This window comes from Hyaena hyaena, unplaced genomic scaffold (assembly GCF_003009895.1).
Source record: "Hyaena hyaena isolate Hyena2069 unplaced genomic scaffold, ASM300989v1 scaffold_7, whole genome shotgun sequence".
Lineage (NCBI taxonomy): Eukaryota > Metazoa > Chordata > Mammalia > Carnivora > Hyaenidae > Hyaena > Hyaena hyaena.
Genome location: NW_024080639.1, coordinates 49,165 through 110,112, shown reverse-complemented (window position 1 = coordinate 110,112; position 60,948 = coordinate 49,165). Strand labels below are relative to the sequence as shown.

General features: G+C 45.2%; 1 protein-coding gene across 2 annotated transcripts; it reads right to left on the bottom strand.

Moving 5' to 3' along the window:
• Window positions 1-1,182: 1,182 nt before the first annotated feature.
• On the bottom strand, window positions 1,183-31,670 carry CES5A (carboxylesterase 5A). Of its 2 annotated transcripts, XM_039242046.1 has the most exons (13): window positions 31,598-31,670; window positions 30,399-30,603; window positions 28,259-28,397; window positions 26,484-26,617; window positions 22,998-23,151; window positions 21,407-21,511; window positions 19,511-19,615; window positions 18,024-18,164; window positions 15,004-15,072; window positions 12,283-12,430; window positions 4,075-4,224; window positions 1,711-1,783; window positions 1,183-1,621 (listed from the first exon to the last, which is right to left on the bottom strand). In XM_039242046.1, the coding sequence occupies exons 1-13, from the start codon at window positions 31,668-31,670 to the stop codon at window positions 1,375-1,377; spliced, it is 1,743 nt and encodes a 580-aa protein (XP_039097977.1). In that variant the 3' UTR covers window positions 1,183-1,374. The 2 variants fall into 2 exon arrangements, with proteins under 2 accessions (XP_039097977.1, XP_039097986.1); XM_039242055.1 differs by lacking the exon at window positions 4,075-4,224.
• Between the last annotated feature and the right edge of the window lie 29,278 nt (window positions 31,671-60,948).

Sequence of the window (60,948 nt, the reverse complement as noted above, 5' to 3'; positions counted from 1 at the left end):
AAATCTGTCAGGGCGCTTTGAAGAAAGAATACCTTCTAGTTTGCTCAAAGGTGACGTATGGGCTGTCAGGAGCCCTGGGTACCACATGGGAATGCAGCTCCAAAGTTGCCAGATTTCTTCTTCCTCCTCTGGAAACTAATTCCAAAGCATTTTTGACAGTTGTGGACTAAACAAAACATTTCTTGGGGCCAAATTCAGGCTGGGAGTTGATCTCCGACCCCGAGGAACTCTACATTACTGACATTTCAGAAACCCTCCTATTCTATACATATATGTGATCTTGAGGCAATCACAAAGAAAAACTAACTACCCGGTAAATTACATGAATAGAATAAGGATCGTGAATAAGGATCGTGTGGTTTTAAGAGGCATTATATGGATAGTAAAAGTAAATGTGCATCCTTTGAATGATGGTATGTACAACATTCCCCCTACCTATCGTCTGGTTAACTTTAATTCATCCTTTCTTAATATAAATGTTATTTCTTCAGAGAGAACCTCCTGACACTTCCATCTAAATTAGGTCCCTCCGTTGTACTTTCATAAAACACCTTACTCTCCCTAAGTGAACTTATCACATTTCTATCATCAGATATTCACCTGTGTGAATGTTTGCTCACCACTGGTGGAGAGTATGACCTGTTCCCACCGTAGCCCCTGTGGGGATAATGTCTGGCACATAGCACATAGCAGGCACCCAGTACAGGTTTACTGAAGGGTGGATTAGTCTCAGCCCCAGCAGGCAAACATCTTTTCTCATAAATGTCTCCCTGACCTGACCTTGCTGCTTGGCATCTGGCTTCTGGGCCCCTGACCTGGAAGGATGTCTGGTTTCCATTGCTGAGAAGGAAGCTCTGTGGCCTCTCCCCACCCCCACCCCCCTGCCCTTCCTTCACATATCTCCTGAGCTGGAGGAAAGACCCAATTCAGGCCATCAATGTCCAGGACATCCATGCTAGGCTTGTGGCTGAAACTCGACTGGATGAGAGTTGGGCACTAACATTTCAGGTAACACACACAGACGCCTTCTCTCATAGGAAGTCCACTTCATCTTGAATGCTGTGGGTTGGGGGAGTGTTCTGAGCACAAAATTTAAATTCTGTTCCCTGTGCATATTTTACATTCTGATTTTGTTTTATCTGAGTAACAAGATTATTATGATGCGAAGTAATAGGCCAGCCATCCTGCGGATTTATTCAAGGAATCTGGTAGCCTTCCAAAGCTAGTAGCATTGTTTGATGTTGAAAAGAACTCCCCTAAGGATCATCCTCAAGTCCCAAAAATATCACTGAAAGCAGCCGATTCCACAAAGTAGCTGAACACAGAAATGGAGCTAATGATCGCGGGGGAAGTTGCGGAAGAAGGAAAACCAAATCACACAGAGAGAACTTCCCATGGAGCAGAAGAGAAGCCAGGCAGGAGCAGAGAAAGGGACAGTAAGGACGGAGGAGGACTGGGGAGGGCTGTGGAGGCGGACATCAACAGGGGGAGGATGTCGGTCCAAAACTCCACCTCCTGCTCCTTCAGTTTCTGTCCCACGCTCACGTTCAAGTCCAGCTTCAGGTACTGCTCGCTTTGGTTGTAGGCCGGCCACAGAGGCATGCCTTCTCCATTAGGGTCCCTGGAAGTGAGGGCAGAAGACGGGGGTGATTTTTCTACTCCCGAACACTCAGCCATGGAGAAAGCCAGCGCTGAGGGGTGCTCACTTACCCGGTCCGAGCAAAGTTGGCCCAGTATCTCATCATCTTCCTGCTCAGCAATTTCTCCTCTTTGGTGGCTCCTTCTGAAGGAGATGATCAGAGAATCCGGCTCTCACACAGATTCGCCAGAAGCCCAAGGTGCCTCGGGTCTGCCAAATCACCTTCACACCTCCCTTCCCATTGAGATCCTCTTACTGCCCCCCCGCTCAATCATCGTGTTCATTTTGTATCTGCACAAACTGAGGCCCAGAGCAGCCAGGGCTCGCCCAAGGAATCCTGGCTTCCAAATGCAGGAGGTGATCACATAGCTTCCCTGTTTAACCAATGCTCTTCCAGCCATTCCCATGAGGCTGCAAGTTTCCTGGGGTCAGAGACCACCTCTCTCTCTTTCTACCACTCCCCGCTCAAACAATTAATTAGTTATTGCATTTCTCTATTTGAGAAAGTAATACTTGCTCAAAGGACAAATCCACAATGCAGGAAGGGTATCTGACGAAACTAAGTTTCCCTCTCGTCTTTTCCCTCCAGATACCCAGTTAGTTACCAGCCTCAGAGGTAACCAGAGCTACCAGCTTCCTGATTGTCAGGCTGGACATGTGCAAGGCTTTTGGCGGACACCTGTTTACACACATGGTATAATATGAACATATATTCTGCGTCCTTCTCTTTTTACTAAAACTGTATCCAGGAGGTAGTTCCACACTGTTGCTTATAAGCCTTCCATTTATTGCTATTTATTGCTCTATAAATGTATAATACATAAATATGTATATATTCAATTATATATGAATATATAATCCACGCATCCAATATTCTCTTGGTGGATCTTTGCATCATTTCCAATCTTTTGCTGGTAGAAGCAATGCTTTGATGTGTGCCTAAGTCTTTGCCGGTGTAAAACTGCACAAAAAAATTCTTTGCTAGGGTAAAGACTATCTGCATTTAAAATTTTCCATTAATATATGCAGTTCTATCTCCCCACACCTGCTCAAATATATTATGTAAAATGTATTGCTCTTCCCAACCTTGATAGTTGAGAAAAGGATTTCTCAGTCAAGGTTAGCATTCAGTCCTCTTGTTACGGGTGAGGTCGAGTGGATTTTCATGCTTAAAAGTCACATGTGTTTCTTTTTCCATAAACTGTCAATTTATATACTGCCCAATTTTTTACTGGGTTGTGCTTTTCCCATTGGTTTTACAACCTCTTTATATATATTATATACCATAGATATTTATAGATATATATACCATATATCTTTATCTCTCTCTATTTTTAAGTAGGCTTCATGCCCAGAGTGGAACCCAATGAGAGGGCTGAACTCACGACCCTGAGATCAAGACCTGAGCTGTGATCAAGAGTCAGATGGCTAACCAACTGAGCCACCCAGGCACCCCAAGAGCTCTTTAGGTATTAAGGAGGTTAGCCTTTGATACACATGTGGTTCATTATTTTCCTTTTGGAGATTCCTGTGCCCATCACATAGTATGAGCTCAGTGATGGCTGTTGAGTAATAGTAACAAGGACATTTATTAAGCACTCACTGTATGCATTATGAGAACTGTTTCATTAAATCCTTAAGACAACCTAGGAGGAAGCTGTGTTATTACCTGTATTATAAGGATGGGAATGAATATATCACATAATTAATAAACCTCAGAGCACATACTCCGGCGAAGGCTCTGTCCTCATCGTCAAGAAGCCAGCGTGAACTGGTTAAGAGCCTGTACTGTGAAATTTCTTAAACAAAATACTTTAGTGATATCTATTTTGGGTAGTTTCTATAATTGTTTCTATTGATAACCTCATATGACTGGCTTCTTATTTTAGGCACTGAACAGGTCATAAACTCAGGAACGGATGAGCTAACCTTGCTAGCAATAGTTTGCAAGCATCTACATTAGATCACCTGGGTCTGACTACTTTGGGCTGGAATTATGAAAAACATGTTTGTTTCCTTTTAAGGCCCTGGATGGTGGCCCCATCAACGGTTCTGGAAAGGGCAAGGAGGATGGTCAGAGAAAAGGAAGAAAGTGGCTCTAATTAAAAAAAAAAAAAATTAGATGGCATGAGTGCCCCCAAGTGCCCACCCCTTTAGGGTTTAGTATGAAGAGAAACACTTATCAAGCAAATGCTGGCAACTCCTTTTCATCTTGGTTTTTAAAGACGAGCGGGGGGGGGGGGGGCATTTTGCAGGGAATGGCTGTGTCTGTAAACCACTGATTAAATCCTAACTCACCAGTCCACTGGACTCTTCCATAATATTGGGCGGGTGAGGGGCTTCGTGCTAACAGCGGTGGGGTCATGCCTTCTCCCCAGCACATCCCAAGCTCCAGTCCCTGCAAGAGCCGAAGCCCCCGAAAGCCTGTTTCTTACCGAACATGACAATGTCGCCTTTCAGGAAGGCACCTCCAAAGACGAAGCGGATTTCATCAGTGTGATCAGCTTTCACGAAAGCCGGCCTTGTGTCCTTTAAGCACTGGGGCGGGTGTTGAAAGTCATAGAAGTAGACAGGTGCGCCAGCATCTGGGGAGGCAGGAAGGGGCCTGAGGCTGGTGCGCATGCGCAGTGGAGCCGGGGCCATCCCGCAGCCCTATCCTGCTGGTCTTGGCCCGACAAACCCATGGGTGGGACGGCTCAGAGAAGACCAGTGACTTGAACCACGCTAACTTCCCTCTTCTTTGCTGGAGGCCAGCACTTCCTTCCACAGCAGCCCCTACGCCCTTGCTAGCAAGAGCTCACCACCCCTCAGGCAGTCTGAGAGGGCAATAGTTTTCGACTTCTCTAAAAGGCTTTCTTACTGAGCCAGGACCTACCTCCCTGTGACTTCTCGTGACTGACTCTGGTTCAACTGTCTGGAGGTAAAGCGAACAAAGTGATTCCTTGCTTTCAACATTCTTTCATCTCTCTTCAGCTGAAGGGCTTTGTTTTGTAATTCCCCCCTTATTTCCCTGCATCATCAAATTTTCTCTACTGGCTCACTGCCATCACAGAGTACTTACAGATTCTCCCATTATCATGCGTACACATATGTGCAACACACACCCCAGCATACACATGTGCACACACACATGCACGGACACACACAGGCACACATACACATGCACACACACAGGCACACACAAACACACGTACTCTTGGTCTCAGCTTCCCCTCTGGTTACTGGCTTATCTCTCTAAATTCCTTGCAGCAAGTCCTGACATTACTCATCATCTCTGCTTCCTCTCTCCTTCTCTCTATTAATTGAAGTATCATTTATGGGCAATAAAAAAAAACGCAGATTTTAATGATACGGGTTGATGAGTATTTACAAATGCACTGACATTCTTGTAGTCACCATGCCAAGGTACACAGAACATTTCTATTAACCAGGAAAATTCCCTTGTGTGTCTTTATAGTCACTCTACCAAAGGGTAATCAGTGTTTTTAGTCCTGTCACCACAGATTAATTTTGCTTGTCCTTGACCTCTCTGAAAATGGAATAACACAATATATATACTTTCCTGTGTCTGGCTTCTTTTCCTCAGTGTAATGTTTTTGAGATTCATGCATGTTATTGCATGCATCAGTGGTTGATTCTTTTTTTTTTTTTTTAATCACCAAGTAGTATGCTACTGGATGGACATACCACAATTTATTTATCCACTCATCTGATGATAGACTTTTAGGTTCTTTCCAGTTTGGTGGTATTATGATTAAAGCTGCTAGGGATATCCATATACAAGGCTTTTGTAAGGACATATGTTTTCACTTTTCTTCAGTGAATATCTAAGAATAGCATGGTTGAGTAACAGGGTAGGTGTACATTAAACTGTGTAAGAAACTGACAGCTTTCCAGAATGGTTATATCATTTTATATTCCTTCCAGAAGTACATGATACTTCTGAATATTCCATATCCTTGGCAGTACTTCTGGGTATGGTTTGTGTGTTTTTTTAAGTTTGTAAAATTTTAAGAGGGAGAGAGAGAGCATGGGAGGGGCAGAGAGAGAGAGGAAGAGAGAGAATCCCAAGCAGAGGCCACACTGTCAGTGTGAGCCCAATGCAGGGCTCAAGCTCACGAACCATGAGATCATGACCTGAGTCAAAACCAAGAGTCGAGACTAAACCTACTGGGACATCCAGGCGCCTCTGTGTTTTTAATATTAGCCATTCTAGTAGGTGTAAATGTTTTCCTCATTTGAAGTTTATTTTGCATTTCCCTGATGACTAATAACATTGAGTACCTTTTCATCTGCCAAAACGCTTTCATATATCTTGTTTTGTGGAGTATCCCTTCAAGCCTTTTATCCATTTGTAATTGGACTGTTTGCCTCTCCATTATTGAATTGTAAGAGCTCTCATATCCTGGATATGAATTTTTGTCAGATAATTATGTTGTGAATATTTTGTTCCAGTCTGTGTCTTCCCTCTTCATTTTTGTAACAGCACTAGGTTTTTTTTTTAATGTAAAATACATATAATGTGAAATTCACCACTGTAACCATTTCAAAGTGTGTAAATCAGTGGCTTTCACTATGTTCAGAATGTGCAACCTTCACCAATATCTAGGTCCAGAACATTTTCAGCACCCCAGACAGAAGCCCCAGACCCCTTACGCAGTCGCTCTCCATTTGCTCTTCCCTCCTGTCCTTCAGAAACCGCTTTCTGTCTCTGTGGACTTGCCTATTCGGACATTTCATATAAATGGAATCACAGAGGCAGCCTTTTGTGTCTGGCTTCTTTCACTTAGCACGTTTTTGTGGTTCAACAATGTTGTAGCATGCACCAGCATTTCATTTCTCACTATGGCCAAATAATAATCCATTGTAGGTAGACACCACATTTTGTTTATCCTCTCATCCAGCCGATGGACCTTTGGCTTTGTTACCACTTTTTGGTCTCTCTAAATAAGGCTGCTATGAACATTCATGTCAGATTATTGTTTTCTATTGTCTTGGGTATATCCCTAGAGTGGAATTGCTGAGTTATATGGCAATTTTATGTTTAAGTTTTTGAGGAACAGCCAAACCATCTTCCACATTGCATATGCCATTTACCATTCCTACCAGCTGTATATGAGAGTGCTAGTCTCTCCACATTCTCAATAACATTGTTATTTCCTGGTTTCCATTTATTTATTTGCTCTTTTATTACAGCCACTCTAGTGGCTATGAAGTGGTATGGCACTGTGACTTGATTTGATTTGCCTTCCTTCATGGCTAATAATGTTGATCACCCTTTGGTGTGCTTATTATTAGTCATTTGCATATCTATTTTAGAGAGATGTCCATTCAATTCTTTGCCCACTTCTGAATTTTGTTGAGTTGAAGAGTCCTTCATATATTCCAAATAATAGACCCTTATCATATACAGTAAAACCTTGGTTTGCGAGCATAATTCATTCTGGAACATGCTTATAATCTATAATGTAGGTCCTCTTTGGCATCTTTTTGCAAAACAGCCTCATCTCATCACAGTTAAAAACTTACTCCAGCAGGTAACATTTGGAAACCATGAGCTTCTTGAACTTGGTAGTGAACATGTCAGCTGCTTTAGCATCTGAACTGAAAGCCTCTCCATGCCTCACAACACTATGGATGCCACTTCTCCTCTTAAAGTTATCAAACCATCCACTCCTTGCCTTGAAGCTTTCCTCATTTTCTGTTGACGTACCTGGCAGTTTACTTACGAGGTCAGTGTACAAGGCCTTTGCCTTCTCGTAGATAAAGTTCTTGGTCACAGTATCACCTGCTAGTTGCTTCTCATTTATCCAATCCAGAAGCAACTCTTCTACCTCTTCCAGAACATGTGGTCATTGCTTTAATATTATCCTGACTCCTTTTGCTGCATCTAGCCCCCTATTTCTTCTTTCTGCTTTAATACTGTGCAAATGCTCAATGTAGACTTCCGATAAAATCTTGCAATTTCAGCCACTCACATACCTCGTTCTCATCTCTCAATGATTTACTTCTTAACTTCCACTGTAATCATCTCCTTCTTCTTACCACCTTTCCTTTCAATGCTTTTCTGCATGGGGACCACTGTGTATGCTCACATAGATGTTAACTATGTGCAGGATTAATAAACTCTTGTCATCTACTGTGTTTAATGTAACTGGCAAAAAGACAGCAGAGGAAAGTGTGTACATCTCAGGCAACCTGACTTAGAATGAAGCAAAGCATTCCTAAGCTTATTCTTGTATGGAAAAGCAAAGAACTGTCCATAGGTGTTTTGAAGTGACAAAAAATATACTAGTGCCAGTTGTGGGCACCTTCCAATGTTTTGAAAAATCACTGATTTCTGCCAAACACTGTAGCCTGAGACTGAGCATCTGAGCATGGGAGATGATCACCCACAATCCTGCAATAAGAGTGAGTGAGAAGAATCAATGGCTCAGTTGTGATCATGTGATGCTTGGCGTCATGTACTACTTGTATTGCAAGACATTGTTCATTTATCAAGTTAAATTTTATTAGAAATGTTTGCTTGTCTTGCGGAACACTTGCAGAACAAATTACTCTCAATCCACAGGTTTACTGTATATGATTTGCAAATATTTTCTCCCATTCTGTGGATTGCCTTTTCACCTTCTTTACATTATCCTTTGATGCACAATAATTTTTAATTTTGAGGAAGTCCAGTTTATCTACTTTTTTTCATTATGCTTTTGGTGTTATATCCAAGAATCCATTGTTACTTCCAACCTATTTGTATCATTAGTTCTAAAGTGAGTCTCTTGTAGACAGCATACAGTTGGACTATATTTTTATAATCCATTCATTCTGCAATCTCTGCCTTTTGAGAGAATCCATTTATATTTAGTGTAATTACTGAATCCTAGGAAGGATTTATTTCTGCCATTTTACTATTTGTTTCCCAATATGTCCTATATATTTTTATTCTTCAAGTCTTCTATTACTGCCTTCTTTTGTGTTAGATAAGATTTTCTAGTGTTCCAGTTTGATTCCCCTCTTGTTTCTTTTACTATACATATTTGTAGTTATTTTCTAAGTGGTTACCCTGGGGATTACAATTAACATCCTAATTTATAATAATGTATTTCAAATTAATACCAACTTTGTCTCAATAGGATACAAAAACTTTTCCTCTTTATAGCTCTGTGCCTTCATGTTGTTGTCACAAGTTGAATCTTGATGCACTGTATGTCAAAACGTAGGTTTATAATAATTGTTCTTAACACTTGTCTTTTAAATCATATAGGAAGAAAAGAGATGTTAGAGAACCAAAAATAAATTAGTAATGACTTCTATAAGTAAACATAAGTAATATGAGTACCTTTAGTGGTGTTCTTTTTTCTTCTTGTGGGTTTGAGATACTGTCTAGTGTCCTTTAGCTTCAGCCTTAGGGACTCCCTTTATCACTTCTTATTAGGCAGGTTTACTAATGACAAACTCTCTCAGGTTTTGTTTATCTGGAAATGTCTTGATTACTCCTTCATTTTTGAAGATAGTTTTGACAGATACGGAAATCTTGGTTGGCAGGCGCTTTTCTTATTTTTCAGCACTTTGAATAAGCCATTCTGGCCTTTGTGGTTTCTATTGAAAAATCCGCTGTTAATCTTATCGAAACTACTTTGTACCTGATCAGTCTATTCTCTCTTACCTCTTTCAGGAATTTCTGTTTTTGGTTTTCAAGTGATTGTAATGTGTCTCTATGTATATCTGAGTTTCCTCCTACTTGGGAGTCACCGAAATTCATGTACATGAATATTTACATCTTTCATCAAATTTGAGACATTTTGATAATTACTTTTTTAATATTATTATCTCTTTTCTCTCTCCTCTCCTTCTGGAAGTCCTGTCATGCATATGTTGGGATGTTTGATGGTTTCCCACAGGCCTCTTGAACTCTGTTCGTTTTTCTTCATTCCTTTTTCTTTCTGATGCTCACATTGGGTAATCTCTATGGTTTTATGTCCAAGTTCTCTATTTATTTCTTCTCTGTGCTCAAATCTGCCATGGAGTCCCTCTAGTGAATTTTCCATCTCAGTTGTTGTATTTTTCAATGCCAGAATGTCTATTTGGTCCTTTTATAACTTTATAAATTTTCTTTATTGTTTCTCTATGTGGTGAAAAATCATTCCTATGGTTTCCTTTAATTTTTTATATGTGGTTTTCTTTAGCTATTTGAGCATATTTAATAGTTGGTTTAAAGTCATTAGTAAATCTAATGTCTGGAGTTCTTCAGGGACAGTTTCTATTAATTATTTTCCTGTCTATGGGCCATACTTTCCCATTACTTTGCATGCCTTGTAATGTTTTGTTGACAACTGGTGATTTTGAGTATTATAATGTGGCAACTCTGAACATCAGATTCTTCCTCCTTTCCATGGTTTGTTGTTGCTGCTTGTTGTGGTTATGGTCATCTGTTGGTTTAGAAATGTTTCTGTACTACTTTTGACTATTCTTGTTCATGTGTGGCCACCAAAGTCTTTCTCCTTTTATCTTAGTGGTCAACTAATAATTTTATGGGTCAGCTGAGGTTTTCATAAATGCCTAGAACAAACAAACAGAATCTCCCAGTCTTTGAAGATGGGCAGTGTATGTGTGTTGGAGCACCCTTCAACACTCAGCCAGACAGTGTATAACTCTTACTTACTTTCCACTTATCTTTGAGCAGAGCCTGCAGGTCAGACAGATATAATAGCCTAGGGCCATCTCAGGCCTTTTCTGAGCATGCTCCCCACTCTGATTATGCACAAGGCCTTCTAAATTCCCAGGTATATGGGGAGCTTTTCAAGCTTTTCTTTCCAGAGCATCTCATTGTGCACCTTTTCCTCCCAAGTATTGTCTATTGTTTATTCCAACTGTTATCCCTTGCCCCTAGTGGTAGCAGCCAATGCACTTACCCTTAGATGTTCATGAAAAATGCCCTCCAGGTAGGTGTCTAATCCCTGAGAGAGCTCTATGTTAGGTGAAATGAAAGCAAGCCCTTTTAGCTTAGTTGTTTAGGGAGCTGCCAGATAGGTCAAAGCAAACATCTACAGTTCTTTGAGAATAAGGTCTCTTTTTCTCCCTCCAGCACTAGGAGCCTATACTATAAACGTGGGCTGCTGTCCTTAAGGCCCTTGCCTAGCTGGTGGCAGGAAACGGTGCAGAGTAAGTTAAAATGCCACAAACACTCTCACCGACACTTCAGGGTCTACATCTTGATTAAATGTTCCTTTGCTTGCTATAAACCCTTGATTTATTTCCAGAGTTCTGATAAAAATTGCTTCTGACAGTACTTGCAAGTTTCTTCACTGCTTTTGAGGTGGGACAGATTTCGGAGTTTCCTCCTCCACCATTTTTGCTAACATTGTTAATAGTGGTTTTTTGATGAGAAAAAAAATTTATTTGTTACATTTGGGTCTACAACTCATCTCACATTGATTTTTGTGTATAGTGTGAGTTAGAGGGGTCAGGCTCACTTTTTCTACATACATATCCAGTTATTCCAGCTCTGTTTTTTGAACAGAATTTCCTTTCTCCATTGAATTATTCAGCACCTCTGTCAAAAACTGGTTAACTGTCTATTTCTGGACTCCCCACTCTGTTCTATTTGTCTATTCTTCAGCCAACACCAGACTTTCTTAATTGCTGTATTCAAAAATAACACTTGAAATCAGATAACTTTGGTATTCTTGTTCAAGATTGTTCTGGCTATCCTTAACTCTCCATGTAAATTTTTAAAATCAATTCATTCATTTCTCCAAACCCACTGGTGAAAATTTGAGATTGAGATTGTATTCTTTGGAGATCAGCTTGCTCATTTTCTCTTGAATCTGTTTGAATCAGGCTTTTACCCCCATCATCTTATCACAATAGTTCTTGTCAAGGTCACCAGTGACCTCTGTGTTTCCAAATTCATGAGTCTGTTCCTGGTCCTCAGTCTCTTTCACCTTTGCAGACCTTCTGATACAGAATCCCACAGGGTCCTGCAGCTGCTATCCCTGCCCTGTTTTATTTTACTTAAATTACCATCTAACACATATATATTCTATCTTTACTTGTTTGTTAGTCTCCCCACCTAGGATGTCAGTTTCATGGTGTCTTTGTTTTTTGCACTGATGAAACTTTAGGGACCACAGTACTGTCAGGAACATAGTAGGCTCTTGATAAAAAAAAAAAAAAAAAGTGTGGAAATAGAAGGAAAGGGGAATGGAAGAGAAAGAGAAAGAGAGAGAGAAGGAATAAGGGCGGGGGAGGGGAAGGAGGGAAACAAGGTTTGTGCCTCCACCAGTAATACTCTCTGATTACTCCACCACTCCATATGGCTAAAATGTTTGGGAAGACACTTTCAGAGAAAGGAATCTGGGAAACAAGATTATGGGGAGGTGGGAATTTTCTGCATGGTCCTGAAGAAAGAGAAGAAACAGAAACTACAAGAACTGATCACTGCCCCTGAACTCTGAAAGTCAGGGCAATTGCACAGGTCAGCATGCAGGGGTATATCCCAGACATCCTTGGGAACTCCCTCCCACCGAGGGAACAGAAGGGTGGAGCAGGGCCAGCCATCAGGCAGCAAGAATTCCTGCAGCCACTGGCCTTGCTGGGCTGTGACCCTGCTGCAGCCGGACAGCGGGTACTGCTCAGAGACTCACCTCTATGATATCGAGCTGTGACCACCCCAGGGACCACAAAGAGCACATCTCCAAGCAAGTCCAGAAAACTATCTCGTATTTCAATCGGGGAATGCTTGTTGTAGAAGTATTGATCAGCCGCAAGGTACAAATACTGGGTGGGGATGTGCTGTAAAAAATCATGGCCACAGGAGAGCCAGTCAGCCACAACCAACATGTTAAGCACTTGCCTGGGCAAGCATGATTCTGAGGTCTTTACATGCATCGTCTCATTTAATCCACACAGTGACCCCCTGATGGAAATATCAAAATTAGCCCCATTTCACAGATGAGGGCACTGAGGCTTAGAGGTTAAGAGGTTGTCCAAACTGGTACAACCATGATTCTTTCACAAACTTACTTGCAGCCAAATTTCATGCTCCTAATCTCAGTGCACTTGCCTCTGTGAGATGTTCCAGAAACAGCCATCCCTGGACAGAACTGGCTACGTGGTTTGCAGGGCAACCTTGTTCAAAAATGATACCAATTTCAAGATGGTGAAACATGGCGTTCAACCAAGTATAGAACTCTTCTGAGTGTAGACCTTTGTGCCTACACAGGTCCCACACCCAGGAGGCCTGCTTCTGGTAGTAGCACTGCCTCCAGTCCTTTGCTGATTTGAGCTAGTTGGTCTCTTGGAGTTCCCTCATCTATTAAAAAATAGGTTGTGTGGAGCATTACATGAGATACGAAGAAAGAAACATGCTGTCTGGCACAGAGCCCGTCTTCTGTTCTATTGGTTTCCCTCAAGATCTATTGCCAAATCCCTTATCAGAGCATTCCATGCCTTCTTGGCTCAACACTGGGCTGCCTCCCTATCTTCAACCCCTCAGCTTGCCCCCAGCACAGATGCCAGAGGATGCAAAGTAAACTTCATGAAGATTCAGGTGATGTTCTTGGGGATCTGTGGAATGTGGGGACAAGTTATGGCACCTCAGCCACTGCCCCCAGCCCCCAACAGGAAAACAGGCACGGTCCTGCAGACACTTCTCTGGAATTTGGAGGCAGTATACAGCACACCAGGCAGCACTGCTCACACTCGTTCACCAGGTCCTCTGAAGGCTGCGTGCTTTTAATCAAGCCCAGAGCAAGTCCAGGCTCTTGTTGCAGGTGCCTCTGACTTGGACCGTATAACCAGCAGACCCCGAGGAGCTTGAGGTTTCCAAGGTAGGTACAGCTGCTCTGTGGACCGTCTGGTGAGCCCCAGTCAGATATTCGCAGTGCAGACCCCTTGGATTCTAGAGCAAGGCTATGCCTTCTGCACCAGAGAACAACTTAATCATTTGAAAAGTACTTGCTCTGCCACCTAGGAGGGACTGTGAGCCCTTCCAGGCCTCCTGCACCCCCCACCCCCAAGGCCGACTTCCCACTCCTGGAACCTGGCTCAAGATACCTACTTTTGAAATGCCCTCTGATCAAATGTTCCCCTTTCCTAAACCAGATCAATGACCTCCTCCTCCATGAGGCCATCTCCAATTCAGCCTGCGAGGTCTCACTCTCTGACTTACATATTTTAAATATCTCTCAAACCTTAATCCCAGTTTGCATCACTAGATAACCAAGATCCCATCAAACATTCCCTCTGAGCCTTGGGGCCAGAGGGATCCCCTGCCTCCAGTCTATGGCCAGAGGGCTCTTTCCAAAATGGAAGTCCAATCACACCACTCTTCCTCTGTTCCCAGCCCCTGGGCTGAACTGCACACTCCTTTCAGAGCATGTAACAGCTGCAAGCACCCTCCTCTACTGCAGCCTGCCCTGCAGCTGACCTCACCACACTCCTCTAACCTTGGGTCCTCAAGCTTCTCTGGCCCCTCTTCCTCTACCAGCCAGACAAACCCAACTCATTCTTCAAGACTCTTCTCCATGAGGGAGCCACCAGCTTCCTCTGTGGACACCACAGGGCCTCGAACATTCCTCTGCTCTGGTTTGTAGACACTGCTGAAGTGCCTCCTCATTCCATCACCTCCCACCCCCACCCCCCCGCAAGTCTCCAGGTTCTGCAAGCATAAAGTGAGTGCTGGCTTATCACCGTACCTCAGTGCCTACGGAAGCCTGGGCTCTCAACAAGCATCCAGTCAGTGAATAAGGGCATGAAAGGAACCTGGTACAGAGTTCACACTGGATAAATGTTTACGGCAAAAGGAGGGAAGAAGAGAAAGGAATCCCCTCCTACATCTAGCATCTGGCTTAAGACCTGATACTGATGTATCTGTGCAGGGAGTAAATGGAAAAATGGTTGAGTCATGGCCCTTGGCCTCGCTAGAACCTAAAACAGTGCCTGGCTGGCATGTAGTGAATACGGGTCCTTAGTTCCGGGTATGTTTCAGAATTCAGAACTTTGCTGACTGTGGATAAATAATTCAGTACAGAGGCTGCATATTATGTCACATGCTCTGGGGGCGGTCCCCACATTACTTATGTCATCAGAGAAGCACATGAATGAATGCAGAGGATGCGAACAATAAAGCCCAACGGCCATGAATTAGCTAGGGAAGGTTCGGCTGCCCTGCAGGCTGTTTTTCAGGGCTCCTTGGATTTTGAGATTGTGAATATAAGGGACTGGGGTACTCTATTTGGCAAAGATTCACTGAATGAGTGAATGAGGAATGACTGTAGCCCCAGCCCCTACTGCTGAGTGTGACCCAAGGAGGTTTGTTAAATAGGTGAATCTCTGAAGAGTCACAGTTGCCTCAGCTCACTTACCAGGACCTTGTGTATCGAGCTCAGGGCCAGAGACCTGTTGAGGCCCCCAAAGATCTCAGGAAACTCGTTCTGTGGAGATAAGCAGGGCGTTCTCTGTGAGCACCTTAGGTCACCAGAAGAGAAAGTGGTCTCTCTGAGGGCTGAGGTGCCTGCCTTTTAGAGGGGAGGCTGGGAAGAGCAGGACCCGGTTCAGCCCCCAAGGGCGATATGCAGGAGTGGCCTTAGTGGGTTGGAGCAATGAAGTCTCTTCTCACATTTGCTAAAAGGCAGCCATTCCCTGCCATACCTGTGGTCTTGTGGGGCCCAAGTGGCTGCCCTGTGGAAAGACCATGTGATGAGCTGAAATGTGTCCCCCCGACCCCATTCCCATGTTGAAGACCTAACCCCCAGAACCTCAGAATGTGATGAAGTAGAGACCAGGTTTTTCAAAAAGTGATAAAATGAAAGGGAAGATAGTAGTTGGGCCCTAATGCAACCTGACTGGTGTCCTTACAGGAAGAAGAAATTCTGACACACAGATACCAGGGGTGTGTGTACACAGGGCAAAGACCATGTGGGGGACACAGGGAGAAGACGGCCTCATGCAAGCCAAGGAGGGAGGCCCCAGAAGAAATTGAACCTGCTGACACCTTGATCTTGGACTTCCAGCCCCTGGAACTGTGAGAAAATAAGTTTCTGTTGTTTAAGCCACCTGGTCTGTGGTATTTTGCTATGGCGGCCCTGGCAAACTAATACGGGCTACAGCTTGGCTTTGATACCACATTCAAAGAGAGGCCAGAAAAATCTCAAAGTAGTGATTTCCTGTCTTCTTTCTAGAGACCTTTACAATCAGGGCCTCTGAGAAGCCAGCAGTTTGCAGACAGCCAGTGAGGAGGCAAGACTGGTGGTTAAGAATATAGGCTCTGCCTGGGTGCCCCGGTGGCTCCGTTGGTTAGGTGTCCAACTCTTGATTTTGGCTCAGGTCATGATGTCACAGTTTGTGAGATCAAGCCCCACATCAGGCTCTTTGCTAACTAATAGTGCTGGGTCTGCATGGGATTCTCTCTCTGCCCCTCCCCTGGTTGTGTGTGCGTGCACTCTCTCAAAATAAATGAATATTTTTAAAAAAAAGAACAGAGGCTATGCTCGGTACATAGTAAGAGCTATGAGTAATTACTTGCTAAATGATCCGTCCCTGGCCAGTATTATAGCTTAAAAACATGAGAGGGTAGAAATACTCTTCACTTTTCAAATGAATTTCCCTTTGACATTTTCTGCTGAAATTCTTGAGATAATAAATCACTAGAGTAAATATTTAAACATCTCTGTCTCCTGGAATCAGAGGGAAGCTCCAGAGTCATTCAATTTATCCACAAGTATATTTCAACCACTAAGAACCTCTCTATATGTTCAGCAGCTAAGACTTGATTTTGCAGGATTTCCTAGGATCTCCAGTGGCCAACAGTGGATGTCATTGCAAGGTCACTTGAAATACCCGCGCTGATGCAGACTCTTGAGCTATGCAGACCCGGGCACCAATTCCCATTCTGCCACTTGAATAACTCCAATATCTAACATTTACTGATGTGTACTTGTGAAGCAGGGAGTAAGATCAGCCCTATATCACAGATTAAGGAACGGAGGTTCAGAGAGGTTGGGCAGTTCCCTTGAGGTCACACAGTGGGTTAACAGAGAAACCAACATTTAATGGCAGAGCCTAAATGCATGAAGAAATTATACACCACTGTCTCCTCCCCCAGCTGGGAGCCTTGGGAAAGGAATTTTAGCCTTTCTGAGGCTAAGTTTCTTTAACTGAAAAACCAGGAATAACAATGCCCATTTGCAAGTTGTCACACAGATGGTGTGCACTTGGCATATGGAAGCCCTCGGGATGGTTGCAGTGGTTCTGGTGCTGGTGGCCGTCATCAGTAGCACCTGCCTTCTTTCTAGCAGACCTGGCAGCATCAAAAGGCCTTACTGAAGCCACAGTCCGTGACTCAGACGCCTCATTTACAACACGAGGAGAAAGATCCTCCCTCCTACCTACCCCAAAACATTGCTCTGTAAGTCACGTTCACAATGGTAGAGCATGCCTTTAATAGCCCAATGGACTCAGGGCTCTGGTTCTCAACAGCCGCCAACTAGCCTTGAACCTTGGCAAGCCTCTGTATTTGATAACCACATTTCCCTCAGCTTAAGAGGAGGAGGCTGGTCTCCATGATTGAGCTGTGATGATGTCATGGATTTGAGCATTCCTCCCCTTCTGAGGACAGACGAAAAGTTTATTTCAAATTGAGACGGTCTTCTTAAATGGCAGGGTCTGGAAATCATGGCTCCTTCTCAGCACCCAGCCTGAGCACAAATAATCCCTCCTCAGAGAAGCCTTTCCTGACCACTGTTTCTCCTCCATGAAGACCTTTTCTCACCAGTTTCTGTCCTTCCTGGCACTTACCACTTTCTGAACCCATCTTTTCAACCTCGCGTTTCATCTGACCCTCCCCTGTAGGACATGAGCTTGCAGAAAGCTGGAAGCGTGTGACTAGTTTGCTGTTGAGAGCTTGCTCTTTACCAGTGTTTAGAGCGTCAAGTAATTGTTCCCTTCATACTTGTTGAATGAATAAAACAGTTCAATGACTTTGCAACTTGTACAAGCCCAGAGAGCATTCTTGGAAGTCAAAATGCTGTAACAGGACACGAAAATTGTAAAGGCCTGAAAATTTTCCAAACCAGCATGAAATTCATCTTGGAAGCAGGAACTGTGGTCATTGTAATGTTTTGAATAAAGCTCAAATGGATCCATCCTCTCTTACTTTTTTCATAGAGTTGTGTCTTTCTCCATGAACCTTATATGAGGGGCGGGGCAGATGCTACTACGGCTGCCTTTGGTCCTCAGCTACTACCCTCCTTCAGAGAGAGGAAGGGGCATCACCGTGTCCCTGGCTGCTGGGCTCCTGCACAACACTCGGTTTCACTGATGACAGAGCTCAGCACAGCTGCCTCACCGCTGAGCAAGCGACAGGAAGGACAGCTGGGATCCTTACCCTGGGCAGCAGGAAGCCACACTCGTGGTTATTGACTCCGATGATAGAAGGAATTGAATGAAATGTTTTTTGAATCAATAGGTCTAGAGGCTCATCAGGAAAGAAAACACCATCAACCACTCGAGTGAAAGAGTTGGTTTTCTGAAATAAGGAAAAAGAAAAATCAGCATCTGTTTCTGTTCACGAAATCCGCTGTCCCCAAGCCCCTAGCTAAGGAGGGTCAACCCACCGTGCAGTGGTCAAACTGCATCAAGAAAGGAAAAAGCCACCTTTGGTCCATCCTATAGTATTGGTTTTGCCCAGCCAGCCCTGCGCTTTCTTAGGCAAAGGGGCTCAAATTCTTTGTGCCTTACTTTCCTCACCTGCTAAATGAGGACAGTAAATAGTATTTACTAAGAAAGACAGTATCCTAGAACTGTGATTTTCAAAGTATGGGTCCTTGACCAGCTGCATCAGCACATCACCTGGGAACCTGTTAGGAAAAATTCTCAGGCCCCAGTCCAGGCCTACTGAATATGAAACTCTGGGGGGTGCAACCAAGCCAGCTTGTTTTGATAAGCCCTCCAGGTGATTCTGATGCATCCTCAAGTTTGAGAACCACTGGCCAAATGCAATAGGCAGAGTGGTGAGCAGGGGACGGGGGAATGGCCGAAGCAGAGGGGATTAGTATGAGCATCTTCCTGAGATGTTCGCCTCAGCACTGTGCCCTTGATCTGGCTGAGTATTTTTCTTGGCTCTCAGGAAGAAACCCCTGATTCTATCCATGGCTTTTTTGGGTCTCTGTTTGGGAGTGAGGATGGCAGGGAGGACTCAGAAGACCTTTTGCACTCCATCGGGCCAAGGACTTGTTATCTAGCTCCCAGACTTTAGCACAACTCACATCAGACCCTTCATCCATGCCAACGAAGTGTTTAACACAGGTTGGAATCTGACAGATAATGATCTCGCTCTTCCAAGGACCATCGGAAGCTCTCAAGATTGGAAGGGACACAAAAAGCTCATTCAGTCCAGTGACTGAAATTTGTCAGTGGTCATCTAGACTTTGCTTGCATACCTACAGAGGTGGTGTCTCACTACCATCTAAAGGAGCCGGCCCGCTTTCAGAGTTTTTCAAAATTTCCTGGTTATACCAGGCCAAAATGGCTTCCTAACAGAACTTCCACTCTTGACACTGACTTTAGCTTCTGGCAGCATGTGGAACAGGGGGAGTCCCTCTTCCCAGTGACTTAAAGACAACCTTTGCGTTTTCCTGAACCTTCTCCCAGCTAAGCAGCACCCCTCGCCTGTCAAGTTCCTTAAATGACCTATCATGGTTCTACTACTACAGCCACTACTATAAATAGTATACAAAAATAGTATAGCCACTAGTATAAATCCCAACCTCCATCTTTCCAAGTCCCACATCAAAGTGAGTAAGAGAGTGGTGGGATTTGTCTGCTATCCATTTCAAGCACAACCCTGCCCCAAGCCCTCCTGCCCCCCTTCACCTTGTTGATGTCCAATAACTCCTTGGAGGGTGTTGCCCTCAGGCACCGCAGCAGAGCAGCAGAGTCAGACGCCTCGCAACCACAGATGTGCGCAAGCACCTGCAGCTGTTGCCAGAGAAGGACCAGGTCAGAGCGCGGCACTGAAAGTTGCCAAGAAAATGAAAACTGAAGAGTCCTTGATCCTTCATATATGAAGCCTGCTGCCCCTCGCCAGCCCCTGAGGACAGGCTGGCACTGTGCCTCCTTATTCTCTCGCCTGACCCTCCTTGTCATCTTTAGCGACTGCTGGAGTGGGGGGGGAGGTGGTTGGGGAGGTGGTATGTCGGCCAGAGTCAGGATTCCTGGTCACAGAGAGACCGGTCCTATGGCATTGGCCCCGCTGGCAGTAGGTCCCACTGAGCCCAGAAGCCCAACTCCGGGATGCTGAGTGGAGCCAGGAGCCCCAAGTGTGAGGAGCAGCTTTGCAAGCATGACTTAACTGTCAGTTGAGGCATGACTTTGGATCAGTGTCAGCTTGTCAGCTCTGTTAAGCCTCACCCCCACCACAGACTAGAATACTCTGAACAGCTTTTTTCTGTCTCACATCAATTCCACTTCTCCCCACCTCCTCCGGATGTCCTTTCAGACCACTGCAATCCCCAGGAACCCCTTCCTCCTCTGATTTCCTGTTGCCTCAAGGATGCCCACCTTCTCTACCTAGCCTTTTCGTAAACCTGCCTTGCCCAGTCATTGAGCTTTCCACGGGAGCTTATCCCTTGAAAGTAGTGGCCCCTAAGTGTCTGGGAGTCATGAACTCTCTGAGAATCCAATGAAAGCTACAAACCCTCTCCCTGGAAAAACGCACAAACATTTAGAATCTGCATACAGCCTACAATTGTAGGAGCTCAAGGATCACCTCCCAACTACCCACGGACTCCAGGTTAAAAACTCTTGTCATGAAATGACTATGGTCTTCTGAGGTCAGTGTAGCCCTTCCCATTCATAAACTCATAGGTTCTAACATAGAGCTGGAAGGACAATGGACACTCAACATTATGTGTGCCAGATGAACAAACATATGCACAAACTGAAAGTCGATATATCGTGTGCCCCAAATCAGTACTCCCTGTATCTTGAGAGTATTTTTACAATATTATAAATCCATGTCTCTGCTCTTGGTGAACACTGTTATTTGCTATCAGGTGTGTAAGCAAATGCACCACTAAAATGCATAGTCCCCAGGAGGTGGCTCCACAGCCCCGTGCTTAATATTCATCGACTGAATCAGCTCATTTGTTAACTCATTCATTCAGCCAACATCAATAGTCACCTAATATGCACTAGGCGTTATGCTGGGACACGGAAGATACAGAGACCTTGGTCTCCAAGACCTCACTGTCTGGTAGGGCACTAAACAAGTTGACAGATGACAAAAGTCTGGGGTATATGCCTCACCACCCCCTCACAATCTCATGCCAGGTAACAAGAATCAGTCACAGTGTTATTTCCCACTGAATTGGAAACAGCCTCAGAATCTTTCTCAACATAGTACTCTAGGTAGAGTGGAGTAGGTAGAGGAGATGAGCTGTATATAACACAGGGGACTGAGTTATATATCCCAAGCGAAGATAATGGATAAGATGTGAGAACAATCACATATGCACTGATGTACGCGCGCGCGTGCGCACACACACACACACACACACACACACACACACAGAGTCATGCACACTGACTGTATTTCACTGGGAACCTATTTCCTGTCGAACCAGGCCTCCTATGGAGCAATAAGGCTCACCTTGGCCAGCATCAGATTCTTTGGCTGTAGTCAGTAGGTCAGCCAAGCACAGGGTCTATCAACACCTGACCATATTCTCCCCTGACCAGGTAGAGGAGAGGTGTTAGTGATATACCTACATCCTTATCCCTCTTATCATTAGAGAATCTCTTGAGAGGGATGATGGCCACCCCACTCTCCATGATGGCTTTGTGGAATAAGCCATTGGTCCTGGGGGACAGGATCTGGAGAGAGAACACAGGAGACCAGGAAAAGTTATCAGGGGACCCCCCCATCCAGCACACGCACCAGCCACTTTTCCTTCGAGAAACCTCCTTAAAAGCTCTATGCTTACAAAAAAAGCCCTGACTTGGGGGACTCAAGGACTAGCCATGGAGGTGTGGACAAGTTATTTAACCTGAGTCCCCAGGCTCTTCAGGGACCTTGAGGTCAAACACCCCGGTGTGTGATTGCTAGCTAGCTCCTTCGCTTCCTAGCTGGGGGAATCTCGGGCAAATTGTTTCATATTTCTGAGCATCAATTTGCTTCTTGTAAAACTGGAAGGAAAAATGGATCACCTATCAAAGAACTGTTGCGTAGAGTGGAAGTAACAAATATAGAAGGCTTTGCCCAGTGCCCGGTCAAATAGCATGTACCCACACAACGGGGGTTGTCATCACATATGTAAAGTTGGGTTATTAGAATTCACCTTACTGAATTATTTTGAAGATACAAAAATATCTTGTATACTGTCAAGTGCTATACAGCAGAAGCTCTCTTGGCGCATTTGTAGGTAACTGACTTCTGATTAACGTGTTAACAGAGGCCCTGGAGGTGCCAGCCCCTCAGAGCCAGTGGGCTGTTTCCTAGCACCACTACAGGCTTCTATTCCCACCAGTTTCTGAACAAGAGGGAGGTGTGTTGTCTTCCCAACTGGTCTGGTCAGTTACACTTGCTACTGCAATTACATAATCAATGAAACATCACGGGAACCAGTGAAATATGCGTGTAAAAAAGAAAACAAAACTGTTTGCGGAAAGAAACCTGTGATAAAGGCAAGCAGCTGAAAAATATTGTCAGCAAATTAGGTGTGAACAAGGTAAGAGAAAAATATGGTGGGGGTAGGTGGGAGGGGAGCAGAAAATTCCATAAATGCACCTCATTCACAGACTACAAAGCACGCATCTTTTAAAGTCCATGCTCACTGTAAAGAAGCTGCAACGGTAATTAGAGCACCATGAATCTGATGGGTGGTCTAAGCCAGAGAGCCACGCTGGACCCCTGGCCAGAGGCCCAACCTTGAAAAGATACCACACCATATACCAAACTGTAGGTTGGGAAAGGTACATGTTCCATTTGAAGTTAAAATACAATGTTATATGCACTCCCCCTCCCCCTTTTTAAAAAGTTTTAGGTGAACTTTTCTATTAAACAAGTAATTACCAGTCCTGGTAAATAGACACCAGAGCTTTGACCCTATAAATATAAGGGATTTTTCTTCAAACTGTGACTCAGGATGTGATCTTAGGCAATTCATTAAACCTCTTCTGGATGACAGCTCTTGTGCACGAAATGACAGAGAGCCCCTTACTCTCTGTGAGGCTTGATGGAGACAATGTGTATAAAAGTGTTTGTTTGACATGAAAGCACCAGTCAGCCATACGTGATTCACGGTCCTCGTTTTTGTAACCTCTCCCACCAACGTTTGTTCAAATCCCAAAGAGAACTCACAAGACTGGAGACGCTTATGGCTCCTGCGGACTCTCCGAAGATGGTCACGGACTGTGGGTCCCCACCAAAGAACTTGATGTTCTCCTGGACCCAGGTTAGGGCGGCTATCTGGTCCATGAAGGCCCAGTTCCCGTGGGCGTGCTCATCCCCTGTGCTGGGGAAAGAAGTAGGGTGAGAATACTCAGTGGATGTCAACCTGCTTCTTGCTGCTCAAGGAGTTCGAGGTGGAGGCTGTGGGTGGGTGGCCACTCCTGCTGGTGGTCAAGAGCTGAGGGTCGGAGGCTCAGGACCATGAAGCAAGCTTGGCTCTTATCCTCTGCTAAAATTTGAGGTGTGTGTGTGTGTGTGTGTGTGTGTGTGTGTGTGTGTGGTTTTGTTTTTGTTTTGTTTTACAATTTTATGAAAGCTACGCACTTCAGAAAAATGCACAATTTTATAAGTGCAATTTGAGGGTATTCATAGGCTTCCCTGAATCTGTGGATTCCAGAAAAGTTCTGTTCCTGAGAGTTAGTCTGCACCAGAAAGCAAGACCTCCCTGGACACAGAGCTTCTGGGGAATGACTACATGGCTAATAATGGTAATGACAGGGCAGTGGCAGTGAGCTGCTGTAAGACTGATGCTCCTACGACCTTCCCAACCTGTGAGGCAGGTGGTGCTGGCTTTTCTCCTTTACCCCCTTGAGTCTTCTCTCCACCCTTCTCTGTCCTCTCCCCAAAGGCTGAGCTGTATGAAGTGCATCATCCAGGCGCCCCGCTGTGTGTGCTCAGTGGGAGGCACTGGCCGAGGCATTGAGGGTGGGATAGTGAGACACTGGGAAGTTTATTCCACCACCCCATGCGCCCTCTCTGCTGGGAAGTGCCTTGGGCAGTGGCTGTGTCTCCTCTCCATGAAATCTAGGATCATGCCCTAAGGGTACTGCCAGATACGTGGAAAGTATTCCTGCCAGACAGGAAATCAACACACAGAGGGGACAGATCTCTCGCCTAAGCGATGGAAAGCTGCAGGTTTGGAATTCCAACCCAACCAATCTGGTCCCAGAGCCCACACTCCTAACTATGCCTGCATGACGCTACCCCTGCAGAATTTCACCTTTCTCAGGGAGGGCAGACAATTAATGGGGAAACAAGGGGAGATACCACAGAACCAGAGAAATAAATATCCATGTGAGTATGGGGTATGTGCCATGTGAGTAGCCCTGGGATCATATTCTACTCCCCTCCATTCTCCAGGCCCTTCACTGCCCCTTCTGCTAGTTCCCTGTGCCTGTCCATGACCCCTGGGCTGGCTCCTTCTCTGCCTTCTCTCTCCCACCACCCCCACATCTGGTCAGGAGCCAAGACCTGCCAATTTGATCTCCATCCCATTGTAGCTTTTATATCAGTTCCCATCCCTCCATTTCTATTTATCCAGATTCATAATCCGATCACTTATGATCTGGGTGACCTCGGACAAGTCACTTAACCTGCTTCGCATCAGGGGTTACTAGGTGGTTCAGTCAGTTAAGCGTCCAAGTCTTGATTTTAGCTCAGGTCATGATCTCACGGTTTGTAAGTTCGAGCCCTGCCTGGGGCTCTGCACTGACACGCACAGCCTGCTTGAGATTCTCTTTCTCTTTCTCTCTCTGCCCCTCATCCACTCACTCTCTCTCTCTCAAAAACAAATAAATAAGCATTAAAAAATCCTTCTTCCCATCAACGTTCTCATGTGTAAAACAGGGCTAATGGTGGGGCGCCTGGGTGGCTCTGTCGGTTAAGTGTCTGACTTCGGCTCAGGTCATGATCTCACGGTTCGTGGATTTGAGCCCCACGTCTGGCTCTGTGCTGACAGCCAGCTCAGAGCCTGGAGCCTGCTTCGGATTCTGTATCTCCCCCTCTCTCTGACCCTCCCCTGCTCACGCTTCTCTCTCTCTCTCTCTCAAATAAATAAAACATTTAAAAAAATTAAAAACAAAAAAACAGGGCTAATGGTGGTGCCTGCTTCGCATGTGGTTGTGACGACCGGCGGCCTAGGTACACAACAGGCACTGTGTACATGCTGGTGATCCCTCTAGTTGTTCAACTGCCAGCCTACTGTATCCTTGTGGCCTGCATCAAGGCTGTGCAGGAGCCTCCCGACCAGACTCCCCATCTGCAGCCTGGGCACCCCCAGCCCAGCCTCCACCTGCTCTGGAGTGACCTTCCTGAAATACCGCGCTGAGAGGTACGCCCTTAGGTCCATCAGCCTCTATGCATGGCCTGGCATTCAAGGCCTTTCCAGTTCAAGCCAGTCCCTCCCTTTCCACAGCCATCTCCTCCCATCTCCTCATCTGCCTGCCTACTAGAACCCAGAGTTTAGAAACCATTTTCAGAAACCTTTCTGCCAGAGGCACCTTCTGCAGAACCCCAACGTACAGTGCAGCTAAAAGTGGAATTGCTCTGGTCCCTCTCAGGCCTCCTTGTCTCCACTGCGGCCCCAGAGCCCCAGCCCAGGGCCTCAGGCCCAAAGCACAGCTCGCAAATATTGCTCCAGGTCCAGGTGCTGCTACCTTTCCTTCCAACCTCCCCAGCTTCTGCTCAGGCAGCCCCTTTGCCAAGTACGCTTGTCCCTGACCCCTCCTCTCAAAGCCAACCTTGTCGTGGAGGCGCCGCCTCTCTTGATTCCTTGCAGCCCCATCGCCTGGCGCTGCCTGGCACCCTCAGACCATTAATCACATCCTGCCCGGTAGCATGGATAGCTGCGTGCCTGTGTTACCTCCCCCAGGACCCCGAGAGCCTCCCCAAGGGTAGGATCGTGCCGGACTCCCTGCTGCCTTCCCCAAAGGACTTGCCGGTGGCCTCTCACCACTCCTCTTGGCTCACACTGTCCCCTGGCCAGGGCTTAGGTTCTGCTATGTTCTAAATAGGATAACAGAGGTTCTTGGGCTCTGCTCTGTGAGCTCTGGGAAGTTGCTTCACCTCTCTGTACCTCCAGTTTTCAACGGCAGGATGGGAATCAGAACAGTCTGTTTCTTGTAGGATTTCTCTGGGGGAGAGTTGAAAATATCAAGCAAGCTCACGGCACCATGCCTGGCTCGTGGTGAAGGCCTGGGCACGCTGGACGTTACTGCAGACAGGCAGGCCAACACAATGGAGTGACTACCCTCGGGGGGAGGGGGGGTTGCATCTGAGGAGCCTTGACATGGAGCTCTGTGACTGCTCACCCACCCTGCTTCCTCAGCTTCCAGGGCACACCTTGGGGCTACACTGACCACGTGGAAAGATGCCTGTCAGTCAGGATCACTCAACTGGACTTTACTTGACTGAGAAAGAGATTTTTATTGTTTGAAGCCACCAAGACTTGGGAATTTATCTGTTATACCTGCAAAGATTACCTAACTAATTTGGGCCACAGCTATTCAATGTCAGCGAAGTCTCATTCTTCCTTATGCAGCTGGGCACTGAATCCTCTATGGCTGCCATACAGCTGTGGCTTGGGGACTGGGGTGTCAATCTCTCAGGGACACTTACTTGAAAAAATCAAATATTCCTAGCCGGTACTGGGTAGTCACAATCAGCACATCCTCGTAGGCAGCCAGGGCGGACCCATCGAAGAGGGAGGCTGAGCCAGTCTCGAAGGCGCCCCCGGGCAGCCACACCATCACCTACGGAAGGGAGAGGAATTCTCCAGTTGGCCTGCTAGGCATTCACACCCCCTCCCCATACATTTAGGACCTTCCTTCTTTAGGGAAATATAACCATCTCACTTTCCTTTCAAATAGCAGCAGAGATTTTGTCTTTTGAAGAAGGCCAAGGGGAAAGCAAGTAGGCCTGGGTGTGATTCCCAGCTCTGCAACTAAAAAGCTGTGTGACGTTGGGCAGATGACTTAACCTCTCTGAGGCTCATTTTTCTCATCTGTAACATGTGAAGAATGAAAGTGTCTCATTTATGGGTTATCGTGAGATTTCAACAAGATTCTGCATTTAAGTTCTTAGAACAAAAGTGCTCAGAAAGTATTAACCAAATATCATTGAACTTGTGACCCACAGGAAGACAGAAATCACTGTAAGACGTGCAGGAGAGCAAAATCCACTTAAATGGTTTTAACTGAACTCTTTCCACTACTATAGAGAGAAGAGAAGCCAGGAGAGAAAAAAAGGGAAGAGAAGTGTGAAAACTTTACTATATTAATTAGAAAAATTGGGACTGGGCAACATAAAACATTCACATTGTACTATCGTGATTCATATACTTACTAATAAATCTTTTCAATTCTCTTTTTTAAGGCCATATTAGGGACTACAAGTCTTGGGCCAGGAAAAGAAAATAAGGCCACCGAGGGAAGAGGAGAGCCAGACAAAGCACTGACTTTGACACTGGACCTTCCAGTCACTGTGTGTACAAGTCATTTATGCTGGCCTTCTGCCTCATCTTCTAAATCTGTACTATGGGTTCAGTAATCCTTACCCACAATTACTGTGGGAGTTAAATGAGATAATGTACCGTGCCTGGCACACATAGTCAGTGCTCAATATGCATTGATATGCATATCAGTTGCTATGATCTGATAGAGCAAGTCTCTCATTGCAGTGGCATGGGAGGGAGATGATGGCTTTCCCACTCCCTTCTACAGAGGTATTTTACACTCTTAAATGAAATATTTAGTATTATTACCTGTCTTCGTTGCAAACAGAAAAATTGGAGGGTGTAATTACCCTCTTTAAAGAAGGCTTTCCCAAACAAACAGAGTCCTTGTAAGCAGTGTCTTTCTAAACCTTTACAGACCATTAAATACTCAACAGAGGGGAAAAACAAAACAAAATAAAAATCAAAGGCCAAGTCATTGCCAAGAAAGAAGCAATCAGAAAGGATGATAGAGGGGATCTGTCATTAAACAGCTTTTTAAGAAAATTATTGGGGCACCTGGATGGCTTAGTCGGTTGAGCATCTGACTTCGGCTCAGGTCACGATCTCATGGTTCATGGATTCAAGCCCCACGTGGGGCTCTGTGCTGACAGCCAGCTCAGAGCCTGGAGCCTGCTTCAGATTCTGTGTCTCCCTCTCTCTCTGACCCTTCCCTGCTCACACTGTCTCTCTCTCTCTCTCTCTCTCTCTCAGAAATAAATAAAAACATTAAAAAAAATAAAAAAGAAAAAAAGAAAATCATTGATGTGTCAAGTGATTACATTTCCCTTTTACCCAACAGGGGGTGGGCTGGATCCAAGACACCCAGCCACTCTGCCTGGGTCCCTGGCCAAGAACCTGCTGTCTGGACCCCGACCCCCCACCTGGCAGGCAGTCTTACAGGGAGCTTGGAGCCATTGTCTGCATGGGCTGGTGCATAGATGTTAAGGTACAGGCAGTCTTCGGACACTTCCAATTTGGGGTAATGCACCTTGAGAATGCGTTGATAGGAAACCAGCCACTCCAAGTTCTGGACGCATCTTGGAGAAAAAAAGTAAAAACCCCCAGTCACTGTCAGCATACTTGCCTGGGAGGGGCCAGGTCCTGTGACGGCAGGGAGGCCTGGCGTCCTGTGTCTGAGCAGAAGAGGCATATGGGGGCTATCGGCACAAAGTCTCATCATCTCCCTGACCCCCGCCAATGTGGCACAAATAAAGAAAAAAAAACCCTGTAATTCTTTTTGATCTGGTTTTTGGGTAGGAAAGCACGCTGTACAGAATAACTGTACCATTAACCTCCGGCACCTACTTATGCCTACACCTACTACCTTAATCCAGACACACACACACAGATTCAAGATGGCTCAACAATTCTCCAAACTAGAGGACAAGACACTGGGGTGCATTATCAAGGGTTTAGCTCTAGCAGATCCCTTTTCTGCACCCAAGGAACTAAAGGACATCTCTAGACTTTTCTACCAAGAACCAATGGAGGTAGATGTCCAAGGAGATTCCTGGGTCCGAACCTTTGCTCAAGCTGGTCCCTGTGCCCAGACTGTTCTCTCCTCATATTTGTTTGCTCATGTTCTTCCCTTTCTATCAATTTAATGCAAGTGCCACCTCCTCCAAGAAGCCTTCTGTGATTTCTCCAGTTAGACCACAACTCTTCTTTAGAAACACCTATACATGTTATGTTCTTTCCTAGAAGTTCTCCTGGGCATGTACATGGGTGTTACCATCTTCTGCAACTCAAACATGAGCAGCTTAAAGCCTAGGACTCTGTTTTAGTCACCTCAGTACTTTATAGCCCCTGGTACTGAGCCTGCTTGCTATGCAGTAAGATTGAGGGAGTCTATATATGTGATTTCTACTGTACTCAGAGCTCCATTAATGTTAATTGGTTTTTTAAAAATAAAATAGTGTACAGATTGGGTGATGGGAAATCACCACTGCAAATTTACCCCCAGGCAAGTGCTTATGCCTTTTTGCCCTTTTGTATGTTTATCAGAAATAGAGGCCTCACTGCTTTCAATACAGGCACCTCTGACCTCCCCCCAAGGCGAGGCTAGGTTGTTCCTTCTCAGCACCCTTCTGTGATCCCCTAAGGTTGCCCTTATCACTCCATATTTTAATTATGGTTATTATTTCCACCCCTACCATCCCCACCAGCCCACAGGTTCCTTCAGAGCAGCTGTAACCAACCCACTGTGGCGTCCCCCAGAGCCTAAGAGAGAGGAAGTTACTGAGCTGGCTTTTAATGGATATGAGTTGAACGAATAACTGAATGAATGAACAGATGAGTATCAGCTTAGTGTCCTCAGTCCCTGGGCCACGTGGGGTTTTCTTTGTGGCGTAGGGCACTTCCTGGCACCAGGGTACTCCTGCCTGGGACCCCAAGGCCAGGAACCAGTGTGGCCCAAACTGAGGACGTCATAAAACCTGAGTGTCAGAAGATTCTCGGGGGGTTTCAAGCCTCCCCTCTCAAGCTATGCTCAAGTCCTCCTCAGGATTCACCCACCTCAGCTCGAAAGTTTGCAGTGTCTGGGAGCTCCTGACCCAGGACACACGCGTCTATTCCACAGGTGTTTTTGGATCTCCCTGCGTTGGGCACAGAGAGCTAGAGCTGAAATCTCTTGCAAGTGGTTCTTCACCCTAAAGCCCTCAGCCAGTCTGGATCCTGGAGCCTAAGCCTGGGTGAGAGGTGACACGGACTCGTGGACAGAGACTCGGGAAGTCCATCACAGTGGCTGCCAAACCTGATTGGTCCACGAATCCCTGGAGACACTTCAGTGAATCTCTGGAGATGCCAATTTAGGAAGTTCAAGAATCTGCATGTTGGAACACCACCACCAGCGACTCCGCTGTTCAGCCAGCTGGGGAGCCATGGGATTACTGAAGCCCTTGTCTACTTGCGTAGCCCCCCCACCGTCCTCCCTGTTCCCCCACCTTTCCCGGGAGGGGGCGAATGACCTTTATTCCCCCCCAGTGCTCTGTCCCCACTCCCAGTTCACATTCCACCCATGGGACCGAGCCTGCTCTTACAATTTAGGGTAGGACGTGGCATCTTGGAAGTCATTCCAGGGCAATGCAGGCTTTGGTTGCCTAAATCGTAGGGGCCCTAGAGGGGGTGCAGCATAGGGGATCCCGAGGAACACACTCACAGGCACGGTGCTTCCCAGCACAGTGGTTTGCTTCCCCCGCACCCATCCCAGCCTGGTGTTCCTCACTGGTGAGTCAGCAGCTGGCCCTGAGGGGACAGACAGGGAGGAATCAGATGCTGGCTGGGTAGAGACCCAGAAGAAGCCCAACTAGGAGCTTCCCTTCAGTGGGGGCACTCTTCGTTGGCCCAGCCACTGTGCGACAGGAAGTATCCAGACTCCCTCTCAATGAACCCATGTCCACTCCTTCCTTCAAGATTGCCACCTGCATCAGAACACCGACTTAGTTTCTACTGAGAGCATAGCACCAGCCCACAACAGTTTCCGGTCACCCAGGGGAGCAGGTAGCCTCTCCCTTCTGCAGCACAGATTTCTCTTACTCTGGAACTGACGGATGCCAGGCTCTGCAGATCCTGGGATCCCACAAAGTCATCTAACCCAGAGTCCCCTGTATGTCGGTCATTTTCATATATGCTTTGGTTGCAAAGTATATGCTTTTGAATATGCAGGAAAATAAACAGATGTCACTGAAAATGAAAAATAAAAAGTCCTCATGCAGATGCCACCTGACATCAGGTCATCCACCTCCAGGATATAAGGATGGCATTTTGGGCAACCAAGAGTGCAAGCTTCTTGGTTTCCACATAGACTATAGAGCATTGAGAAGGTCACTGCCCAGCTATTTACTTAGCAGGACTCAGGTGTCTTGGCGCTACCTGCTCTAATGTCACGTAACAGTGGAAGTCCCATCTGGGCAGCCAGTACTACAAAGCATGGGCTCTGTCCTCTGCCCCTCCCCAGTGCCCAGGACAGAGGGCCCTGCAAGCACCCCAGGTATGAGCACCCCAAGGAGAGGACCCGGGTCTTCTGTGCAATACCCAGGCCCACAAAGGAGACTCTGTTAGGGGGCTTTCAGTACCTCCAGGACATCGGTCAGGTGCCCTAAGGTCACTACATGGCTTTCTATGAGCCATGAGACCTCTGAGAAATAAGTTTGTTTTGCACTAGTACAAAATCCCCCAAGATAAGGAAATCTCCCTACCCCATGTCCGGAGGGCCCTCCTCTCCCACTGGGTGTCTCACCCTCAGTGACAGCTGCAAGGACCCAAGCAGTCCAGAGCAGGGTCTGGCCCGGGTGCACCCACACCCCACTCATCCAGCTGGCCCGCCTGAACTTCCCGCACATCCACGGCCGTAGCTGGCCTCACAGAGCTTCCGTCAGGGATAAGAAAGGGCTTCTTGCTAGGAGACAAATGTTGAGCAGGCAGACACAGGGTGCAGAGCTGATGGAGAAAGGCATCAGACCAAGATGTGGAGAGGAATTGGCCAAGCAAGAATTTCCTGTTCTGATTTACATAAGGAGAAGCTGATGGTTAACTAGAGAGCTGGTGAAGGATAATATGGTAGGCTCTGGGCTCATGGGATGATACAAGCAGAAAAGACATTTGGGATCATGTAAGTCAAAGACCTCAGCTCTGATGCCTGCAGGGGTCAGGAAGGCAGCAAACAAGCAGTGAGTGAAGCTGGCCAAGAGATCAATGGGAAGCAGTGTGGACCATGGACAGCTGGATAGCACATGCCCTGTCCTGAAGGGGCAATGGCTTCTCAACTCCAGTAAACATTTGGCTTATGACAATGTAGGTACACCAAACCAGAAGCCTATGATCTCTCTTGATTTTTATATGAGGCCTCACTTCTTCAAAGTCATGATATAAGCTCAATGCAGTACTTACACTGGCTGCAATTCTGATCTAGACCCAGCACCCCGTGTAAATATGAGGAGAAAAGCCCAGAGAGATGAAGTTACTATACATGGTTCTGCTGGAGTCTGTCCTTAACATTCTGGGTTCTCGCTGCGCTGCTGGTGGGTCAAAGAAGATCTGGCTCGGGACCCAGAAGCATTACCATCCTGCTCCCGGCAGAGTCCATGCTGCTCTCGGGGTAAAGGGCCCAGGATGGGGCTCTCCAAATGCTTGGGGCTGGGTGAGCAGAATCAGAACTATCTGGGGTACTTCCTGATAATTGTTTTTCTGCTCTGCCGCCCCCTAGAGATATAGGGGCAGGAACTGAATCCATAGGGGTTTCTAGAAGCATCAATCTAACACATAGGTTTCCCAGAGTAATTACCTCCTGAGAGAAGCAAGGTTGTCACAAGCACATATTAGGAGCCTGCTGGATACAGAACTCTGCACAAGGGGCAAGGAAAGTCTTCCTCAAGGTCAGAGCAAGGGGCTTCTGGATGCATTTTGCTCAAGGCAGGTGTTCTGTAAGCCTTTGCAGGATATAAGTCCTCCAGTAAATAATGTACCTTTTACCCCAACTCTGGCTCCATTTCTGATACGCCACTGACAATGCCAGGAATTCTGGAAATAGGAATTGAGTGGAGTCCATTCTGAAGCTTTGATTCTTAATTCAGCAAAAATCACTTATGCCTCAAATAAACCTTGAAAACCCCTCAAATTGCTCCTGAAATCCAGTGAACAGCTGTGGAGAGCAGACCCTACGTAGGATGTTGAGGGGAGAGGGAGGAAGGGACTGCCTATACCAGATGTCTAGACGTTCAAACTGCCCACCTTTGAAGGGACCACAAATCCTGGGAGAGGAATGGGGATGGTGTGGGAATTTCTAAAATGTTTCTAGAGTGCCTGCAGAGTTTACTCATTTAGGTTAAACATTAAGCATACCCAAACATTAAGCATGCCACCATAGACATGGTGGCTGCTGCTAGGTTCAAGAACTTAGAGCTTTTTAGACATCAAAGCCCTTAGCTTGGGTCTGGGACATAGGTGGTGGGACATTGGGTGGTCAGTGGTGTTTGCTAGATTGGAATCTAACCCTAGCTTGTTAAGAACCCCCCCCCCCTTACCCCCGCCAAGGCTCTTTAAAAAGCTGCCTAAAAAAAGGCAACTTTTTCCCTGCCTTTCCAAGCAGGCCCTTCCAGGTATGGCTGCCCTAAGCAGCTGCACATCCTTGACCATGGCCTTGAGACCATTTACAGAGACCCAGGTTCTCTATTGACCCTTCCTCAGAATTAAAGGTGTCCTTGAACAAATCCATTCTTTCCTCTGGGCCTCAGTGTTCCCGTGTTATGATAAGATTTGTGCAGACATTTTAGGATTATAAATTCCAGAGACCCAAGCCTGAGTGAGGTTTCCAGAGCTGACTATGAGGCTAGAAGAACCCAGAACGTGGAGAGGTGGACAAGTTTCTGAGATGAGGAAAAAGGTTGTCGGCAGGGCAAGTAAGCGGCTCTGAAGGCACAAGCTTTGCCAGCTCAACATAGCATCTCCCTGCCAGTGAAAGTCTGCGATATCCAGTTTGTCTACAGTCTTGAGACTGAGACTGTCTCCCTGCTATTGCCCTCCTTAGTTGCCACCAAAAAGATTTTCCCTGCCTTGTAACTCTGTCATATAAAATATGAATTCTCTATACCATTGCTCATTCAATGGTGTTTAAAGTGCCTTCACGTGTGCTCTTATTGTACAACCCCCTGCCCCACACACAGGCTGATGCCTTTCTTCTCTAGCTTCTTACCCTTTAAAGCTCAATTCAACACCCATCTCTTTCAAGAACCTTTCTTAGATCCTCCTGAACTCCTTAGAGCTTTGCTTTCCTGGACCTTCTTGCCTCCTAATTATCTGTGAATAGGATTGCCTTCCTCCTCGACAAAAAGGTCTTTTCCATTTACGTATCCATCACAGCTTCTTCAGTGGGTCCTGGTGTTTCGTCATTGACCTTGTAACTTCACAGTTTGTACCATTCCCACTACTAACTTGACTATTCATTTACCCAAAATGTTTCCTTCAATTGACTTAAAAAAACTATTTATTATCAAGAAATTTGTATATAGCTAATGCAATGGAGATAGTATTTTGAAAGGAATAAACCCATATATTTTGTATTCCTATACTGCAAAATCATCCCCCACCTCTGGCAACCATAGTAAAGCTATAGAGTATGGTGTAGAGGACCCCAAAATAGGACAGAGTGGAGAATCTGCCCCTCCTGCACCATGGATCTTGGGAAGGAGAAGGGAACAACGGTAGGAAAAACAAGGAGCGATACCAGGTGCCCTGAGTCCCCGTTTAGACTTACGTCTCACAGTGGGAGGCGTGCCAGACAGGGAAGTTGAAGGCAGACTTGTTTCTCCAGAAGGAGACTGCCACAGAGGTGCCCCAAATCCTTAAACTAGACTGTGGCAGCCACAACCGAGTAGAAGAGGTTGGGCAAAGAGAGACCTCGGGTGATGCTCCTGCTTACCCTGGATCAGCGTACTTGAGAATATGGTCAGGAACTGGATAGGAAGGAGATCAGGGGACCCACAGAGGTGCGTCCTGGGCTTAGGGACAAAGTGAACCACAACCTGACCTGGGTGGAGCACAGTGCTGAGTGCTGTTCAGAGCCAAGGTGGGGCACTGAGTCACTTAGGATCCATGGGCTTTGACCAAGACAACAGGATAGACCACAAACTCGCCATGTTAGAATTCATCATCTTCCCAGGAACTTGGTGCACAGGGAAGCTGCTGTGGACAGCTCAACAATGCTAAGACTCACTCTCTCCATGCTTCTTATGTGGTCACATACGCTTCCCCCAATTCATGCATCCAGACACCATCTTGGAGAGGAGGGGGGAGGATGGGAAGCAAATCTGAGGCCATGCATTTATTTGAAAAAGCTTATTTTACTTAAAGAGATTGTTTAAATTATTGAATAGGACTGAATTTACCAGAGGGAACTTGATGTAAATATCTACCATTAACCATGGGGCGGGGCGGGGGGGGGGTTGGTTATGTGTGATGGTGGTGGGGGATAAGTTCTCTCTTCGTTAAAAAGAAGAACTAGTAAGTGTTATAGATACATATAAGAAGCATGTTGCAGGGTGCCTGGGTGGCTCAGTTGGTTGAGTTAGTTGAGGGTCCAACTTTTGATTTAGGTTCAGATCATGGTCTCATGGTTAGCTCTCTCAAGCCCCGCATGGAGCTCCATGCTGTCAGTGTGGAGCCTGCTTGGGAATCTCTCTCTCCCCCTTTCTCTGTCCCTCCCCAGCTCATGTTCTCTCTCTCTCTCAAAATAAATAAATAAACTTTAAAAAAGATTTTAAAAAGAAACATGCTGTGATCAAACTGATTCTATTTTTTCTACAAACAGCACTGAAAGAGAATGGTAGAAGGCATGACTTTCTAACTGCATATCTAATATTTGCTCTTCTCTCAAGGTGCCACCTCTAATTATCTCAGGTGCCCCCAAATGGACAGGGTATGCACTCTGGGAAACTAATATGGCTTGTAATAAAGATACTAGTTTTCATTTATGGAATGCTTTGTAGGCTATCAGAACCTGGGCTAAACGTTTTGCAGCCATTACCTTATCTAATGCCATTATTCCCATCTTGCAGGTGAGAAAATTGAGGCTCTGCAAGGTTAGATGAATTGTCAAATATCACAAGGCTGAGGAGTCAGCACAGCTGGGACTTGAGCCCAGACTTCCTGGCTCCAAACTGCAGGCTTTGCCATTTAGAGAGGAGGAAGAAGCAGGAATGAAGAGCAACAGGAAGGTTAGGGAGCATGACTGACTTCTGCAGTTCTTGGCCATTAAAAAATCATTTAATCTTCTAGGAAGCTGAGTAACCACATGACATCACCTCCTTGGACCTTGATGTTCCCATCAGTAGTACAGACCAGTGGCCTGAATGGCCCCCAAGACACAGACCCTTGATGGGCTCTCTCTGTCCTCCCAGACTGCTCTGCTGAAACCCTGCGGGAGAAACCAGAATGAGAGAGGACCTCAGTCTGAGGCTCGGCTTTGGCTTAAAACTTATGCTAATTGACCCTGCTACCAGTGGCTTTGGGTGGAGACTGGACTGCAGGTGGACAAAACAAAGGGAGGATGTTCTGGGATGGACTCGGGTCACAGGGGGCAATCCCCCTCTCACCCAACATGGGCCTGGAACTGGGTACCCTTGAGCTTCCTTCCCATAACCTTTCTTCAAACCCACCTCACATTGCTGCTCAACTCAAATGCTTCAACAGGATGTTCAAATCCTTTCCCATCTGGCTCCATTCTGCCATTCCACATGGATGCCTCACTGCACCCCATCAGCATACGCATATCACTGTGCCCTATCAGAGCACCCACATCACTGCACCCCCATCACTGTGCTTCCATCACGCCACCCCCTTCCGTAGAGCCCCATCACTTTACCCCATTCCTGTACCCCATCACCTCACCCTCCCCCCCCATCCCTACAACCTCATCATCACACCACCATCATTTATTCCCATCACTGTGGGTACCATCACTGCACTCCATTGGCAACCATCCTTTGTTAATTACATTTTCCTCTCCTGGAACGTTTTGCCTTGATTTCTTCACCTGGTAAAATCCTACTTGTCTTTCAAGACCCCACAGAAATACCACCTCCTCTGTGCAGAGACCCTTATTCTCAAAGTTACAATCATTTTCTCCTTTCCTCCTGTGCACTTTGTTGATGTCTCTATTATACTATTTACAATGCTCCATCCTAGTTCTGTGGCTGGTTTGGCCACAAACGATGATGATGATGACGATGCTAATATCACTCGTCTCCTGGTCACATAACCTCAGGCCACTTCTGCTTTAAGTCACAGCTGCCATGGACAGTTCTGTGCAGGCTCAGCCTCACCTTGCACTGACAGCACAGCACTTGAAGCATGGGTGGGCCATATGACTTTCTATTTTCTGCCCCAGGGCCTTCTCCCTTGTCACAAATATCCCCTCTGACTTTAAGTGAGATTGGAATTAGAATAACCCAGGAGTAACCCTGTCAAGCATGAGACCTGGGAGATATACACACCAGCCTCTGAAGGCATTCTGTGTGCTGCTGAGGAGGCAGAAGGTTGTAGAGAAACTGGATTCTCATTGCTCACAGCAGCAGTGTCAGTAATGCACTCTTTCTTTCATTTCTCTCTCCTCTCCCAGACCCAAGCTCTGCTCTCTGGGAACAAAACTAAGTCAGTGGGCACCAGAAGGAGACCTAGGAAGTAGATTGTTAGTGGGATTCTGTGAGTGAATCACTCACCATTCAGACAGCATCATGTCATAAAGACTTGGGATGGGGTGGGATGTGGTCCAGCTGGAGGGGCACCATGGAGGTATGCCTTAACCCCAGCATCTCTAAGGTATAGAGGCTAAGCTAATTATAAATGGTTGTAGTGTTGGCTGGATTTCATTAACTGCCTTGGAAACCTTGGGAAAAAAATGATAGGTTCTGGTCAATCAGCTATCAACACAGAGTGAAAATTGGAAGGCTTCCTGGCAGCTTTTAAAGATAACCCTATCTCATGGGGCGCCTGGGTGGCTTAGTCGGTTAAGCGTCCGACTTTTGCTTAGGTCGTGATCTCGCAGTTCGTGGGTTTGAGCCCCGCATTGGGCTCTGTGCTGACTGCCAGCTCAGAGCCTGAAGCCTGTTTCAGTCTGTGACTCCCTCTCTCTCTGACCCTCCCCTGCTCACGCTGTCTCTCTCTCTCTCCTAGAAATAAATAAAACATTAAAAAAATAAAAAAATTTAAAAAAAAGATAAACTTATCTCCTTGAACCACAGTGAGACCCAAGATTCAACCATAAGAGTGAGAGAGCTACAAAGGAGGTGGAATGCATAGCTGTGGAAGATCTCCTATACTAAAGCCAGGGTCCAGGTAAGATGATTAGGACATGGAGACCTGGGGTGGAGACATGTGGATGGATGTGTTTGAGAGCCATGAACACCCAGATTCACCTAAACTCTCCAAACTAGCAGAAGCCACTTTCTCCTTCTTACTAGAGGACAGCAGCCTGGATGTGTGATATGTGTCTCACATGAAAATGCTTTTCTTCTTAAAGATCAGCTGATTTCATGCATTACCCTTGGCCAGTCATGAAAGCCAGGTTTCAGCAGAGCTTGAACAAGGAAATATACTCCCTTCTCTGGGAGGAAATAGTTTTCTCACTGAATTAATTGCTTAACATGGCCAATATGTCCTGATAATAACTGAGAAAAACATGTGCGGGAGTGAATCCTGAGGGTGGTGGACCTGAAAGGTGGAGCAGAAGATAAGACTGGACAGGAGAGAATTTATTAACACAACAGCACATTCTCATGACTCAGGACTTATTATCCTGAAAGAATGTCTCGAGCTGGTCTAATATACTGCAGGCATGACTTCTTGAAGCTTGAACATGATAAATGAGATGGAAATGCTAGAATTGCCATGGCCAAGTATTGATAAAGTGATCAGAAGGTTCAGGGTATGGGTCTTTTAGAATAAATTTATTTCCTAGAGTAAGGGAACTCACCACCTGGTGATATTTACTAGGAGTGTCCAGAAGCTCTCTTCACTAAGGTAGTGAGCAATGCACCAGTGTAGAGGGCACCTGTATCTTTGAGAAGCCCAATGGTGACAATTCTTGGTAAGTAAGGGTTGACAGTAAGCAATACTACCATGAAAATAGGCTTCATTCAGATTCAATCAATGTGAATGGATCTGGAATAACAGAAGCCAAGTAGTGCCTCAGACATAACCACCAGAGATATGGTTGAAATTATCACGTGGATGGCAGAGACAGAGTGGCAACCAGGGTGCCTTGTCCCACTGAGATCTATGACAGTGACTTAATAGACCATGGTATTTCTAGAAATAAGATAAGTAGGCAGCCAACTTGACTATTGCTTCAGTTGTTAAACTAGAAAAAGCCAAGAGCTGGTGAGCAGAAGTTGGATGTCAGCCATAACAGTGAAAGATCATAATGCCTTATCAGATGTTTCCAGATCTAAACAATCACTTCTCGAGGCACCTGGGGGGCTTAGTCGGTTAAGCATCTGACCAGCTCAGGTCATGATCTCAGGGTTCATGGGTTCGAGCCCCATGTTAGGCTCTTTGCTCACAGCTCAGAGCCTGGATCCTGCTTCAGATTCTGTGTCTCCCTCTCTCTTTCTGGCCCTCTCCTGCTTGTGCTCTCTCCCTCTCTCTCTATGCCCCCCCCAAAATAAATAAATGTTGAGAAAAAATTTTCAAAAAGAAATAAACCACTTCTCAAACTTATCGAGTCCATCTTTTAAATATTTTTTATAGTTTATTGTCAATTTAGTTTACATATAATACCCAGTGCTCATCCCAACAAGTGCCTTCCTCCAGTCCATTGATTAAAAGGATTCTGAGTCCTCTTAAAGAAGAACTATGCCATGCCACTACAAATATATATATATTATAATATAAAAATATAATATAATATATAATATAATAATCATTCCCTCAATCCTTCTCTAAAGGAATTTGTAGCCGGGACCCAGCTCATCATGGGAAATTTCAGATGCATGGTCATTTGGTGGCCATGATCTAGCCTTTCTTTTCAACCAGGACACAGTAACACTCCAATACAAGCTTCTCAAACTGCATATAATTCTGTGCTACAGTTAGCAAGGACGTACTCCAGAATTCCAGAGACCCAAAAGAGAAGAGATTCAAAACACTAAGGTCAGTAATGAAAGTAGGAACATTACTACCAACCTTATGGGATGTTTTCCAGGCCGAAAGGAAATGATAAATCAAATAGAATACAAATGTATCACGGAGGGATGGACAAAATGGATGAAGAGGGTCAAAAGATACAAACAGTCAGTTATAAAATAAATAAGTCCTAAGGATGCAATGTACGTGTGTTGACTATAGTTAACCATATGTACTGCATACTTGAAAGATTGTAACAGGGTAAATCTTAACCGTTCTCATTACAAGAAAAAACATTTTGTAACTATGGGTGGTGATGAATAGTATCTCTACTTACTGTGATGATCAGTTCACACTGTGTACAAATCGAATCACTATATTGTACACTTAAAACTAGCATGGTGTTCTATGTTAATCATACTTCAATTTTAAAAGCTGGGCAAAAGGCTTAAGCGGCATTTTACAAAAGAACCTAACCAAATAGTTAATAAGCACATGAAAGGGTATTCCATATTATTAGCCATCAGGGTAATGTGATTAAACACACAGTGAGTACCATTATATACCCACCAAAAAGGCTAAAAAGAAAAAAGAAAAAAAGAACTAATTATATCATGTATTGGCAAGGATGCAGAGTATCCACTGCTAGGAGAGAGAGGTTTAAATGGTAAAACCACTTTGTAAAACTGGATGTCACTTTCTAATAAGGTAAACATTCACCAACCCTGTGACTGGGCAATTATACTTCGAAGAGAAATAAATGTATATGTCCACAAAAAGACTTGTGCAAGAATGTCTACAGTAGCTTTGTTCATAATAACACCAAACTAGAGACCAATGTTCATCGAAAGGAGAATGGATAAACTGGTATGTTCACACAACTGAATACCACCACTCAGCTGTATAAAGTAAATAAAACTGCTGAAATGTACAACAATGTGAATGAATCTCAGAAACATTCTCTTGATTGAAAGAAGCCAGACACCAACAGGCAAAACTAACCTTTGGTGACAGAAGTCAGAATAGTGGTCATGTCAGTGGGGAGAACTGAGTAGAAAGGGGCATGGGAGCTTTGGGGGGTTATGCAAATGTTCTGTGTCTCAATCTGGTGATTACATGGGTGTCAACCTATGTAAAGATGTATGCAGCTGAACACTGACGCTTTGCCTCTAGGTAAATTATATTTCAACAACTGGCTGAAAGATAAATCAGCAAGGTCTCATTTCTAAGGATTTTGCTGAGTGTCAGAAGTCAAGGCCATTTCTGGATTCACTCACTGTCAAGCCTGGGTCACTGTTATTATAGCTTACATGCTGGTAAGCCGGCTGGACAGGATACTTTGCTGACTTCCACATCTGCCCTCTGCACTGAATGTGCTCTAAAAGTCAACCACTGGGTTTAGTCTGCTTTTCATCTTTATACCTGTGGCCAAACCCTGAGCTCAGGCGACAGCCCTGAAAACACACCGGGCAGTTCCTGGAATGGCACAGCTCTCTATCAATAGCACAAGCCCATTCACCAGTGCGGGTGAGGTCTCTCTGATTTCCACTAGGAAAGAATCAGTAAGTGTCCAGGTGTACTACACTGTCTGCACGGAGATGAGTGTGTGTGAATCCCACTCTACAAATGCGGGAGCACAAGAAATGAGGCTCTATTTTTCTCTAAGTGAACTGAATTTCTCTACTGAGTACCCAGCACCACCTTGTAGAGTGGAATTACCTGCCATCACCGCTGTTTTCAGATCTAAGCTTGCAGCTCCCTCCCGGCTCACTGCTCTTTGTCTCTGCTCCTTTTCTGGTCTGGAGTTTGAGCAGAACTCCACCTTCCCAAGGTTCTCTTTCTGTGTTGTCTGTCATTGCAGTGGATTTGGACTGGAGGAGGATGTCAAGGCACAAACAAACTCCTGGCATCTGCTGACCCAGAAATTTCAAACTTAATAATGTTCACAAGCATGCATCTTCTCCAGCTACTGAAGGCTAAGGCTCTTGAACTTCAGAAGTTCAAAACTGATTCCCATTTGGGCTACTTTATGCCATGCCATCCTTCCTTGAGGCAAAGAATGCAGAATGGCCTCATGGACTGGATGGGGAAAGAGACAAATAGGTACAAGGAATGCAGGAGAAGGTAATCCTTCAAAATATGATCTCTCTTCACATCCTTGGAGAGTGTTGGGACCTCCTGTGAACTTTGCTGAGAAACTAATATGTGCAAAACTCTGTGGGCAGGAGGGTGGGAGAAAAATAAGGCATAGATTTCACCTTCGAGAGCCTAGATCTAGGTGAGGGAGTTACTGTGTGAGTGCAGGTAACTCTAATAGAGGACATAACGTGGTAATTGCCCCAACTGAAATTTGGACTGAGATGGTGTGCAGAGAAGGAAGATGATTAATCTGAGGCAACATGGCAGATACCCACTTATTTTTCACCCTTGCACTCATAGCAGTTCACCAATGGCTTCAGGGCTCCTCATCAGGGAGCTCCCCGCTCCTAGCCTGGTCCTCTCCACAGCCCTGAGGGTGGGTCACACAGTATCCTTCCTCTTTGACCTTTAAACTGTGATACCTAACCCCAAAAGATTGTGGGACTATGTCAAGGAAGAAAGAGTGTTTCAACCCTTATTAGAAGGAGGGGGTAAGGAGTGAGAAGGTGTTCTGGAAGATTATTGCAGGAAAGGCTCAAATTTGTCCACACCTACCTATATCCACACCCTTGGCATTGATTCTTCTTCTACAGTGATGCTGAGCTTCATCATGTGACTTGCTTTGGACACTGAAACAACAGCAAATGCCATACAAGTAAAGAATTGACAAGTGCTTGTATAATGGGTTGGCTTCTCTGTGGCCCTTTAGAATCCTGCAATTACCATGTGTGAGCCAGTCTGGCTAGCCTGCTGGATGATGGGAGTCAGGGCCCCAGTGTTCCCATCGCTCCAGCCGATGGTGGCGTCTCCTAGGTGACTGACAGCAGACCAGATGCATGAGTCAGGCTAGCTAAAATCAACAGAACTGCCTGAGTAAGCCCAGACCAAACTGCTGACCCACAGAAACTTGAGCTGAATAAATGATTATTTTTTGAAGCCACTATGTTCTGGGGTGTTTTGTTGCACAGCAATATATAACTGAGACATAAGTTGGTATGTAGATGTTAGATGCTGCCTAAAAAAAACCTCTAAAACTTTTGAGATAGAATGTTGTATCTCTAGTGTGCTCTTAGCTGCTTATGATAAGATAGAAAGCATGTAGCAAGGCAGAAAAAGAATCAATACTTGGCAAACATTTCGGAAACTGTTGTTTCCAAAAGGCCATGCCCCAGAAGGAACAGAGAATGGTGGATGCCAGAAGGGGCAGAGAACGGTGGAGGAGAGAGGGGAGAAGGAGGAACTTGAGTCCTGAACAGAGAGGATCTGCATCATACTTCCTGGCTGGAGATGAGAGGAGTCCTAGACCCCGAGTTGGAATGGTAACACGTACCCAGGCACAAGACCCTATAAGCCATCATGCAAATAGCCAAGTCCAATGCCCCAAATATAATTCACAAAAGGCATAGGTCTTCTGGGCCTAAACTGCCACTGGCTGATGGATGGTGGCCCCTCTGAGGACCAGTGATTGAGAAGTAGGTGGCCCTGCAAACCTTTTGCCCCTAACCCATGCCATCTCGTGGGCTTATGGTCCAGGGATTATGACCCAATCTGCAGAACCAGGGAGGGGGTTAGGGAACGCAGAAAAAGGTCAGGCTAAGCTTTCCCACCACTTGTGTGGAGTGAGAGCCCTACATCCTACCTTAGCATTATAAACAATAATTATAAATTATAATTATAAACATGACACTTTTGGACTTAGTCTGGGGTAGTTACATTACAACACACTCCTTTGCTCTCAATGATTGTCGTGGGAATTAAGCTTTAAACATTCAACTCCTGGGGACTGGAGGAAATATTTAAATTATGTATAAGTTATATTAATATTATGTAATTATTATGTAATATTGACTGTTTCATTATTATTATCGTGACTTCTGCAGTGCTGAGTGCTTTATATACGTTATTTTATTTAATCTTCCTACCTATGAAGTGGGTATTACTACTCCATTTTATAGAGGAGAGAATTAAGGCTTAGGGGAGCTAAGTATTTAGTTCCCAGACTTCTAAGTCTGTTTAACCCATTCCCTTACATTGCAAATTTGTCTTTGGAAGCAGTAATCATGGATACACAGATGTCAAGAAAATTACAATTAGGAGGGATTCAGAGATGACCAAAGGCAGCCTCCTCATCAGCATGATGTGGACACCGAGGGTTAGAGGGGATAGGGCTCACACCAGCACCATGGCTCCTGACTCCTGACCACTCTTCTCTGCATAGAGGATAGAGGATTCTCACTTTCCTCCCCCACGGTGCTGACCTTACAATGCGTAAGGACTGTGGAGCAAAAGTATGACATGCATTGTCTCATTTCATCCCCATGACAACCCTGGGAGATAGGGTTTATCCTCACTTTAAATATGACAAAACTGTGGCTTCAAAAAGTCATTATCTTGCCCAAGGTCCTGGATGCTGAATGGCAGAGTCAGCATTTGAAAGTAAAACTCTATTAGGGAAGGCTGTTTTTTTGTTTTGTTTTGTTTTTGTGGTTATTTTTTTAACTCCTACTCTGCCTGCCTCAGGAGTGGCGATCATCTCAGGGAATGAATTTGGGAGGGAAGATTTTCTGTTAGCTGGGGCCCCAGGAGCATTCCCAAATGCCTCCAGCAGCCCCCACCTCTCCAGGCCCCACCTCAGGGGCCTGTGTAAGGCCCTCCTGCTCACATGTGTGCAGAAAGCTCTTCTCCAGCTTGTGTCGCCAGGGGACTGCTAAGTGCTCTGCTTGCCCAGGCCCATGCCAAAAGCATCTACTGCCAGAGACCACTGCCTGCTATCCTCAATGGGAAACAAAGCACTTTGAGTGGGGAGGAGAGAATCAGCAGGAAGTGGGGAGGAGGGGGCCAGGGGTCGTGATCTATTCTTTAGTCTGGCCAAAAGGCCAAGGCACCTCCAGGGCTGGGGGCCAGGAGCAGAGGTTTTCTGGAAGGGGAAGAAATGGTCCTGAGACCTCTAAGTGACCCAGGGTTAGAGTGAGGGCAAGATAAAGTTATTTTGTTTCACTTACGAAATGTCAGCCAATACCCAAATGGAAGGGGCAGGTCCTAAGGAAGCCTGCTGCAATGGTTAATTTTATGTGTCAACTTGAAGGGATGAAAGGGTGCCCAGATAGCTAGTAAGACATTATTTCTGAGTGTCTGTGAGGGTGTTTCTGAAAGAGATTAGCATTTTAATGAGTAGACTGTGTAAAAAGATTGCCCTCACCAATGTGGGTGGGCATCATCCAATCTGTTGAGGGCCTGAATAGAACAAAGCAAATGGAGGATGGGCACATTTGCTTTTTGCTTGAGCTGAGACATCTTCTCATCTCCTGACTGTTGGACTCTGACTGGAACTTAAGCCACTGGCTACCCTAGCTCTCAGGCCTTCGGACTGCTACTGAATTACACCACTGGCTTTCCTGGTTCTCTAGCTTGCAGACAGCAGACCATGGGCCTTCTTCACCTCCACAGCCAATGACCTGCAATCATTATCTCTCTCCCCCCCACCTCCCTCTGAGAGAGAGAGAGAGAGATCCGTATCTCCATATATCCTACTGGGTTTGTTCTTCTAGAGAACCCTGACTAATAATACATCTACCTTTGAGTAGAGAAGGATCACGCATGTGTCTGGATATAAAGATACAATCCCCAAATCCCCTTAAGCTCCTGATGGAAGAACCTTGACAGAGTATCTCCTCCGAGACTCTTAATGTACAACAGGCAAGCCAAGATCCTGCATGGGGCAGATATTTCCACATTTCCTTTTTGCTCAAGAGGTACTTAGAGATGACAAGGTGTCTTTACCATCAGGGTTAGAAAATTAACTTACAAAAAAAAAAAAAAAGAAAGAAAGAAAGAAAATTGACTTACCATGTGTAGCAGTATTATTTGTTAATAGCCAAAAACTGGAATCACCTCAAAAGTCTGGCATTAGTAGAAAAAAAGAAATGTATGAGTAGGAGGAATAAATGTGGTATATCCACAATAAATGCGGAATAGTTTACAGCAAAGAAAAAGAGCAGAGTGCTACTATGGGCCATGAATTGAACGAATCTTCCAATGTCCAACTTAATAAAGCCAGACACAAAAGAGTATATACTGCATAATCCCCATAATGCAAAGTTCAAAATCAGTCTGGCTAACCTATGGTGACAGAAGTCAGAATAGCTGGGATATGGGTAATGACTGCAAGACTTCGGGTGTTCTGGGAAATGCTCTGTATTTTGATCTGTGTGGTGTGACTGCATGAGCAAAAATGTGTAGAGATTTGTACACTAAAGTATTTGTGCACTTTCTATATGCATGTTACCCATTATACTTAAATTAAAATGTAAAAGCAAACAGTGAACATTCCTTGAGTGCGTGCATGTGAAATCATGTGTAGGAGCCTCTAGAACCTCTAAAAGGCCCACGACAAGATATCAAGAGTGAGAACATCTTTGAGACAAAAATTGGAGTGATTTTCACTTTTCTCATACTTCTCTGTATTGTTTGAAACTGTAGTTATGAGCATGTACTATTTTTATAATCAGAAGAAAATGGCTATTTTTATTTGAGGTAAGATAGAATTAAAACAAAATAAGAGCAAATGACCCTCAAGAACAAAGGAGGAAAGCTCCAAATGAAGTATAATGCTACATCATGAACACTCTATAAATACCTGCAGAATGGACGTATGACCCCATAAGGTTGTTTCACTAAGCCAGGAAATTGAGATCCAGTGAGTAGAAGTAAGAATTGAAGCCTCATCTCCAATTATGGAAGAAAAGGTCTTCATAAAGGGATGTGTCCCTGGGGGGCACCCAGAGCCCAGGGATCTCTGTCCCAGCCTGGCCAGCTCTCTCTCACCATGAGAGAGGCTAGGGGCTTCCTGGGATGATAGCCTGACCCAGGAGCCCACGCTGGGGTGCCAACACCAAAATCTTCACGGGAATCATCACACTCATGATTATTTTCTTTTTTTTTTTTTCACACTCGTGATTATTTTCTAAGAGACTGCTGCGTGCCTGGCACTGTGTAGGTATTTAAGTAGGTAATCTAAATTTACTCTTCTCAGTCATCATGTAAAAGAAATCTTGATGGCTGCATTTTGCAGATGAGGAAGCAGAGGTTCATCCGAGGTCCCACAGCTGGTGTGGCAGAACGAGGTGGAGGCTGGGACAGAGGTCCTGCCGTAAGGGCTTTAGAGGCACTGCATATGACTCAGCATGGACTTATTTCCTGCCAAACTCCAAGCCTGGGCAAGCACACTGAGTGCCCGACCTGCCTTTCTGGAGATCCTCATGCTCAAGTACCTGCCCTAGGTCCTAATGCCAACATCTCAAAAGAGCCTCAAGTGGTTGGGCCTGTAGGAAGGGAAGGCTCGGTTTGGTGGAACAGAATGGACAGGTCCCTTTCAGAACAGATACAGGAGTCAAGAGCATGTTCTCTCTTTGTTGTTATGGTGGAAGGCTTCCTGGAGAAGGTGTCCAAATGAGGATACCCAGAAAAAGCAGCTTATACTGTTATATATTCTTCCCAAGTGGAAGCTGGGAGCAGTAAGGATTCTGCTGGTTACCCCCCAAGAGCCCCCTCCTCCTCCTTTCTGATTAAAATTCTAACTTGGAGAGAGGACCCTGGATTCATCTGGAAGTGTTGGGCTGAGAGACACTGGGGGCTTTGAGTCTATCAGTTTTTAAACTTTGTCTCCTAAAACACTGGTATATCAGAACAGCCTCTGGAGCCACAAAGAATGGATCTAGAACACTCCTTTCCACCCCCACTTCAAAGGACACTCTCACCTCTAAATTGTTTTATTAGATTAAAACAGTGGCTCTTGGGGCACCTGGATGGCACAGTCGATTGAGCATCTGACTTTGGTTCAGATCATGATCTCGTGGTTTGTGAGTTCGAGCCCCACATTGGGCTCACTGTTGTCAGTACAGAGCCCACTTCAGATCCTCTGTCTCCATCTCTCTCTGCCCCTCCTCCACTCTCTCTCTCTCTCTCTCTCTCTCAAAAACAAGCAAGCAAACAAACAAAAAACAAAACAAAAAAATTGGATCTCAACTAAGGGCAATTTTGTACCCCTCCCCACCACTGCAGGAAATATTTGGAAATGTCTAATGACACATTTTATTATTAAAACCTGGGGAGTGCTACTGGCATCCAGTCAGTAGGGGCCAAAGATGCTACTAACCACTCTACTTAGAACAGAGTTCTACGATTATCCACCCCCAAAGTCAATAGTGCTGAGGTTAAGAAACCCTGGGATAAAACATGATACACTTGACTTTTATGACTTACAAAAGCAGTGATTTCACATGATTCATATTGGGTTTCTATAGCTTTCATTAAAAGGAGGTTCTAAAGTAGTCTTAACCATTGCCAACCATTAATCAAACCCAAATCTCTGTTGCAAGACAGTCAGAATGTAGCTCAGAGAGGATAAAGGGATTTCCCAAGGTCACACAGCAAACAAGCATGGAGCCAGACCTGAACATGGGCCCCTTCACCTCTTTAATCCTTTCTGTTAACACAGAAGCCTGGCCTCCACTGCAGGACCACCACAGGAAATGGCTTTTTCCCTATTTGCTGGTCTAATGCTCTGCCCCAGGAGAAGTTGTTTCTGAGAGGCTGTTTCCCACCAAAAACTTGGAATGACATTCATCCGGAACTCAAAAGAAAATCTGTTTGCCGAAGAAGAAAGAAGAGGGGAACAAAAGAACCTTATCCCCAAACAGCCATGCAAAGTGAGGCCAGCTGCAGGGAATTAAGTGAGATTAATACCTGCTCACGTTGATGAAGAGAGAAAAGGCGTATGAGAAGCACATTGAGAATGACAAGGCTTTCCTCTCAAGGAATAATAGCTTTGCTTCAGATGGACAGGGAGCCTTTCACTCTGAAAGAATGAGCCTGGTGCCATCCCATAATAAGCCCTGTGCAGGGGGCTGTAGAAGTGCAGGGGAACTTGTTCTCCAGGAAAAATGCAATTGTCATGCCACAGCCACTTCCAGAGGACACACAGCCCACAGAAGAGCCCTGCTCTTAAGAGCTGGGAAGAATCTTAGAGATGGTCTGAGTGAAGCAGATTTGGGGTGAGGATCAAGAGTCAAGCTTTCCCTCACTCTGCACCCTCAAGCTGGGGAGCCGTATGGCATTTTGCGTGCCAACTTGAATTTAACCTGCACACACTCGTTTCAGTACTAGGACACTTAAACCCCATCCACCTACTGCCATGCCCAAGTTTTGTTCACTTTTCTAGAAAGTGCATCCAGGAAGCACTCATTCCATCTCACATCCCCATTGGATGATAGAAACAGAGACAAAAGAGGGAGAGATTTGCCTGAGTCAGGAGAAGAGCTGCTCACCTCACCGCTACCCAAGCTAGGGTCCTTTCTCAGACAGGAAAGGGGAAAAACAACAACAACAAGCAAACACCTGTGGGCATCTTATTAAAAGTTTTGTTTTATTGTAAAAAAAAAAAAAAGAGCTACCCTACAAAGTTAAAATTAACCCCTACAAATACAAAATATCCTAAGCTACCTACCATAGAGTTTGGGAAGCAGATCCCCTATTCTCAGTGAGGAATCCTTCCCCTTACAAAATGCATTGTGCTGGGGCGCCTGGGTGGCTTAGTCGGTTAAGCGTCTGACTTTCACTTAGGTCAGGATCTCGCGGTTCGTGGGTTCGAGCCCTGCATTGGGCTCTGTGCTGACTGCCAGCTCAGAGCCTGGAGCCTGTTTCAGAGTCTGTGTCTCCCTCTCTCTCTGACCCTCCCCTGCTCACGCTGTCTCTCTCTCTCTCTCCTAGAAATAAATAAAAATATTAAAAAAAAAATGCATTGAGCCTCAGGTATAGCCTCCCCAGATTTCCTATTTATTGAGGCCTCAATTATTTCCCCTAGTACACTGGGTGCCCACAACAAGAACTGGAATCACTTACCAAGACCTGAATTCCCTCATCTTGCCTCTGATGGTTTCCATGGCAAACACTTTCACCTTCCATCTTATATATAGAATTTAGGCCAAACCAAGGGCTCTTGAAAATGGTTTTTCTGACCCCACTAGTGTTGACCCTCTTTCCCTCTTATAAGTCAGTGGATTTTCTTTTAATTTTAAGGTTTACAATTAAATTGTAGCTGTTCCAGGACTGTCTGTCAGCACGTGGCTTCATCAGCCAGCCACAGCCCAAATTCCTCATCCTTGTTCCTTTTAACACAGAATGATAGAAGCCTTGGCAAGGACTATAATGAGGAACAGAAGAGTTTACTGTCAAATGAAGCCCTTCCCCTTTGATCTTGGCCTTTTTTACTGTGCCTTTGGCTGCTAAACACTGCTTTGATCCTTTGCCTGCCAATAGCCACCAAAGATTTTCCACATCCTCTGCTCCATTTAGAATGAAACAGAAACTTTTCCACCTAGCAGGTCAGGGCAGCCAGTGGTAGGGAATGAGAAACATGAACATCTACTTTCTAACAGTGACTGGACATTTGGAGAGGCTATGATCAATGGGGCCTAGAATGGACAGTAGAAATTTTCTTACATGCTGCCTATGTCCAGTTTGGTTAAGCCCCCAGGAGGGCTGTCTTCTATCCTCAGGCAGAAAGAGATGGTACAACTTCTTCACTGACCATTAGGACTGACCTTCTAGGAACCTGCCCATAGAAGACACAAAGCAAATAAAAGAAGAGATCCCTTTGGTTTCTTCTCTCAGTCATGACCAACATTCTATAAAATTACTGTCTATTCAAACCTTTCCAAGAAGAGATTCACAATATATAGGGTTATCAGAGGCATCATCCACAGCTGTCAGAGTCCTTGGCCCAGTGCCTTTAAAGGGGATTCAGAAGATACAAAAGAATAGTCCCCACCAGATTCAACCTTATGCCCCTGCATTTATGTAAAAACATGGAGTGTATCATCCAAATTCCCATCTCTACCTGTTACTTCAAGTGTCACCATTGTTCATTTCTTCTTTATAACACAAATATCTTTAAGGAGAATGAGTGGTGGTGAAGCTCAAGGCCCTTAGGTGAGGGGTATCAGTTTTTCAGACCAGAAGAATCAAAGTAAACACAGAAATAGTGAAAGGAGAAGGGAATTGAAAGAGGAAAGATGCAAGAAAGACATAAGAAAGAGTAGGCAACAAAGAATAACTCTGTTTCTTTCATAACTCTGACAAAAGGTCAGCCTGGTGGGGGCGCCTGGGTGGCCCAGTCAGTTAAGCATCTGACTTCAGCTCAGGTCATGAGCTCACAGTTCATGGGTTCAAGTCCCGCGTCAGGCTCTGTGCTGACAGCCAGCTAATAGCCTGGAGCCAGTTTATGATTCTGTGTCTCCCTCTCTCTCTGACCCTCCCCTGCACATGCTGTCTCTCTCTCTCTCAGAAATAAATAAAACATTAAAAAATAAAGGTCAGCCTGGTGAAGGCCATTTTACCCCTTCTATCAGTCTTAATCAAGACCCGTTTGGATATAGATCCTTCAGCTGGGCCTGTTTTAAAGGTTTGCAGGGGGAGAGGGAGAAAGAGAGAGAGAGAGAGAGAGAATAAAGGTATGAAGAGAAGTTGCAGACCTGCTGTACTCCCAGACCTGAAATAAACAAAAGGTTCAACTCCTGAAGCCTAAGAGAGGCAATGAACTCTGGGAGGCCAAGCCAGGTTTCCAGACCTGTATCTGAGCTAGGGAAAGATATTCTTCCTCTTGGGGCTATGGCCCATTCTAAACCATTTGACTGAAATGGGGCTGGACATGCATAGAAACCCTAGCAACCTGGGACTTATCTAAGTAATTTGCTGGCTCAGTCACTTAGTTTGTAATATTCATATAGAATAAGACCACACAAACACCCCCCCCCCAATATAAGGCCTGACTCTAAAGGCCAAGAGAGCTGAATGGAAGTGACACATAAACACATACACACACACACATGCACACACACAGACAGTGATGACCACAGAGAGAAAACAAAAACAAAAACTTTCACCAAAAAATGTGAACTCACAAAACAATATCATGAAAAGGTAGTCAATAAACAAGAGAATTTATACTAGCAGAGGAAGGAAAAAGGATAAAACAAAGAAAACGTTAAACAAACAAAAGGAAGTAAAAGAAGAAAAAAGAAAAGCAGGTAAAGAAAATACAAGATAGTAAAAATAAAACCAAATATAATTGTAATCAAAATAAACATAAATGGCTTAAACTCACTTATTAAAAGTCAGAGATCATTTAAAAATGTCAGTGACATGTATGTTTGTATATGTAATACAATTCAGTCATGAGAAAGAAGAATATCTTGCCATTTGCAATAACATGGATGGACCTTGAGACATTATGCTAAGTGAGATAAGTCAGACAGGAAAAGACAAGTGTTGTATGATATCACTTATTTTGGAATCTAAAAAAGTCAAACTCATAAAAAGCATAGAGCAAAATGGTGGTTGCTAGGGGATTAGAGTGAGTAATAAATAAGCCATAGAGATCTAATTCCTAATATAATGAATTAGACAATAATATTGTACTACAATCATGAAACTTGGTAAGAGACTAAAACTTAATTATCTCAACCATTAAAAAGGAAATACAATTATGTAACATTATATAGATGCTAAATATTGCTACAATGACAATAATATTACAATATATAAATGTATCAAATAAACACATTATACATCTTAAATGTACCCATTATATGTCAAATATATTCAATTAAAAAAGGTCACTGGGTTGAACTTAGTTTACAAAAGATACAACAGAAACAAAATAAGAAAAGTGTTGACAATGAAAAGATAGAGAAGATATTTCACAATAGTGAAATCAGACAAAATGGAATTTAAGTTGAAAAACATGAATAAGGATAAAGGTGGGAACTCTACGACTTAAAAAAAAATCCACTAAGATTTTAATGCAATGAACAATTTGTAGGCACCCACTAACAAGCTTCAAAATATATAAGGCATAACCTGATAAAAATATATATAAGTTAGAAAACAATGAGTTAACTGACAGAAAAATATGAGGAAGTTGAAAAAGTCTATACTCATAGTGAGATGATTTGAACAACACAGTAGCTGCTAAATGAGGAAACCCGACTACACTTGGTCACCTCAAAGAGAAACCTATCAGGATGAAACTGAGGAAATAAAAAAACTGAGTAATAGGGACGCCTGGGTGGCTCAATCAGTTAAGCATCCGACTTCAGCACAGGTCATGATCTCACGGTTCGAGGGTTCGAGCCCTGCATCAGGCTCTGTGCTGACAGCCAGCTCAGAGCCTGGACCTGTTTCAGATTCTGTATCTCCCTCTCTCTCTGACCCTCCCCTGCTCACACTGTCTCTCTCTCTCAGAAATAAATAAAAAAACATTAAAAACATTAAAAAATTAAAAAATTTAAAAAAACCCTGAGTAATAGGAGGCTTCTGGACTTTAGTTTCCCTGTGGAGATGATGGACTTGATCATGAGAGCAGTCCAGTCCAACTCACAATGATTTCATTGGAATTTGGTGTCAAAGTCCAAGTTAATAATTAAATGTGTCTGTGCTTTTGCTTTTCCTCTGTGACTCTTTCTCTTACTAGACCTGCCAGAGTTGAGCACCAGGATGGTGGAAGATCTGAACTGAATTGTGGCAGAACCATCCAGTTATTGATGGCAGAGGGGGAAGAGAATTTATGAGCTTCATAGAGAAATATCAGAAAGCCAGGAGAAAACAGACCATAAAGCACCAACTGTACATTAACTTTGAGATTCTGATCCTCCATTCCTCAGCTTCTCAGGATAAAATCACTACCATTATCCCCACTACCAGTTATTGGGTGATTACACAGGCACTCTGTAAGTGTGTTATATATATGCCTCTATTAATCTTCACAAAAACCATTTCAAGTAGGAGTTTTTATCACTATTCTCATCATATAGAAAAGGAACTGAGGTTCAGAAAAATTCAGTGATTTGCCTATAGTGACACAGAATTGGGATTGAACCCAGGTTTGTTTACTGCTCCTAATCACTACATGACACTTTTGTTTGTTTGTTTGTTTTGTTTTGACTGATGAACTGAAAACACTCACCTGACACATAATACTAACAGATCACTCATCCCTCAAATCTCAAGTCCGTGTCCATTTGCCCCCAGGCAGAAGTCAGCACTCATGTTTCTAGTTCATGCCTTCCCATAGATCACTCTAGAAGGCAGTAAGCACCACAAGAGTGGTAAGTTGCCTTTCCTTCCCTGGATCTCCAACTTCTACCACCATGTCTGATCCAAAAAGAGTAATCAGGATATTTTATTAAATTGAATTGAACAATTGGCAAAAAGAAGCCAAATTCTACCACATGCAAGCACCATCCATGGAAACAAAGCCACCTGGACACTTGAATATTAAGTTTTAAAGCTTTTTTTTTTTCCCCCCCAAAACAGGTTTCTAGATGAGCCAGTGGCCCAGAGCAAGCTCTTTTTCCTTTAGCATCAGAGTCCTGCCCTGGATATCCATAGTGCCCCCAGACCCATCTTCCAGGCCTCCATCACAAAAGCAACTTCCTCTGCAGAAATATCATGGATGGTTCTTAAGCTGATGTTGTCAAGTGAGGGGAGTTCTGTGGTTGAGGTCTTCTAATTCCCTGTTTTCCTTTTCTCCAGAATACCCGAGCACCCCACAAAAGACCTATAAATTATTTATTTTTCAAACATTTTTTAAGTTTACTTATTTAGTTTGAGAGAGACAGAGACAGTGTGAGTGAAGGAGGAGCAGAAAGAGAGGGGGAAGAGAGAATCCCAAGCAGGCTCTGTGCTGTGAGTGCACAGCTCAACATGGGGCTCAAACCCATGAAACTGAAATCATCACCTGGGCTGAAATCAAGAGTCAGACAGTTAACTAACTAAGCCACCCAGGCGCCCCTATAAATTTTATTTTAAACATGACTCTTCCTCCCATGCCCAGATCAAGCCCCTATTTCTCCAGGAAAGCTTCTCTACACTGGTTAGTCTGTGCTCTGGAAGGTTTGGAATATAGACAGGGTTGGAACTCAACATTTAGCTGCTGACACAAAGCCCTACATCCAATAAAGCACAAAGAATACAATGATTAATTAAGAAGTGAGAGGAAAGAAAAGTTTTTATTAATTGCCCGGGAAATCTTCTGATGCTTCAAACATGCTATCTCATTTAATCATTGCAGCACATACCCAGGAAGTATTATTGACTCCATGGTACCTATGAGAACACTGAAATTCAGAGAAGTTAAGCCCCTTGTGAAGTTTACAGAGAGATACAGTGACTGACAGGATTTGAATCCAAGTCTGTCTGCCTGTAGGAGCCTGGAATCTCAAATAATACAGGCAGTTGTTTTACAGACTCAGCTTCAGATGGTCAGTGCTGGTAACCCTCTGAGTATCACACACTCCCTGGGCACCAGAAAGATGCTTAAGCTTAAACAAGAAAGATTCTCACTGAGATTCCTTGTTTCCTGGCAAGAGCATTTGAGGAGAGGGATGTTGATTGATGCGGGTTGTAATAATACTTATTTGTCTGCAATTACTCCTTGAATCCCAGCCAAAATGGGCCACACTAAGCTGCAGCTGTACAAGATGTCTGGATTCTCCCACACAGCAAAGAGTCGGGAACAGGGTGGTCAGGAAAGGAGCTGAGTGGGGGCAGAAAGACATCCCCATTCAACGAATATTTATTGCAGCTTTGCTCTACACCAGACCTTGGTGGGGAAGGGAGAGGGAAAGCATGGACTTGAACAAAAATGCAGTTTTTTTATATATCAATTAATTGTTTACTTACAAAATGCAAAAATTAAAAAAAAAAGTGTGGTCTCTTTCTTGGTGAGAAATAACAAGCACATAAAAAAAAACCCAGCAACATGATGTGATTGACACCATAATCAGGGTGTGCTGAGGGAGTGTAGAGAAAGTTGCTCCCCAGGAGCTGGGGAAGACTTTCCAGAAGAGGTGACTTTTAAGCTAGGTCTTGCAGGCTAGAGTTTGTGTGGTTGTCCATCAGGTGAATGAGAAGCTAAGAAGTGGGGAGGCAGTCCAGGCACAGTGGACAGCCTGCAGAAAGGCTGGGGGCACAAATGTGTATGATCTGCAATAAATTCTGTTGTCTGATACATCCACTGTCCTGTCATATACTGGCTTACAGACCTTAGGCCAGGTCCTTTCTCTGTGCCTCAGCTGCCTCTTGTGAGATGGGAAGAAAAAATAGTTCCTGCGCACAGGGTTGTCATAAAGATTAAATGTTATTATACGTTTAATACTTAAAAGAGTTCTGGCACACACACGTACTCAATCAAAGCTAGTTAGTTTTAATTTTGTTATTAACATGATGATGATGACGATGACTATGATGATGAAAGAATGTAATGAAAAATGAGGTGAGAGCCAAGTTATTGAGAGCTTCAAATGCTATGGGAAAGAATGGACAATTTCACTCTCTTCTGAATAAAAGTGCAGCAGAAAGAAGAGGTTTATACTCAGCACAAAGTGACTTCACGCCTATTACTTTCAGGTGAGCCCCCCACAGCCTTGATAAAGATAGTCTTCTGAGATATGATAGGGCCAGCTCACTCATTGCAGGGATTCTTGGAGCAAGGTGGGGAGAGATCGAGCTCAACCTGGCAGGAGGGGTCCCCCCTGCCATCCAGCCCCTGTCACCTTCCCGCATGTACATGCTGTGTGGGACTTGTGAGGACATCTCAGGCCTCCTGGGATTTGAGACATCTCATAATCCACAAGGGACACTCCATCTTTCTTCTTTCTGCCCCACTCACTGGGTCCCTCCATCCCCACTCACCCCCAAAAGCTCCTGGGACATGGATATGGATATTCCCAGTCCGTGAAGTGTTGACCAAATGGCCTCCTGTCTGGCCTGGGCATTGGGTAACTGTCCCTCCCCTCCCTGCCTGGTTCTTTGCCAATTTCCCCCCATCCCTCAGCACCCCGCATTCACTCCTGGATTTAGTCTAACTCTCCTGCTCCATTCCTACTCCTTCACAGCAGGTGGCCTCTGCTTTGTTCAACTATTCCCCCTAAACACTTGTTTAGTGAAATTTCTTGTTCCTGCCTGAATCCTCTGGGTCAGCATCCCATGAACATTTCTTATTCATAGTACCCCTCCCTATTATAGTCCACACTGATCTTTCCTTTCTTTTTAAAAAAAAAATTAATTTATTTTTGAGAGAAGGAGAACCAGTGGGGGAGGGGCAGAAAGAGATGGGGGAAGGAGGATCTGAAGCAGGCTCTATGCTGACAGCAGAGAGCCCAATGTGGGGCTCATGAACAGCGAGATCATGACCTGAGCTGAAATTGGGCACTTAACCAACTGAGCCACCCAGGTGCCCCTGATCTTTCCTTTTTTGCTTCTGGTATACTCAGATGGGCCCCAACCCTCACCCTGTAGTCCATCTTATGTCTTGTATTGGCCACAGGTACCTTGACCTGTAGGTCTTATTCTCCAGAGACAGGGTGCTTCATGGAGCTTCTCTATGTCCCCGTCTTCACTGGGCACAGGGAATTAGTACTAGCCACAGAGAGACCCTCTTTTTCCCCTCAGTGCTAAAGGCTGCACCCCTTCTTTTCTCTCCATTGCACACATATTTCCCAAAGAGAACAAAGAAAGCTGCTTAAATTTTCTCAAAGAGAATAAAATGCAAGGAAAATGTGGAATGGGGGGTGGGAAATGCTCCAGGTTTACTGACCTGAGTTGGTGGTGGGATTTGCAACAAGCTGTCAAGGGTGAGTTCAGTTACCTGAGTTTGGATCAAGGCTATACAGCCCCCTCACCTCTGAGAGCCCCCTCTACTCTTCCTCCCAGCCTTGGGGATGACTGGGGCTCAGAGAGCCTGGGTGGACTGTCTCATTCTTTCCTATTTGTCCTCAATCCATGGGAGTAGGGGTGGAGGGCTGGACTTTTCTCTACACCCCCTTTCCCACAGAAATAATACGTAGAATGGGGGTGACATGGATTTAAAGATTTTAACCAACTCCTTGCAGTCATCATCAAAACCAGCCCATGCTTAGAGGTTAAAATAAAACCTAAAGTAAAGCATGAATGACTGCAATTAGACACCAGGAAGAACTCCCAGCTAAAAGGCATCAAGCAGCCCACTTCTTAAATGCACAGTGCAGCGAACCCCAGCATCCACTGGCCTGAGACCATATTGCAGTGCTATGAGCCAGGTCCCTGCTTGCCCCAAACCTCACAGAAGATCTACCCATGGCTCAGCAAGGGTGTCCTCCACCCCATCAGACAGAGCTCAGCTTCATTTCACCGCTGCCAAGACTTCTCTGACTATGCTGGTCTATACTCATCTGCCCTTCCCCGAGGACCTACGTCATTTTCTCCCCAAATCCCAACAGTGCCATGTGATACGTGCTCAGTGGAGATACTTGTGCTCCTTAGCATTAACCTTGTTTTCCCAACCATGACGTAACCTCCATGAATGTCGCATGGAGTCTAGGAGCTTAGAGGGATTACATAAAACTGAGACTTCCTAATATGCATAGCATTTGGAAATTGAATTGGCTAGGGTAAAAGTTGAGCTGCAAAAAAAAAATCCTCAATATATGGCCTGAAGAACACAGAAGTTTATTTTTCTTTCAGCTGCTGCTGCTATCGCTGTGCCCACACCCGCTCAGATCCCCTACCATTTCCATGCCCACCGGCCTGGCTTCTGATGGCAAAGGGCCATCCTTGGGCTGCCGGCATCACTCTGCCCATGAGCACACAGGAGACTGGAAGTGCCTGGGAACCTATGGTCCCCAGGGATCAAAGGTGTTGGGGGGTCAACACGGCCCAGTCCCTTCACCCTCAGCTAGCTCTGAAGCTCGTGGTCTACTCTGCTTTGCAGAGCTTCCCCATGGAATTAAGCTCTCGTCACCTGCTATGGTGGCTGGCTTTTAATGGCTGCCTTCTCTTCCTTGTGTCACCTCCCCACTCACCTGCCAGTGCTCTTGCCCTCCCCAAGCAAACAGACCACATGCACTCAGTTCTCTTCTTTGAATAGCAACCCAGGGTTGCTCTACCTCACTCCCCAACCCAAGCAGATCGTCCTGCTCTGCAGCGTCAAAGGGGTGTCATGGGTCTACCCATGCCCTGGCTCTTGGAAAGGAAAGGAGAAAGGACATCCAGGAAAGCAATGTCTTCTAAGTGAGGGAGGTAGAAATTGCAGCCATTCCTTCCTCCCATGTGTCCTTGTTGAGAACTTAGCTGCAAGGGAGGCTAGAAACGTGCCCAGCATGAAGTATCAATATGGATGAGGGGAAATAATTGCAGCAGATGCTTTACAGGCTCTGCTGCAGAAATGGAATCTACCTGCCCATTTATCAGGCCTCAAAGTGAAGGTGCCCCACTGCATACCTTCCCCGCTCTGCCTTGCTGAATGTCCACAATACAAAATGAGAGTCACTGCTGTCATTCGCAGATTGAGACAGTACTGACAAATTCAGCATCTCACCTAAGTCAAACATGAGCCTTAAGGGGCAAAGTTGGGCTCCAAGCTGATGTCTGGCTCTTGGGTTCTTCTACTCTGGTTCTTCTGCTTTTTATCCCTATCCGTGAATTATAATCTGGCTCAATATCCTTACTTTGAAGGTAACAAAATTTGGGGGACAGAGAAGGGCAGGGACTCACCTCAAATCACTCAGAGAGCAAAAACCTGGGGGTTCTGGCCACCAGCTGGCTACTTCGTCCATGAATCCTGTTCTGAGCTGATGACCTCCAAACAGCTCCTGCTCTGCCTCAGACCAGTGCGTATGGGGCTGCTGAGAATAAGGATATGTATTTTTTGGATTCACTGAGTCCAGATCCCAGCCTGAAATCACAATAGCGTCTAAATTTCTAAATAGAAAATCTACCAGTCAGGGTGGAAGTGATGGCCCATTGTCTCTTGTTACCTGTATAGCAACCCCCGTACTTTGCCTGCAGGCCTTGAACCAGCTCCCTGGCCTCTCCCAGAAAGCAAGGAGTGCTTATTCCCTTGGGCCTGGCTGTTCCCATGCAGGAGGTAGACAGTGGAGAGGGATGGGGCCGTCAGGGTCCCCAGATCCTCCATGAAGTCATCCCCTTGCTGTCGTCAGTGTCAGTTGCTTAGCAACTGCCTTTGGCAGATGGTGGCACTGAGAGCATGCCAATCTCTCCCACAGCTAAAAATACATTCCGACGACAACGGGTCTATTTTAAAAGATACAATGCGCTCCCAATGTCTTCCTTGAATGTGAGGAACTGTGCTGTGCCGGGTCTCTCTGGGGTTCTGATTCCGTCTGACAGGGTGGAAGGGAGCATTCGAGGAAAGGAACCCAAGGCCAGGCACAATGGGGCGCGTAGAAAATCATTATGGAGTAGGAGGGAGGAGAGGAAGAAGAGGAGAGATAAGAATGAGCTGGGAAGTAAATATAGTCGGCAGCACATCCTCTTATTTGGCTATATATATATTTTTTTTATCTACACAGGAGGGTGGGATTAGGAATCACAGAATCACAGAAGCCTAGAGCTGGAAGGGACCCAATCTCATTTCCCAGTTGGGAGAGCAGAGGCCCTGAGAGGTTGAGATGAGAAGAGCTGGCCCTTTGTCCTCATTCAGGGTATAAGGGCTAGGGTTCCAGATGTAGGCATGAGACCTGGGACCCTCTAACTCCTCTTGCATTTCTATCAACAAGTTGACCACATGACATCTCATCAGCTTAGCTCTCTGTCAACCACCATCACGGTACAAAGAAAGAGATTCTACTCATGCATGCATTTAGCCATTCATTTGCTTGACAAATATTTACTAGGCACCTACTGCCACACTGTGTCAAGCCTTGAGGATATAGCAGGGGACAATTACATATGGTCCCCACCTCCTGCTGCTTGTGGTCCAACAGGTGAGGTGGGCAC

What these genes read in the sequence shown, in the direction of transcription:
- CES5A (XM_039242046.1), bottom strand. Translation starts at nt 31,670, where the DNA reads ATGAGTGGGGTGTGGGTGCACCCGGGCCAGACCCTGCTCTGGACTGCT. An exon ending in CCATAAGCGTCTCCAGTCTT is followed by an intron (nt 21,512 to 22,997) that starts GTGAGTTCTCTT and finishes TTCTCTCTCCAG; the next exon opens with ATCCTGTCCCCCAGGACCAA. An exon ending in ATGATAAGAGGGATAAGGAT is followed by an intron (nt 19,616 to 21,406) that starts GTAGGTATATCA and finishes CTCTGGCAACAG; the next exon opens with CTGCAGGTGCTTGCGCACAT.